The sequence below is a fragment of the Castanea sativa genome, chromosome 9, assembly GCF_040712315.1.
Source record: "Castanea sativa cultivar Marrone di Chiusa Pesio chromosome 9, ASM4071231v1".
Taxonomy (NCBI): domain Eukaryota; kingdom Viridiplantae; phylum Streptophyta; class Magnoliopsida; order Fagales; family Fagaceae; genus Castanea; species Castanea sativa.
The window spans coordinates 386753-458841 of record NC_134021.1 but is presented as its reverse complement, the minus strand read 5'-3'; the positions used below and the strand labels follow the sequence as shown (position 1 = coordinate 458841).

The 72089-nt window shown below is 35.1% G+C and overlaps 3 protein-coding genes across 4 annotated transcripts; all 3 read right to left on the bottom strand.

The window, feature by feature from the left end:
- Positions 1-12854: 12854 nt before the first annotated feature.
- Positions 12855-13964, bottom strand: LOC142610904 (UPF0161 protein At3g09310). Its single transcript, XM_075782886.1, has 3 exons — positions 13633-13964; positions 13414-13554; positions 12855-13290 (listed from the first exon to the last, which is right to left on the bottom strand). The coding sequence occupies exons 1-3, from the start codon at positions 13907-13909 to the stop codon at positions 13223-13225; spliced, it is 486 nt and encodes a 161-aa protein (XP_075639001.1). The 5' UTR covers positions 13910-13964; the 3' UTR covers positions 12855-13222.
- A 12339-nt stretch (positions 13965-26303) lies between these two features.
- LOC142610716 (uncharacterized protein At5g02240-like) lies at positions 26304-30311 on the bottom strand. The gene is made up of 7 exons (XM_075782633.1): positions 29750-30311; positions 28847-29118; positions 28719-28755; positions 28533-28630; positions 28322-28383; positions 26744-26867; positions 26304-26605 (listed from the first exon to the last, which is right to left on the bottom strand). Exons 1-7 carry the CDS (start codon positions 30057-30059, stop codon positions 26486-26488), a joined length of 1023 nt encoding a protein of 340 aa, XP_075638748.1. The 5' UTR covers positions 30060-30311; the 3' UTR covers positions 26304-26485.
- A 23498-nt stretch (positions 30312-53809) lies between these two features.
- Positions 53810-68686, bottom strand: LOC142609407 (uncharacterized). 2 transcript variants are annotated; one of them, XM_075780989.1, is made up of 17 exons: positions 68235-68686; positions 66832-66916; positions 66223-66363; positions 66028-66141; positions 65762-65871; positions 65598-65677; positions 64601-64706; positions 64353-64480; positions 63816-63920; positions 63659-63741; positions 59007-59381; positions 57874-57960; positions 57716-57786; positions 57266-57342; positions 56938-57085; positions 54546-54707; positions 53810-54114 (listed from the first exon to the last, which is right to left on the bottom strand). In XM_075780989.1, the coding sequence occupies exons 1-17, from the start codon at positions 68364-68366 to the stop codon at positions 54010-54012; spliced, it is 2109 nt and encodes a 702-aa protein (XP_075637104.1). In that variant the 5' UTR covers positions 68367-68686; the 3' UTR covers positions 53810-54009. The 2 variants fall into 2 exon arrangements, with proteins under 2 accessions (XP_075637104.1, XP_075637105.1); XM_075780990.1 differs by having other exon boundaries at positions 53811-54114; positions 65774-65871.
- Between the last annotated feature and the right edge of the window lie 3403 nt (positions 68687-72089).

The following is a 72089-nucleotide window of genomic DNA, read 5'->3' as shown; positions in this document are numbered from 1 at the left end:
ATATTTATGATATCATTTTGTTATTTAGAGTTTGGTTGACAGGTATCTTTAGAGCATTAGCAAGGCTAGCTCAATATATAGGCAATTACGGCAGTCGTCTAAGTTCCCTAAACAAAACAAGCCCCCTCTAATAATATATTTTGATTAAAGACTTATTCACCCTTTTAGCTAGATTATAAAAAGGCCCCTTTTATTAGCTAATATAATGCATTGTATGTTAAAAAGACTCCACTTTAATTCAAAGCAAATAAACTAGTTCATAGTCTATACTATAGAATCACACTCTAGACACTGTCACATGGGTTGACGTGATAGATATCACATCACCATTTGTAATTTTATTTAAAGTTTTTTTTTTATAAATATTTTAGTTAGTTGATTTTTCCAATTTCCATTGGCATTGTTTTTTTTTTTTTAATGTTTCAAGTAATTTATTTAATTTGTATTGTTTAAGTATATTTCCATCATTTATCCTTTATGAATAATTTATGTTTTGTATTATTACTAATTTCTTCAGTAATATGTTCAAGTTTAGAGTATAAAGTAACCACATCATTAATAAAGTTGCAATCTTACTTTTGATCAATTAGTCTACTATTTTATACTTTGAATTTTATTTTAGTTAAATTATAATTTTATATTATAAATCATGTTTCATTTATTTGTAAATAGATTTTAAAATTATAAATATCTACTAAAAAATATCCATCTAGATATGAAAAACTTTTTTTTAAAAAAAAAAAAAGAAGAAAGAGAAAACTAGAAATCCATTAAAAAGATTTAGAAGATAGTAATGAAAATAGTCTTAATTAAATAAATATTATTTAATTAATATTTAAATATAAAAAATAAATTAAAAAGGCCCTTAAAGTATTCATCTTAGGCCCAAAATTAGTTGAGCCAACCCTGGACTATTTCAAAAAAGTTTTAAAACTACTTTTATCAGTTTATGAGAATTATAAAAAAAATGTTAAAAAAATAAAAAAAATTTCTTTTTCCATAAAAAGTATCTAAAAATACTATCTAAATCAACACTTTTTAGGCATATGTTAAATTTTCTCTAGATTAAAAAGATACCCTAAAAGCATTGGTTTAGGATATATTTAAAAAAACTCTTTATGAGGAAAAAAAAAAACTTAAATTGTCCATAAACAAATTCTCTAAGGTATTATAAATTTATAATAATATTTTTTGAGGGAAATCTATTATAATAATTTGCTATCTTGATAATTACTATAAAATATTTTGTGAAAAAAATTGTAACACTAGAAATTTTTTTTTTATCAGAACACTAGAATTATTAGTATTACGTTAAGTGAGATTGAAAAAAAAATTTAAGAGAAAACTAGAAAAACAAATTGAATCTATAAATAAATTTGTTATTAGTATTAAAAAAGACACAACAAAAAACTTGGGTGAAAAATATCAAACGAACAAGAAACCCATTAAAAATATTTAGACTATAATAATGAAAATATATAGTCTTAATTAAATAAATATTACTTAATTAATATTTAAATATAAAAAATAAAATAAAAAGACCCACTTAAAGTTTTCACCTTACGCCCAAAATTAGTTGAGCCGGCCTTAGACATTTGTTAATGAATTATTTCAAGAAAGTTTTAATGTCACTTTTATTAATTCGTGAGAATTATAAAAATTGTTAAAAAAACAAATAAAAATTCTTTTTCCATAAAAAGTTTCTAATAATACTACCTAAATCAACGCTTTTAGGGCATCAATTAAATTTTCCCTAAATTAAAAAGATACCCTAAAGGCATTGATTTAGAAATTATTTTTAAAAACTCTTTATGAGAAAAAAAAAAACTAAAATGGTCCATAAACAAATTCTCTAACGGCACCCGAACTCTATTATCTATTATAATAATATTTTTTTAAGGGAAATCTATTATAATAATTAGCTATCTTGATAATTACTGTGAGGATAAAAGGCCCAAGGCATATTCTTGGGCCATGGGCTTGATCTGAGGATACTTACCTGTCTGATGACAAATTGATGGTAGTGAGGATGTCAAGCTTAAAAGTCCATGAGCAGATTATTGTGAAATAGGTTTGTAGAAGTAGTCTAAAAAGGAGTATCTCCTCGGCAAAGTGAAGTGAAGATCAGATGGTTTACCATGTTGACTAGAATGATATTTTCGAAGGTCTTATAGATGAATATATGTTTCACAAGGGAACAGAAAGGAAGAACAGATAGGAAATATCTTAAAGAAAGTTGTTACCACCGCATTGAATGCTCTGTACCTAAGTCTCTGACCACATTAATGAGAAAGTGATATTTGAACAGTGATCGTCAATCTTACAGCTATTACCTAAAAACCACAAGAAGGTGTGGATGGGACAAGTATCCTGGGGAGTTGCCTAGAGCTACACGTGGAAAGCAAGAATGGGGAGAGAGGGGATGTATAAGAAGGAGAGAGGTCCCGGAGAAGAGGGGGATCAGAAGAAAAAATGAGAGAAAAAATACTATAGACATTAAGATCAATAACTGTAATTTGTCTTTAAGAAGAGTGAAATATAAGATCCAGTATCCTTGACTTGAATCCGAAAACAATTTCTGATATATAAACTATCTCATGTGTATGGTGTTGCAAATCTAGTCCATCATCTTTGTCATCTAAAATCATTAGAACTTAGATTTCAAGTCCAATTTCTACAAATTCATTGTATTAAGCTTTTTAGGATTACCCCAATCTTGTCTTTGAGTTTGGGTGCAAATCATGACCTTACAATTACTATAAAATATTTTGTGAAAATGATTGTGACACTAGATTTTTATTTATTTATTTATTTATCAGAACACTGGAATTATCAGTATTACGTTAAGTGAGATGAAATTAATGGACCAATTAGAATGGAATTCTTTCTCCCAAAAAAAAAAGAAAAAAGAAAAAAAGTAATGGAATTTGGTTAGCGCGTGCACTGTTGGTCGGTGGAAAATGACGTGTAGATAAATGAGATTGGAGGTAGATTGACTCCAACGATTAAAATAAATTTTTTTTTTGGTTGAAGAGATTATATGATGTTTTCTTAATGGGAAGAGATAACATGATTTGATTCATGAAGCAAAGAAAACTAATCATATCATCTGATTTATGATTATCTAAGAATCTAGGCAAAGTCATGCTCCCTGTGGGAACACCATAATTAGCTCAACTAAGAGATGGAAACTTTATTATTTAATATCTTTTCTGAATCATAACCAGAAGGCTGAGACAAAGATAGATTTTTTTTTTTTTTTAATTTGATTAATTCACTGAGCAAATGGTATAAATTATAATGGAAGAAATTCTAGAAGTGAAAAAGACTTGCAGTGTGGCAAATTAGAAAATGGGTTAGAAAGTGTAAATAATGATTTTACTTTACCCTTAAACTATACTCATTTTACATTTATTTCTTAAATAATAAGAATGCTTACTTATCATCCTAAATTATTACCTGCGTAAGTATGTAACACTTGTTCTCTTAAATGATAAGAGTGTATACTTACCCTCTAAACTATTACCAATGTTGCACTTCATTTTATGGGTAATAATTTAAGGAAGTAAGTATGTATGTCATAATTTAGGGGTATAGTTTAAAGTGATAAAGTGTGCATTTTTATAATTTAGGTCAGTAAATGTGAAAGAGAGTATAATTTAGATGGATAAGTGCATTTTATAGTTTAAGGGACAAGTGTAAAATTGATTAAAATGTAAATTTTTTTCCATAAAGAATCATGTTCGTGGTTCAACCTTGCCTTTGTTAATCTCATGCTTGAACCTCTCTTAAATGATTGCAAGACCCTGATTAGATCCCTTCCTAACTGGTCAGTGACTCGGATCTTCAGGGGAGTTAATAGATGTGCTAATAGGCTTGCAAAATTGGGAGCAGATCAAACTACTGACTTCTAAATTCTGTATGAACCATTGCCTGTGATGGATAATTTGTTAGCTTTTGATAAAGTTGAGCTCTTTTGTAATATAGTACTTGTTGCTTAATGTTTTTATTCAGCTTGTTTAACCCCAAAAAAAAAAAAACATACTTTTTTTCTTTCTTTCTTGGAAAAGAGGCGACAGAACCATTTGAATTTTGACTGATTCCTTCCTAGCTTTAATTCTATCTTCAAAGTGCTCTAAAACGTGTAAAAACTACAAAAGTCTATTTCATTCATCATTTCATTTCATATTTAATTCAAAGATCAAGTAAATAGCATATGGGATGCCTTGAATATGTCAAAAAAATGAGATTCCTATTGAATATGTAACAAATCTTTTATTTATATAAAAAAAAATAAGGAATATGTAACAATGAGAGAGAAAAACAAAATAAAAAACTAGTAAGAAAATTGACCTTAACAGTTCAAAAGCACATTTTGACGAAAAATTTACTAAAAGCATTAGGATTTAGGGTGTAAAACTCTCAAACCTAGGTTTCAAACCCATACTCTACAAATTTCATTGTATAAGACTCTTTGGGTCTGAGCCCATCACTTGTTTTTGGGTCCAGGTACAAATTGTGCACTTACAACCATGATACCATTTTCATCCTTAAGAGTTAAGTCTAGAAAATACAAAACCCACACATACACCGAACCTCATCCAAGATTGAACTCACAATGACAAAACCTTCACAAGCCTTCTAGGCAGCCAAAAGCATCACTGCATGAATCCCAGCCATTGTTGCAACAAATCCAACCATGCTGTCCTTGAGACCTCCACAAAATGCATTTGAGGAGAAAACATTAAGAAAATGATATGAAAATTAATTTTGCTGACAACTTTTTATATTTCCCTGACAACTTTTTATATTTCCCATAAAAATGATATAAAATTTTTTCTAATATATTCCCTCCGTCCTATTTTGTTTGTCTTGTTTGAAAAGTCAAACTTTTTAAGGGAAAATCATTTATTATCTTGTCTGTCTTATAAAAATGTATAAATTTACAAAACTGTCCTTAAATAAATTTAACAGTTTTTTTTTTTTAAAAGTTATTCTTAATGAGGCAATTAAAAAGGTGCCCTAATTAGATTTATTTATTTTTAAATATTTGTTAGTTTTCTTTTCAAATAGTTTTGCAAATAAAGTAGGGGTATAATAGGAATATTAGTAAATTAATTAATTTTATTTTTAGAAACAGGACAACATTTTGAGACATTTTAAAATGGAATATATGACAAATAAACTGGGGATGGAGGGAATAGTTTATTAACATTTACCCTAAAGACACTCATTAACATAATTTTTAATTTGGTTAACCCGAGTTAAAGTTAGGTTCTTGGTTTTTAAATGATATGGCACATTTCACACCCTTGATTTCAATATTTTAAATCACATCATTTACACTTTGAAAAAAAAAATCACATCTTTTAATGAAATGGAGAGAATCTAGATCCTTCTCTATCTTTAAATCACGTGAAGGAGTACAATTACGGCAGTTGTTAATAAACTATTTTAGGAGAGTTTTGATATCACTTTCATGGAAAATATAAAAAACTGTTATAAAAATTAATTGTCTTTTTCTTTTCCCATAAAATGTTTTCAAAAATATTTTTTAAACTAATACCCTTAAGACATCCGTTAACCTTTCCATTTTTATTAATTTTTTTTTGTAGAAATGCTAAAAAATACTTGCAAATTAATGTGAAAATGAATGTGTTTGATAATAGTATAACAAGATAATAAATAAAATTTTGAATTATTTATTGGGAGTAGTGACAATTATTTGTAATAACTATATAATAATATTATAGTTTTTTTTTTTTTGAGAAACAAATTATAGTATTTTTAGAATCACTAAATTTATTGGACACTCTTAAAAATAGAAAAAAAAATTGTATAACTCACTTAAAAAAAAAACATTAAAAAAAATCACTTACACTCTGTTTGTTTCAGCATAAACATTTTCTAGAAAATAATTCATTTTCCAAAGAGCATTTTCTAGAAAACTATATCATTTTCTAGTATTTGGTAACGACCTTGAAAATGAGCTTAAGAATGCTTTCTGGTGTTTGGTATGCAAATTTTTATTTTTATTTTTTATATTTCTTGTGTAATTTAAAACATGTGTATTATGTAAACCAACTAATGTAATCAATATAAAAAAAAAACCAAGAATGAATTTGGTTTTCATACTAAAATTTTGACAATAGACACAATCAAAATTAGTCGTCAAATTTTCACGATCTCTACCATTCATCTTGCTCATATATATGGACAATAACGTCCATACATACATACATATATATATATATATATATATATATATATATATATATATATATATATATATATATATATATATATATCAACCATTTGTCTATATACATAAAATTGACATGAGAATACATCTTTAATAAGTACAAATAACAATAACTTTTAATTGTTTATTCTTTTTGCTAGTACACTGATTGTCTACTATGGTCAACTACAAGTTTTTAATATTACTCGAAATTATGTATTTATATAATGTATTACATAATATATTATCATTACATAGTATCTGCATAATGTATCTACCAGCAAATACATTTTCCCTAAACAATTATCATTCATTATATAAAAATATTATTAATTTACCATAAAGATTATCCTATGTAAAAGCAATTTAAAGTCGGCACTATGTTTAAAATTTTCGTCTTTTACTTCATTTTTTCTTTCTTCTTCTTTTTTATTTTTTATATATTTTTAGCACTTTTATGTGAAAAAAAGAACTACCTGGAATCCATCGAACCAAAAATTTCTTAGAGAAAAAAAATAAAATCAAGTTTGAAATTCAAAGTAAAGAATTGGGATTTTGGTAGAGGGGAATGAAATAATTACCACTGCAAATATGTTTTCCTTTGCAAGTTGGTAGAGAGGAATGAAATAATTACTGAGCAATGAGGGGAAAAAAATCTAATCAGAGAACTGTGTTATAAAGGGGAAGAGAAACATGGAGAGAGAGAGAGAGATCTATAGAAGAGGGGAGACTAGAGTTAGTAACAGTGAGGGTGTGAGGAAAGAAAAAGAAAATAAAAGAGAGAAAGAGTAAGAGAACTTACCGTGAGAGAGATTGTTTTCCAAATTTTTTTTTTGGAAAACAACCTAAAAAAAGCATGCCTTATTTTTATTAAGATTTTTCTTTGACTAAAAATAGTTTTCCGTTGATCAGTTTTTTTTGTGCTACCAAACACTAAAAAATGTAAAAAACTATCTATACAAAAGATTTTTCAACGAAACAAACAGAGCGTTATTACCCACTCATCCAATTTAGGGAAAAAATACACCATTAATATATGTATGTTTTTTCTTTCTTAAATAGAAGTGGACCTCTCATGTTTATGGTCCACCTCCTTGTAAAAAGGCGGATACGGTGCAGTGGATGCTTAGTATGTAGGGAACCTAGGCCATGGCCTAACCGAATAAACAAACACATAAAATATACTGTTTAGAATAGGTGGTGCCACACTCATCTTTACGAATCTGTGAGTGGATTTTTTGGTTTTTTTTTTTAATTTATTTTTTAGGATGCGAATCTGGGACTGTTAATACCATTTACGATGGCTCTGCATTAATACCATTTTTTAATGACGCAATTTAGACTTTTTGTAAGTTTTTAGAGTAATGAAGAAAAACATTTTTCTTTTATAGATTGCAGCCATGAGAATCACCACACCAACCTAGAAATTTCATGTGACGTTTGAATATTAGCAAAATGCAGAAGATGAAAAAGATTTGATGACAGCTAAAGCGCAATTAAGAAAGAAGAGTATAAATCTATAATCCACCTCTTGTCCAGTAATTATGAAGAATCTGTCCAACAATGATGCAAGTTCACCCAAATTGTTCTGCCCCTTCTATTTATTTTATTTTTTGGCACCAAACTCCATGGAGATGAACACCCATGCGCAGGCGCAGCAATTAGATTTTCTCCTAACATCGATTGTCTAAGCACGAGAAGGCTAATTAATTATGGGCGCAGCTTATGTCCAGTGCTCCAGTGCACTGAATGTGCTGCGATTGTGACACGTATTCAAAAATAGACACGTGTCACAATCGGTGTAGCTCCAGTGCACTAGAGCACTGGACATAAGTTGCATCCATTAGTTATTTGTCTAAGAGCATCTGCATTTTAATACAAGTGTTAAGTATGCGTTTGAATAGTTGATTGCGTTTCAGCGTCTGGCGTTTTTACCTTTTTTTTTTTTTACCAGCGCCTCTTGCACTGTTCATGAGATATGAACAGTGTATTAAGGAAAATGAACAGTCCTGAATAGTGATTTCAATAGTGAACAGTAACTCATAAATATTTTTTTTTCAATTTTCAGCAAAATAAGCGGTATTAAAACGCACACTAAATTTTGGCCAATCAACCCCAAAAAGCACCCATATTAACTTATGCATTAATTATACAAAATACATTTTTACTATAATATTTATGCAAATATATACTATTTTATACTAAAATAGATATGAATTTTTGAATTAGCTAAAGTGAATGCTAACATATATAATAAAGAAAGTCTGGGCTGGATCCTGGATGTTATTCCCAAAGAATATCCTTCTGCGTTACAAATGTCTTGCCAACGTAAGAGTAAAGGGTAAAGTGCACAGTTTCCCCTTTAACTATAGTGCAGTTCGTAATGTCCCTTCTAAATTTCACAATTGAGCAATATATCTCCTTAATTGTTGGTAATACGTATTTCCCCCTAATTGTTAGGATTTGCCATCAAATTTAACATAAAATCCAAACTTCTATTAGACAAATTTTTAGTTTTTTAAAAACTTTCCTATTAAATTTAACAGAAATTTAACGATAAAGGATAAAATACTTATTACGAATGTTAAAAAAAAAAAATATTGATTGTCTATTTGAGCATCCCATAATTTTAGAGTAGCTTATTTGCATAATGTAATGCGGAAATATAGTTTTGGTAGTATTTATGCTAAATGTGTGACTAAAAACTAAAAATGAATCTATTTTATAAATTTTTTTATTAAAAAAAACTAGTTTTCTTTTTTAAACATCGAAGACCAAAAAAAAAAAAAAATAGAAGCATTTTTAACCAGACAGATTCTCTGTTTTGAAAACTTTCAACTGCACCATAATTAAGAAAGAAAATGCACCTAACTTTAAATTTTATGAGTGAATGACCTTTTATAGGTACACCGTACATGTCGTAAACCACTTTGATTATCTTGTATAGCTTTTTAAAGTAGTGGACACCCAACTCAAAATATTACTACTCTTTCAATGGACAACGTTTTCAATCCCTAATCATCATTCATGGCCCTGAATCTGATTCCTACACGGTTCGGCGGTTCCAATGATCAAGAATTGACATTTGCATGTTTTCAATAGTTATTTGTACTTTGCTGTTATTACCTTCAAATTTCTTTTCTTTTCATCATTTGAAGGTTAATACCTTCAAATATCATTTCTCATGCCAAGTTTTGACTTCTCATTTCCTTTAATTTTTAGTTTGAATAGCGAGAGTGATTCTTTGCAATGAATCTAGCAGCAGGGAGGCCCCACACAATTAGGACTATTTTATGTATTAATTAAATTAATTAACATTTTTATATTATAATATATTTAATTTAAAATTTATTTTTCTTATTTTTTGAGGTTCAAATTGACTAATTAAATTTTTGTATTTACGTTCTTCTAACATCTATTTTTCAATAATATACCTAATCTACTAAATATTTCTTAGGACATTGTTGATCTTAGATATGATTTTATAAATTTAATTTTAAAAAATTTCTATCTACATAAACAACTATAACAGATATTGTTAGGAAAATTTTATAAGTAATGCATGTATTTGAACATCATTATGGTTGTTTTCGTTGTTATCTTTACATTGTATTATTTTATCATCTTCTAACTATTTTTGGTGAACTTCTTTATTTATGAGATTTTCATCATTATAAATTATTTTGAAGTTCATCATTAAGACTTGTTGTATTGCAAAATTGAACATCATTATAATCTTAGATATGATTTTATAAATTTAATTTTAAAAAATTTCTTTCTACAGAAACAACTATAATAGATATTGTTAGGAAAATTCTATAAGTAATGCATGTATTTGAACATCATTATGGTTGTTTTCGTTGTTATCTTTCCATTGTATTATTTCCTCATTTTCTAACTATTTTTGGTGAACTTCTTCATTTATGAGATTTTCATCATTATAAATTATTTTGAAGTTCATCATCAAGACTTGTTGTATTGCAAAATTGAACATCATTATGGTTATTTTCATTGTTATCTTGCATTTGTATAATTTCATTATCTTCTAACCCTTTTTGGTGAATTTCTTGCTTATTTGAGATATTTTCATCTAAATATGTGTTGCATTTTGTTATTACTAATAAAAAAAATTATCCATTGATCCTTTTTGAGACTCAATCATTTTTTTTTTCTTTTTAAGTTTTTATATCCATATGCATATTTTCTAATAAACATTTCTAATAAAAAAATATTTACAAATAAAAGAAACACTATCAATAATATGTTTATTAGTGATTGTTTTATGAGTAATTTTTTTAGATTAGATTTGTATTTTATCTGGTTGTAAATTTTGGTTTGTCTAAAAGTTTTTTTTTAAGAAACAAACTTACTGTTAAACACACACACACACGCACACTTTAAGGTTTGTCTAGAAGCTAATGTTGTTATTTTTGGAACAATTAATTTTGTTTGGACCAAAGTATTTTCTTCTTGTTCTTGGGTCAAAAGGATAGAGCAAATGTTTTTGGAGTTTAATCGGGAACCAAATTTGTTTTTCTAATACCTCTTTTTTTTCCAAAATTTTGGGCTCCCTTCCACTTGGGAGCCTTAGGCAATGACTTAATTGGTCTAGTGGAAAGACTGGCCACAATTTTTACCACAATTATCTTATGTGATAGACTACTATGATTGATTATTTGTCACTTTCACATGAATTCACAATTTTTTTTTCTACCATTCATTCACGGCAAAAGTGAGTTTTATTTTTTCATAGGATCCTAAAAATTTTGAACAGGTAAAACTTCTTAAAGCCCAATCACATCGAGCATCCAACTCCAAGCAGAACTTTGGGCAATTCTCGTGGATCTCCCTAGTGCTTGAAATGGACTCTAGCATGGCTTTAATTTTCTTTGTCAACTTGTGATTCTAAACTTTCGCCGTCGCTCTCTATTTTGCTTGATGGTTGTGTAGAATTGCTAGAGCGTGCTTGGAAGGTAGAACCTTGGCACATTTATCATTAAATACACGTGTTGGTATTTTGGCTAATTATGGGTCTCAAAGGTTGTAACATGAGAAACATGGTTCATGACTCAGTTGCTGAAACCTCCTTCCATACCCAATTGAAGCGAAGAGGCAAAGCTAAAAACATGGCTTTGTCTTTGAGCTGAAAAGGAATATGTTGGCTGAATAAAAGGTTTTGGGTGCTAGTTGATAGAGAGATGGGAGGGTTGGGTTCTAGTTGATAGATTATGTGAATGAGTCATGTATAGCTTAAGGGATTCATGCCTTAAGCTAAAACACTCATATACAAAGATGTTTATAGGCCCTGGGTTCTTCCACTTCTGATAGGACTAGGACTTCAGAAATGACATAAAATAAACCAAGCAATGGCTACACAAAGAGGACCAATACCTCATACTCGTGACTGGCAATTGAAGCCACTTCTGTCAGCTAAAACACTCATATACAAAGATGTTTATAGGCCCTGGGTTCTTCCACTTCTAATAGGACTAGGACTTCAGAAATAAACCAAGCTATGGCTACACAAAGAGGACCAATAGTCCAATACCTCATACTCGTGACTGGCAATTGAAGCCACTTCTAGCAATTACAAAAATGAATAATTTTACCTATCACTCAATGACTCAATAAACTTAAATAAAGTCAAAAATTAAACCAAAGTAAGATTCCAATCCAACATCCATAGCCAAGAACTTGTAATTCAACTATCACCTCCTGGTATTCCCAATAAAGACGTCCAGGATTCAAATCCCCTCACCCCTATTGTAACTATAGAAATATCCAAATCAAACATCCATATAAAAGAACTACTTTAATGCCTCAACTTGATGATCGATCAAGAGTGACTAGTATGGAAGAGTAACTAGTATGGAGCGATAACAAAAGTTATCTAAAAATTCAAAAAAATAAACATAAAAATAAATGATACCAATGACTGGGTAAGACTACAACAGTCACACTCCCAGAACCAAAGAGATTATGGCCGGGGTGGATAGAGCATCAATGTTAGGCTTCTAAATGCAGTACTTCTCTCTATAATCACATCATAGATATAGGATGAAGTCATTAATCTAACAGCCCCCGAATAGCTCAATACAGCCAAAACAAAAGATATCAAAATTAAGTATGAAGCTCAGAGGAGTGTATTAAGCATGTCCTTGACGGTCATCTAATTTAAAATTGGGGAAAATGCTGTTACACACTTTAATCGACACATCAATGAACACATGCAGAAAACGAATTGAAAAGTCACGATTTCTTAGTGTGTGGATTAGCGCGTGTGTGATAAGCACTACTATTAAAATTGTGTAAATTTACAGTATTAATACTTTCTCAACTAGGCAATTTCTTGCTAAATCAAATAACACTCGAACCATAGAAAAATAACTTCCCATAAAGTTACAGACCTCTAGATCATTATTGGGTTGGTCAAGGCACCTCAGCACATATAATCTAGTTATGTATAAGCAGTCAAAGATGATCAACATGTGAGCCTTTGTTAAGGATCTGTTATTGTTTTGGTTCTGATTCTCCAATTGAAGATTTTGAACGCAACTAAAGAACAAAGCTTACAACTTAAATCAATAATTTGGCCACTTAAATCAATAATGCATCAAAAAAAGAAGAACCATTTTTATTACTGTGCACATACACAAGTTCTCCTTGTTTTAACTTTTGACTCAAAATCCTAGTTTATTTTCACCACCAACTTATGTACATCTTTTGAGTGATGTTCACCAACCTTCACATAGGCAAGATTACAACAATGTCTCTTTGACCTTCTACATCAAATATATCCCTCCTCGAATTTCTAGATTTGAAACAGGCTATCTTGTAGCAAATTAATTATTAAATAGAGATCAAAAGAGTAACTTTATGCACTTGATACAACCCAGTTCATCAGTCTATTCGTAGTTTTGTACAGCTGAGGAAACAAAGCTGGTAATGACAAATTCAAACCTTAACACGTTAACCTCAAAATCACTCTTCAGGTGAATCAGGTATGCTTGTCTCACCAAACCACCGCGGAGGATCAAATCCAGAACCACCTGACAAAGTACCAGGAAATTCATACATATATATATGACAAGTTACATACATTGATTCATACATATACTGTATATACCTAAAAAAATGAAAATAGAGAAATACTAAGTTATAACCATTATTACCAAGAGGATTGCAACGACATAGACGCCAAGCAGTTAAGACAGTACCCTTAACAACTCCGTACTTTTTGTAAGCTTCCATGGAATACTCACTACATGTTGGAACATAACGACAACTTTTTGGTATCAGCGGCGATATTTCTCCTAAAACAAAATTCAAGGAATAAATTACTGTTCCTAAGAATAGCAGTACCCAGTATTCAAAAATTAAAAAGGACTCACTTTTATAAAAATTGAGCATAGACAGTGCGGCTTTAACTCCTATATTGTCGACTTCACTTTCTGCTTCTTCCACATTCTCTGAATTTGAGTCTTCTGTGCTCAGCTTGTAAAGGATTTGGTGTCTGTGGCCTAGAGTCTTGATGGGAACAAAATTGATCGAGTTATGTTTTCGATGCTTGGTGCTAAAGCGAGAACTTGGGGTTTTGAAATTTGGGTATTGGGAGTGAGGCGATGAAGTGAAGGGTTTATGGCAGTTCAGGGAGATAACAACCGCCATGTTTAGATATTTTTGCCCTTCCTTTTCTTTTCTATTTTTTTTCGGGTTTTTATTATCTGTTACAATTATTTATGAATGTATTTATAAATTAGATTAAAATTTTGAATTCTCTTTCCCCTAAAAAAAAAAATCCAATTCTCTTCCATTTCTTTGGAGGTAAGATATGTGATATTTTAAAATTTAAATAAATAGCAAGTGTTGCCCGTCAAGTTAAAAATATAAGAAAAAATTCAATTGGAGATGGTCATTTTATAATTTGACATTTATTTAGAATTCCAGTCCATCATTAAAATTAGAGTTTAAAATAATAGAGTAATGATAGCTATCACTTGAAAGTCAAAACAACAATATATACCTTAATTGAAAAACGGATATCGGAAGAGTCACTGATACGGTCCAAGCAGTAGTGTCTGAGCCCATGAATCAGCTTCTCAGCCGTGACTTTCAAGCTTTGGAAGTCTACCAAGCTCTGAAACAAATGCACTCCACTATAGCTCTAGGCCCAGATGGTATGCCCCCTCTTTTCTATCAAAAGTTTTGGTCTCTTGCTGGTAATTGTGTTACTAAGGCAGTTTTGGATTTCTTGAACCATGGGGTGCCCCTGATTTTAATGACACTCACATTGTTCTTATTTCAAAAATTAAGAATCCTCGTAAAATTACTGATCATAGGCCTATAAGCCTTTGTAATGTCATTTATAAATTAGCTTCTAAAATTGTGGCCAATAGATCGAAGACTATGTTGTCTAGCATTGTTAGTGAAAATCAAAGTGCCTTCACTAAAGGTCGGTTTATTACTGATAATATCCTTGTTGCTTATGAGATTATGCACCATATTAGTCATGAAAGAACAGGGAAAATTGGGGAGATGACTTTGAAACTTAATATAAACAAAGTATATGATAGGGTGGAGTGGTACTGTCTGAAGGGTATAATGCAAAAGCTTGGCATCCATAGGAGAATGGTGGATATAGTTATGAGATGTGTTTGCACTATTACTTATTCTGTTCGAATCAATGGGAAACCTAGAGGGCGTATTATCCCTACCAGGGGTTTACGTTAGGCGGACCCTTTTTCTCCTTATCTTTTTTTACTTTGTGCAAAGGGCTTATCTGGCTTACTTAGACAACAGGTGGAAAGGGGTAGTCTTAAGGGGGCGGCTGTCTGTCGTGGTGCTCCTCGTATTTCTCATTTATTTTTTGCAGATGATAGCTTGATTTTTTGCTCAGCCACTATGGAGGAGTGTGAGGTGTTGTAATGGATTTTCTCAATATACGAGTCAGTGTCGGCAACAATTGAATCGGAACAAGATTGCTTTATTTTTTAGCAAAAATACTCCAAGAGCTACTCAAGAGGAGATTCAAAGGCGTTTTGGGGTTCTTGTGATTCGGCAGCATGAAAAATATTTGTCATCTCTAGGGGGGAGATCTAAATGCAATACCTTTAATGATTTAAAGGATAAGCTAGGGAGTAAATTATCAGGCTGGAAAGAGAAGCTTCTCTCCAATGTAGGTAAGGAAATTCTTATAAAATGTGTGGCTCAATTTATTCCCTCTTACACTATGAGCTTGTTTAAGCTCCCTGATGCTTTATGTGATGAACTTGCTGGTATGGTGCAACGTTTCTGGTGGGGACAGCATGAAAACCATATTGGAGTGGCGTGACTAAGTTGGAATAAGATGTGTGCTCCAAAAGAGGAAGGAGGGATGGGATTTCATGATTTGAAGGCTTTTAATATTGCTTTGTTAGCAAAGTAGGGGTGGCGACTCCAAACTTGTCCAAATTCCTTGTTTTACCAAGTGTATAAGGCCAAATATTTTCCTCATAGTGATTTCCTAATGCTTCTTTAGGAAAACATCCATCTTACTCTTTGCGAAGTATTATGGCTGCTTAAAAGACGATTCAACTTGGTTGTCGTTGGCAAATTGGTAATGGAGAGTGTGCAAAATTGTGGAGGGATAAGTGGCTACCTACTCCTTCGTCGTATAGACTGATTACTCCTCCTCGTCTTTTCCCTGAGGATGCTTTGGTCTCTGTTCTTATTGATCCGGTTCCTGCAACATGGAAATCAGATCTCATCCATGAGTTGTTTCTTTCTTTTGATGCTAAGGCTATCTTGTCTATTCCTCTTAGCGCATCTTTGCCAGCTGACAAATTGATATGGGCTCCTTCTACATCAGGTCAGTTCACTATGCGCAGTGCTTACAAGGTCATTCGCAAATCCTTGTGTGAGCTGCAACGGAGTGAGAGCTCTTCGCCCCAGCACCTAACATCTTTTTGGAGGAGTATTTGGAAGTTGCCTATGCTGAATAAAGTCAAGGTTTTTGCTTGGCGAGCCTGCAAGAACATTTTGCCTACTAAAGTGAACCTGTTTAGTAGGAAAGTGACACAGGATGATATTTGTGAAGAATGTGGAGTGGCTGAGGAGTCTTCGGGTCATTTGTTTTGGCATTGTGTTAGAGCCTAGGAGGTGTGGAAAGCTTCAAACCTTGGGCTAGAAGCTGATTTGGTAGGGATACATTAATTCATTGATTTGGTTTGGTATGCTCAGAATGTGAAGCAGATGGATGTTCAGGCGTTGGCTCGGCTATTCATGACTGCATGGGGTATTTGGTCTAACAAGAATGAAATTCAGACTGGTGGCTCTCGAAAGTCAGCTTCGTTGATTGCTAGGTGGACTTCGGACTACTTGGAAGAGTTTCAGTTGGCCAATCATACGGTTCAGATTATATCTCCAGAAGCAGAGCTTGGGTGGTCACTTCCTCATCTTTCCTGTTTTAAAGTAAATGTGGATGGTGCTATTTTTGAAAATCCGTGTTCCGTGGGAATTGGTGCAGTTGTTCGTGATTATTTAGGGTCAGTCCGTGCGGCTCTGAGCATGAAGATATGTGCTCTGCTTGGGCCTCTTGAAACTGAAGCTAAGGCGATGGAGGAAGGTCTGAGGTTTGCGTGGGACAAAGGCTTTTGAACTGCAGAATTTGAAGGCGACTCTTTGGTGGTTTATCAATCGTTGACTGGTTTAGCCACTCCACCAGTAAGCATTTCGAGCATCATTGCAGGAGCTTTGTTACAGGCGTCAAAGTTTAATGAGTGTAACTTTTCTTTTACCCAGAGGACTAGTAATAAGGTTGCCCATGGGTTAGCTCAATATGCTAGGCACTTGTTGGATTCTTGTATTTGGGTTAGCTCAATATGCTAGGCACTTGTTGGATTCTTGTATTTGAGTGGAGGAAACTCCAAGTTTCATCGAGAACTTAGTGTCTCAAGATGTATTATTTTTATCTTCTTCTTAATAATATGACGTTTGTTTGCATTAAAAAAAAAATTCTATATGCCCATATGTTAATTTAGAAGGTAAAGTGGATATTATAAATTAATTTTGAATTTAGGAAGGGAGGAGATTGAGGGATTTGAATCTTAAACTTCTTTACTGAAAATATTAAAAGTGTTAGTTTAGTTACAAGATTTTTTTGCGCTAAATTTTATACTGTAGTTAATAGCTCTCTCTCTCTCTCTCTCTCTCTCTCTCTCACATGAGTAATCTAAAGAAATCCATTTAAAGGACACATTGTAGCCATTATTTTTGCATGTAGGTAATTTTTCACACCATAAAGAGGAAATAGTGTGAGGAGAGTAAAAGCTTATCTAGACTTTATAATGATGTAATAAAAGTTTTTGCCTACCGACCCCAATTATTATTTTTTAACATACCATTTACATATTTTATGTTTGATAAAAACACTCTCATATAAATAGTTAAGTTGCTAAAAGTCCTGTAACTTAACTAATATCTTTTGTGTTTTTAATAGAAACATTTAGGATTCAAATATCATTCTCTTAACTATCGAATTATCAAATACATATAAGTTTAGTATTATTTACAAATACAGACTTGATTTGTGTCATTGAATATTATATTTTGTTTTTATTAATTTGTTCATATATTATTTTCTGAATTATGTGAGTTGTGACCTTTTTGGATAGGGACTCATATGGCACGTAATTGCCCTTTACTTTCAGGTTGGGCAAAGGATGGGACAAAGTTACTCTTCTTAGTCTTCTACAAGGTAAGGGCAAGGCACCCATGATCTAGCCATGCCCCGTTTTAGGTTGCCATCTCTACTCTCTTGATGTGATTTTAGCATTTTTTATAGTTTGCAAATTTTCATGATAACAAGCTACAAACTAAAATTGTGCTCAATCCTAGACAAAAAAGAGTGATTATATTTAGACGAACAAAATCATATATGGTGTAATTTTTATTAACATTATACTACTCATTAACTTTTTATTAATGTTATACCATTCATTAACTTTTAATTAGGTTAATATTTTAAACACCAATTATTGAATTACACAATTTTATTATCCTTATATTATATTTAATTTTAATAAAATGTTATTTCCAATAAATTTTCTTTTATTTTTATTTTTTACAAATTCATTGTTGGACTATAAGGCACCTACTACAAAAATGATGATGAAACAAAGGCTCGTCAGTTGTAGTGAGTTCGTCCAGATGGAGCCAGATGTTTGCTTGCATCGTGGTGGTAGTAACGATTCCCTAAAATGGTCACCGGTGTGGTGCCTGCCACAACACCTCCGATGCCAAAGTCTGTACAAGGGGGTTTATATCAACAGGTAAGAATAATTTAGTATATCTTGTAATTGTATCCGTACCTTGTGTTGGCAATGTGAGGGCTTTATATATGTTGCTCTGGATTCTAGCCGTTGTGGTTGATATTGTGATGTTAATGCCTTTCTTGATAACGCTTCCTGCTGAGTAATGGGGTTTTAATATGCCCTCAACGGTCTGTCCAGCTGGTTTTGTAACCATCCTGGACATTATTGACGACATTGAATGATCCTGATATCCTCGTCGGTGACGTGGACACTTGCTTAGGCTCGTCTCTGAGAGCGGTCTCGTCTATAGTTGATTTCGCCAGTCCCATCAAATGACATTAATCATCAAATCATGTAAAAAATTAATTTTTGTAGTAGGCAGCTTCCTTGTATTAATTTATTAATTTGAAATTCCAAATACCTTACAATTATCCCTTAATCAAGTGTAGGGTTGTCCACGGGTCGGGCGGATTGGGTTTGGGGTCAAGCTATCACTCGACCCGCTTAAGTCGGGTGAACAGATTTCTCATCCGTTGTTGACCGAATGGTTGGTCGAAACCGTTTATCTCGGTTCTTCAGTTTGGCAGGTCGGATTCATCGGGTGATCGGTTTGAAGGAAAAGAACAAAAAGAGAGGGAAAATCAAGCAAAGAAAAAAGCTTGAAATGGAGAAAGAGAGAGAAATCAAACATAAAAAATAGAAAAAACCAAATATCTATGAGCTTGGAACGGAGATAAAGAGAGAAGTGAGAGTTTGAAATTATACTTGAGAGAGAGGAGACCCAACACATGGTAACAAACAGAAAGCGAAACTCGTCGGCAAACAAGAAGAGAAACTCGTCGACAATGGTGATGGATCGTAAGGAAGAGTCAAGCTACGGTTTTAATTTTAAAGAGAAATTCTGAGGTGTGGATTGGGAATATGGGAGTCATTAATATTATTGTTTTCTTTTGGTTTATGTTAAAAAAGCAAAACAAAATGATTCCCTGCATCAAGGAGCAGTGCATTTTGCTAATCCGCTCAGTTCACAGATTCAAACTGACAGAAGCAGTGATCAATCAGTTGCTATGTATCTAATTGAAGCACTACCTCACTATAATCAGCTCATGTGTTCAATACAATAGATGCTGCCACGTATGCAAGGATGTTAGGAAGCAAATTGGACACGTGTGTATGATGTGGAGTATAACTGTAACAAATTTCCCCTATTTTTTGGAAGTTAGTTATTTGACAGTTTCTTTCACTTGCTTTAGTCTCAGTATATATATGGCCCAAGGCTTGTATGTATTGTTACTTCATTCTTTTACTCTTTCATCAATAAAGGTTCATTTCTATTTAGATTGAGAGTATAAGAATTTTACATGGTATCAGAGCTTCAAGGTCCTTCAATGGCGTCCACTAAAGCAAAAAATCAATCCACTCATGCATCCCCTGATCCTGTCAATAATCAATCCACACACACAAACTCAAGTTCACCAAATGATTCAGCTTCCGTTACTCCTAATCCCTATTTCTTGAATTCCAGTGAGAATCCAGGAAACATTCTTGTTACACAACCTCTATTAGTAAAGAAGAATTATCAATCATGGTCAAGAGCTATGGTGCTTGCCCTCACTGCGAAGAAGAAGATTGGCTTTGTGAACGGAAAAGTCGTGAAGCCAGATCTTGAATCTCCTCTGTATGAAGATTGGGAGAGCTGCAACACTATGGTGCTTTCTTGGTTGATCAATTCTATGCACGTGGATGTCTCGAGTAGTATTATGTACTGTGAAACTGCAAGGGATATGCGAATTGAGCTCCAGAATGTGTTTTCATAAGGGAATGGACCTAAAATCTACAATTTGCAGAGTGAGATTTCTCAAATTCGTCAAAATCAGATGTCTGTGACTGAGTTTTATACCAAATTCAAGTGATTGTGGGATCAATTGCTGAATTATGAACCAATGCCCAAATGTTCTTGTGGAGCTATGAAGATTCTGATTAATTCGCATAACAAGGCCTATGTAATGAGATTTCTCATGGGATTGAATGAGAGCTTTGACACTGTTCGAAGTCAGATTCTTATGATGGATCCTTTTCCCTCAATGAGCAAGGTTTATTCACTGATTTTGCAAGAAGAATCTCATAAGAATGTAGGCCATGGAGGTTCTGGTTCTTCTCAGTTTGATACAATGGCAATGTATGCCAATTTTAAGGGAAACTCTAAAGGAAATGGAAAAAAGGATAGGCCTTTTTGTACCCACTGTAACATGTCAGGGCATACGATTGAAAAATGCTACAAATTGCATGGCTATCCACCTGGTTACAAGCCCAAAGGCAAACCAATAGCCAATGCAAATCAAGCCTCTTTCAATCCTGGAAATGGTATTTTGAATACTGAGAATCGGTGCCCTATTTCTAGAGCACAGTGTGAGAAGTTGTTGGCCTTTCTCAACTCAAGAACCACTGGCACAAGGAATACTCTTGGTGATACACATCATGCTGCAAATGCAAGCATTTCTTGTATGACTACTGGTGTGGAAGGAGTCTCTAGTGAAGGTTCTAGTTTGGTGGGCTCTTCTTCACAATCACAGATCAATACCTATCCTACTTTCAACCTTGCACTCATGTCAGGTAATCATTCCAATCATTTCTTTAACCCTACTTTTCAGCATTCCATTTTTTCTGCTAGAAAAGTTGATAGGACTGCCTTCAATAGGTCTGATTGGGTAATTGATACAGGAGCCACAGATCACATGGTGTATTCTGTGTCTTGTTTTACTTCTATCACTACTGTTTTGAACACTTTTGTTAATCTCCCAGATGGAGAGTTAGCCTTAGTAACACATATAGGAACTGTTGAAATCTCAGCAAAACTTGTTCTTCACAATGTTTTGTGTGTTCCCTCATTTACCTTTAATCTTCTTTCTATCAGTAATTTGGCTAAGTCAATTTCTTGCTATCTCATGTTCTTTGGAACTCTTTGCTTCATCCAGGACCTGGCTCATTGGAGCACAATTGGTCTGGGTAAGGAGTACAAAGGATTATATCTGCTGGAAGAGAGCATCTCAGCCTCATCAAACTGTTTTCCTAATTTTCATTTTGTCAATAATGTTCATGCTGTCAATAATGTTCATGTCCAGCCACATATTTGGCATTTCAGATTAGGACACTTGTCAAATGCAAAATTGGCATTGTTGAAACATAATGATGTACCACTTTTCAATGCAAATAAAATGGTTGCTTGTGAAATTTGTCCTTTAGCCAAGCAAAAGAAATTACCCTTCAGTTCTAGTTCTCACATTTCTAGTCATTGCTTTGATTTGATTCACTGTGACTTATGGGGACCCTTTTCAGTTTCTACCATTAATGGTTGCAAATATTTCTTAACAATTGTAGATGACTGTTCAAGATGCACTTGGGTTTATCTCCTTAAACATAAATCCCAAACTCAAGCCATCTTGGAACAATTTTGCATCATGATAGAAACACAATTTTCAAGAAAGGTTAAATGCATTAAGACAAATAATGGGACTGAATTCATCATGTCTACATTTTTTTCTCAAAGGGGTATCTTGCACCAATTAAGTTGTGTTGAAACCCCTCAACAAAATGCTATAGTTGAGAGGAAACATTAGCATCTCTTAAATGTTGCAAGAGCACTTAGATTTCAATCCAACCTACCTTTGCATTTGTGGGGGCCTTGCATTCTTACAGCCACTTACTTGATTAATAGAACCCCATCTTCTGTTTTAGGCCATAAAACTCCTTTTGAGGTTTTTTTTGGTCAAGTTCCAACTTACACTCATTTAAAAGTTTTTGGCTGTCTATGCTATGCATCTACCCTTTCTCAAAATAGGACTAAATTTGATCCAAGAGCATCTAAATGTGTCTTCTTGGGTTATCCTATTGGGGTTAAGGGTTACAAGGTCATGAATATGTCCACCAAAGTTGTTTTTGTTTCCAGGGATGTATACTTTCATGAAATTTTTTTTCCTTTTGTCACTGCTGTAAAAGATTTTTCTGATCCTTTTCTTACTGAGGTTGATGCTCCTATTTCTGATATGGATCCTTTTGTCACTCCTGTTAGCATACCAGATGCTCCTGTTGAGTCGTCTCCTCCTTGTCCTTCCTTGCTTTCACCTTCAAATTCTTGTTCCACTCCTTTACCTAGTCCACCCAATCCTCCTTGCTTACCTTCTCTTCCCTCCAATTTCCTTGATATTGCTGTTTCTGTTCCTAACATTCCTAGTGCGAATCAGCCACCACCCAGAAGGTCCACTAGAGCTCACAAAGCTCTAGTATATCTACAGGATTTTGCTTGCAATTCAGCTGCTGTATCATCTTCATCTGCCCCTTCCCATGCCTCAGGGACTCCTTATGACATTGCAGATTGTCTCACTTATTGTCATTTGGATCCTACTTATCAATCCTATCTCATGATTGCCAGTCATGGTCATCAAGCCCCACAATATTTTCATCAAGCTGTTCAAGACCCTCTTTGGAGGGAGGCTATGGATAAAGAGATTCAAGCCTTAGAACAGACTCATACTTGGGTGCTTACTCCTTTGCCACTAGGTAAAAGACCTATTGGATGTAAATGGGTATATAGAGTGAAGTTGAATCCTGATGGGACTGTAGAAAGGTATAAAGCAAGGTTGGTTGCTAAAGGCTATACCCAAAGGGAAGGTCTTGATTTTTTGGAGGTTTTTAGTCTTGTTGCTAAGATTGTATCCGTGAGGGTTTTGATTGATCTTGCTTTAGCCAAAGGGTGGCCTTTGCATCAGCTAGACATAAACAATGCTTTTCTTCATGGTGAGCTTGATAAGGAGGTGTACATGGACTTGCCTCCTGGTTTTCACAGTAAGGGGGAGTCTCCTAGTTCCACTTCTTCTACTCCTTTAGTATGCAAATTGGTCAAGTCTCTATATGGTCTCAAACAAGCTTCAAGATAGTGGAATGCCAAGCTTTCTGACATTATTATGCAGCTTGGTTTCAAACAGTCCCAAGCAGATCATTCTTTGTTTGTTCATGCTGATGGTTCTTCCTTTACTGCATTATTGGTCTATGTAGATGATATGATAATCATAGGTAATGACTCAGCTTGTGTTGCAAAGTTAAAGTCATTATTAGACCAGGAATTTGGAATCAAAGATCTTGGTTCCCTCAAATATTTTTTGGGATTGGAGATTGCAAGAAGTGCTAAAGCTATTAGCATTAACCAAAGAAAGTATGCTCTTGAAGTTTTAAAAGAGGCAGGAATGCTTGGTTGCAAACTTGTCAAGACACCAATGGAGCAACAATTAAAGCTATCTAAGGCAGATGGAGAGTTAATTAAAGATGTAAGGCAGTATAGGAGGTTAATAGGAAAATTGATGTACTTGACTTTGAGCAGACCTGATATAGCTTATGCAGTCCATAGGCTTACTCAATTTCTAGCTCAACCTCGAATTCCACACATGAAGGCAACTGCCAGAATCCTTCAATACATCAAAGGAACTCCAAGGCAGGGGGTATTCTTCCCTGTTGAATCAGACTTGCAGCTAAAGGCATTTTGTGATGTAGATTGGGCAGGCTGCCCTGACACAAGAAAATCCATGATTGGTTATTGTGTCTTCCTAGGGGATTCTTTGATTTCTTAGAGGGCTAAAAAGCAAGATATAGTGTCTAGATCTTCTGTTGAAGCAGAGTATAGATCAATGGACACTACCACTTGTGAAGTAACTTGGTTGCTTTACTTGTTGAGAGACTTGCACATTCCACATGAGAGACCAGTGCTGCTATACTGTGACAACCAGGCAGCCATACATATCTCTGCAAATCCTATATTTCATGAGAGGTCAAAGCATATAGAAGCAGACTGCCATATAGTGAGAAATAAAGTCTTGGATGGTACCGTCAAGATGTTTTATGTTTCTTCAAGGAATCAGCTGGCAAGCATATTTACAAAAGCACTTGGGGTTGAACAATTCTCAAAGTTGTTAGCAAGGCTAGGAATCATCAACATCTTTGCTCCTAAAATACAGTATCCAGAGTATGCAAAACACAATCAAGAAGCAAGAGCTTTGCTCTTGAGGGGGAGTGTTAAAATAGCAAAACAAAATGATTCCCTGCATCAAGGAGCAGTGCATTTTGCTAATCCGCTCAGCTCACAGATTCAAAGTGACAGAAGCAGTGATCAATCAGTTGCTATGGATCTAATTGAAGCACTACCTCACTGTGATTAGCTCGTGTTCAATACAATAGATGCTGCCACGTATGCAAGGATGTTAGGAAGCAAATTGGACACGTGTGTATGATGTGGAGTATAACTATAACCGATTTCCCCTGTTTTTAGAGCACTTGTAGCAGTGGAGCTAAATAGTTATATAGCTATTTTTGCTCCACCAAAACACCAAAAAGAAGCATGCAGCAATGGAGCTAAATTTATATTTTTTTAGCTCATTGCTACAGTGCACATCTATCTATAGATGTGCACTGTTCATGAGAGCTAAAAAAAAAAAAAAATTTTTTTATTTTGTGTTCACGTTATCTTTTTATTGTGGTGTTTTTATTGTAGTGAGATGTATTATTTTATTATGGTAGATATATTATTTTATTGTGATGTTTATATTATTTTATTGTGTTGAAAGTTAAAATAGATCCACTACTGTAGTATGTGTGTAAGTAAAATAGATAAAATAATTTTTAATAGAGCTAAATTGCTAACTTTTTAACTCCACTGCTGTGAATGCTCTTAAAAAGTTAGTTATTTTGACCGTTTCTTTCACATGCTTTAGTCTCGGTATATATATGACTCAAGGCTTGTATGCATTGTTACTTCCATTCTTTTACTCTTTCATCAATAAAGGTTCATTTCTATTTAGATTGAGCGTGTAAGAATTTTACAGTTTATAAAGGTGAAATTGCATTGAGCCCAACAACTAATATAGGACAAAGCCATTAATGCTCACGGGAATAGCTATTGCTTAACATTGATTCCAAAGTTCAAACTGACGTGGATAGCTAATCTGCCGACCAACATTGATTCAAACAATTTTTTTATAGTTAATTTTGTGTTTAATTTGTGGTGAATAGCTACTGACATGACAACTTATAGTTTTTTTTTTTTTTTGATGGGATGACAACTTATAGTTAATTTGTGGTGAATAGCTACTGCCCACTGACTTGACAAAACACAAAAGTCTATTCCACTATGGAAAAACTTAACTGCCCAAGTGAAAGTGAAATTAAATATGCAGATGGTACAATAGTTTCGGTCGGGTCGATTGCTACAGTTTTCAGACTTTTAAACTGTCACTTGAACCGATACTTCGAGTTTTGTAGTAATTAGACCCGCATCCGACTGACTTAGGTATTTGGAACCGACCATGGGGCTTCGGGTCGGGCGGATCTGATCGGTTTGGTCGGGTCATCCAACCAGTTTGACAGCCCTAATCAGATGTTAATAATTATTTATTCTAAGGGGTCTTCTTGCCTAGGTGATTTAGAATGGACGATTTTGAGGATTAGCTTCTTTTTTTTTTTTTGTTAGCTTATTGGTTTATGTCTAGTTTTTTTAAAGACTCACTTATTCTATGTAAAAATTATGTAAAAATTTTCTATCAACTTCAAGCAAATAAACTAATCCAAGTGCAAATGTTAACCTCCTGAAGGAAGATCATATTCACAACACAAGAAAAGGCAAGATTGTCAAAGGGCCAATAATAGAAGATGCTAATAGACCCATGATGACTGTTTCACTGGCAGGCGATAACACGCATAAATCCAGGCTTCTAACCTCAAGATCGCTCTAGGAATAAAAAGTGTTTTATACAAAGCTTCAGGAACCTGAGCATTTAGAGCTAATAAGCCGGTTACAGTAGTTTTGTTCAACATAGCTATTTATGAGGTCAAATAACAGCGTTTTGAACTAAAACTTTGAAGTTTGAATGAGGAAACACTGTCCTAGACAAAGTATATTGGCCATCAAAAATCAGAAACGGGTGGTGATTTGAGCAAAAAGAGCCTTAAAATCCTTTGTTGGTGTACCCGCTCCCTCAGGCTTTGAGGACAAATCAAACGCCTTAAACTTGGCCTCCTCAAATTGTAGTGCCTGTTGAAAAAAAAAATGATGCATTCTAAGTAAATAATGTAAGGCACACAACCATAAGATCAAATGCTGCTTTAAGGGCATTGAGTACGAAGACTCAGAAAAACCATGTATTTGGAGAAATGCAACTATAAACAATACCTGAAGGCAGACTTCTGCAACATCAGCCCTTGCGATGGTTCTTGTGTCTGTCTTAAGAAGCTCATCATCCTTTCCAATAAGTAATTCTCGGATACCTCCTTCTTTATCTTGCAGGCCTCCAGCCCTAACTCAACCATATTGGTGGCCAATGTCAATTAACAAGTAGCAACAGGATAATAAAATAGTGACAAATTTTCAAAATTACTTTTGAAACTACTAATCCATGGAAGAATAACTGATTTATTCAAAAGTTCAAAGATAAATTTTGGCCCTTAGAAAACCTATATAATTATGAAAAGGTTTCGTTAACTCAATTTGGAACTTCAATGAAGACTTCCAAATATACACATGCCAAATAGTTTTTCTCCATCACAGTGAATTGAAGATGTAAATATTGGAGCCAAATTGCCAAACAGGAATTACTAAAACAATGAACATGGTATTTTTGCAAGAAGCCATTTATTTTTGAGCTACAGACTCCAATATTGACTTTAATACAGATTGTCAGTGTTATGTCCGTAAAATAGATTATAGAATTCAAGGCTTCAGTTTTTTAGACTTCAGAGGAAAATTGGGAGTCTAACTACAAAACCTTCATTTTTACAGATTATTTGACCACAATGAGAGAGAGATTCTCGATGCAAAACAATGTGTAGAAACTGACGTGGGTGTGCAACTATTTGATATGGTGGTGATGAAATGCAGAAATGACTATTGAATGGAAGCTTGCTCAATGCTCTAATTGGTGGCAAATTTAGACATAAGGATGCTGGTTGCCTGAAGAAGGGAAGAAGACAAAAATGAATCCCTAGGGGAACTAAAATGAGATAGAGAAGGTAACGCTGGAACTTTATAAATAAATGAAAAATTAGAAGGAAAAAAAAACCAAAAAAAAAAAAAATAGAGAGGAAAGCATCTAGGTGCAAGAGTTTGCAACCAAATTCGGATAGGCTTAGGAGGACAGGTTATAAGGAACATTGGGAGCTAGTTGAATTTTTCAGTTTAAGTTGAGATGAGATGAAGGCTGGATAAAGACCAGGTCATCAAGTTGAAACAAAAGAGGGGGAAGGGGGTTGTTTCAGGGTTGAGCTGGCATCAATGGAGAAGGAAATACAATAGAAATAATTTGGATAAAGGCAGATCAAAATTACTTGAACGGCTGACACCTCAGAACATTATAAGGGAAGCAAACAAAAAAATAAAGGGTGGCTACAAGGCATAAGTGAATAAAATGCATTAGGTGTTGTCCAAAAACTTTGGAAGGAAAAGACAGGTCACTGTACATCTAAAAGAGATGTGTAAGTCCTTTATGACATAATAGATGAAATGACTATCATCCATGTATACTTGCTTGAATGCAATGGGAAAAAGATTGTCAAATAGCATAACTTAATACTGTTTATCCCCACTTAGTAGAAATTTACATTGTCAATTTCATCCAGGCATCATATAGGTGAAAATACCGACTACAGTGGGTCTTTTATTTTTCCTCTATAAATTATAAGTCGACTATATTGTTTATAGTATTTCATATGACACTGAAAAAATAAACATGGATAGTAAAGACTAACAAGGTACCTTATAATTGTGTATGGAACACCAGAGTCAGCCAAATACTGCTCAGCCTTTCTCTTCCAAACCTATATTGTGGTAAACAAGATTAAGCATTTTGCCTAGCACTATGTTTTTATTAAGTATAATATTAGTGAAGAACAAATAACTAAAGAAATGAAAACAAAGCATAAGAAAAAAGGTCAATTTGAATTTGAAATATAAAGGGATCACGAACCAATATATTGCCGTTACCCAAGCTGTTCAAGGGATTATTTAGATCTGTTCCACCCATAGAGCCAACCAACACAATTTGCTTCACTCCCGCAGCCTTAGCTGTCATAGAAACCATATAACTCAGAAAAACAAAGACTGCTGTAAATAGAATTCGACTAAGTAGAAAGGAGGAAAGCAAATACTCCACCAGCATCTATTTGATTTTTCTGCCCAATCCAATCAACCTAAGAAGCAAAAACATTACATCAACAATAGAAAGAAAAACAAAGATAAAAAACATAACACAATACAAAGATTATGAAATGTAGAAATGACCTGTTCAGGATATGCTCCATCTTCAAAGTAGAACTCGGGTCTTCCACCTTTGCTTGGGTCAAAACCAGGCTTCATCTTTGGCACAGCGCTTGTCAGAATTACAAGAGCATCAATACCTTGGATTGCAGGAACTAGGCTGCCAGCATCCCTTATATCCCCAACAAAAACATCATCTGCTCCACCAATTTTCTCCTTGCTCTCTTCTGTTCTGACCAGACCTCTTGCAACATACTGCTCTGACCTCTCCTTTAACTTCTTATAAACAATTTGACCTACCAAAATTTAACAAATTAAAACCCTGTCAATTGGAAACTCTTCCTTAATAGGAAGAAAGAGCAAGATATCTGCTTTCTCATCTACATTTCTATTTCAATTAAAAAAACCCATTGAAAATCCAAGATTAAATAAAGCGACCCAATCACCCAATCAAAAATCAAAGGGTCAGTAAAAATTCATAGCAACTAGCTACTGAATCAGTAGAAATACAAATTGTGTTTATTACAAGAATTCATTTAGAACCCAAGGGAATGTCCCACTAAAATTCAATGGGGGTGACTTCCATTTCTTCAAAACCCCTTTTCTATATTAACAATTTCACCATCAAGCCTGGGGTAAATCGCAATATAACTATCTAATTTACATTGTTGAGTATACACTCGTGATTAGATGGAATAAAATGATACAGTACAATATAATGTAATTGCACATAAACCCATATGGCTAAAGGCAATCCGTTTAACCCTCCAAATTTAATATACTTATTGCACCCACTTAAACACAAAGCACCATTTTTTAAATGATTATTTAAACAATTAAACCCTTTAACAAATCTACCAAAACCCCACTTCTTACAGACCAAAAAAAAAAAAAAGTGAAAAAGAAAGGGAGGGAATTAAACTAAACCTGTTCTGCCGCCAGCTCCAGTAATAAGAACAGTGCTTGGAGCCAAATCTGCCATTGCTGCTGATACCACTTTAACCCTTCTAAAACCCTTTGTGTCCTTCTTTTGCAGAAATGGTGAATAAGAAGAATTACTCGATATAATATAAGGAGAGAAAAGTGTGGAAGTTTCTGGAACCCTTGTAGATGGTGATGATAATGCCACCAAACTATGTCTATATTGTTTATGATATTGACTTGATTTGCATTTGCTTAATGAGGAGGAGAAGCTAGGTGTAGGGAAGCCCAATGGGACACGTGTAACGATAGCCATTGAGGAAAATAGTAAGTAGTAGTACGGACACTAATATGTGCTGTCCATTTTGCCGTCGGTGAGATTCAGAATTTCTTTAGTTCCGAGCTTTTTGGCTTGCTTTTTTTCCTCGTTGCCGTTAATCAGGTTAGGTTCGTTTGTTTTAGATTCTCGTCTTATCCCTACCTTATCTTAGCGAAGCAACTAGGAAGAGGAAGTCATGCCACGCTCTTTCGTTCCACGCTCTACTCTACGATAGGTTGATACGCATACGCTCTCTTTGTTTCCAAACTTCGAGAATAATTGCCAATTGTGTGTCGGCCTTCACATTTTTCTTAAATTTCAAGGCTTTTTTTTTTTGGTAAATATAAATGTTATAACTTTTTTTTTTTTTTGAGGATCTATAAATGTTATAACTTAAAACCATTAACTCCACATTTTTTTTAAATTTTTTTTTGAAACCATAAACCCTTTTTACAAACGGATGATGTGCTAATTAGTTATTAATGAGCAAAATAATGATATTATTGAAAATGCTCAAATAAAAATTAGTAAAAATTTGTCACATCAATAATTTATAAAAAATTTTTGAAATAGCTTATAGCCACAATATTATTTAATTTTTAAATTTTTTTTTTCTTCTCATTGTCACTATTATTTTGGTCGCTTCGATCTTTAAACAATTTATACATATTTTTTCCTATCATATGATGCTCCATCACTTATTGAAAGATGAAGGTCGGCTTTGCACGGTTTGGTAATTTTGGGAATCTTTTTTCCCCTTAATCTTTAACTTGAATATTTTTTTTAGAACTAATCTTTAACCTCAATTACAATAATACAGTGTCTCCTCTCCCACTCCCATCATGACACTATTAAACTCCACCCCCCCCCCCCCCCCCCTCGCATTTAGTGTACCTTATATTTGTGTTGAAGTTAACATTTATGGATTTTGCTTGAATATACATGACACGAAACTTCTAGATCCATTAAGTGAGCTAAACTCCACCAACTAAAGTTAAAAGACTAAAAATATCCATCTTCCATCTTCGTAAAACTTCAATTATCATACCAAATCCGAATATCATCTTCTAACAAATAACCTCTTCTCACTATTTCATCGATATCTCTCAGACTATTTTGAATCTGTGAATGAGGTTAATTTTTCCAGAAATTAGACATCCGGGGCTTCAATTTGAGCACAAGAACGAGACAATTCCGGTCAGAATTGAGTCAGATATGATTTTTTGAAGTTGGCCCTACAGGCTGTTACAGTAGCTACGGGAAAACAGAATTTTGACTTGCTCCTCACTCCTACCAATCTCTACATTTAATGCTCTAAATTTCTCCCAAGGCTAAAATGAGGTCTAGGTTCATGATTCTTTGTCAACCCTCATTAATGGCCTTCCATTCATATTTCCTCCACCACTACTATATAAACCCCCCTTCTCCTTCATTCCAAGACACACAAAAACCCTCTCTCTTCTCCTCACCTAACTCTTCTTTTCCTCCACCCTTAGGACCTCCCTCAAGAGTTTCTTCATCCACCATATAGATCTTGCATGAAGGTATAATCTCTTTCCCTAATTGTTTTTTTTTTTTTTTTGCCATGATGAGAGTTTAAGATTAAAGCATGATAATAATCATTTAAATTCCTTTGAATATGTTTGAATGTTCTTAATTGTTCTTATATGTTCTTCACATGTTCTTGGTTGTTCATCACATGTTCATGCATAGCACTAGTTTCAATCTTAAATCCACATCAAAAACAGGAAAAATATGTTTGTTTAATAATTCTTTTAAATTCTTGAATCTAGGATATTACAATCCACACACATTCACTAGAATTTATTTTTCAATCCAAATGAAATGTTTAATAAATTGAATTAGGGTTTATCACATGCACACACTTTAAATCCAACATGCAAATTGATTGATAATATATTGGATGATGTGATATGAATGTTGGCCACCATAATCTAGAAGATCGGTTTCACCGGGCAAGGTGGGTGCCTAACACCTTCCCACCTTGTAACATAGCCTCCGAACTTAAATCAAGGGTTAGTAGATCAAATGCTTATCTATGCAATTTTCAATTTTTAGATTGTAACTAGGAAATAAAGCCATGTACTTTATCTTAGATTGTATCTAGGACCAAAGTCATGTAATTTTCCTATGATCAATATAAATTCAATTGAAAATTAATAAAACGGAGAATTTTTCAATTTTGGTTTTCTTATTTTTCCAATAATTAAATAAGTGGCGACACCATTGTAAAACCCTTAATCTAAAGGGGAAAATATAACTAGTCAAACCTCCATTTTGAGAGGCAATAACACGACTCCACCCATTCACATGGGTTTGGCCCAACACCATATAAAAGAGGCCAGGGGCGCAATCTCTCACAACAAGTTACACAAGCATTAAGCAAAGTCTGTTCAAGCAATTTGTGACCGGAGACAAAGTTTGCCCTAGTTCATCTCTTTGTGAAGAAACTATTGTGTCTTTGCACCATAGAGTTTTGTAACCAAGCATCTTCTTGTTCTTCATTGTGAGGATGAACTGAAGAACTTTGCAGCCACCATCTTTCTTAAGTTGGTGATTGAAGTCGTGTACTGGGATCCGCGCAATAGGTTAGTCACATACTGGGAGCCGTGCATTGAAAATGAGAGATTGTCACTACAGAACAAGTCCAACTGGGTATTGGGGTAAGGGTTCAACTGTAGATTAGTAGACGGTACTGAGATTCCTTTACTTGTAACCACTTATTGTGATAATAGTGGGTTCTCGAGAGTGGTGACCTTAAAATCACCCGGTGGGGTTTTTGCCTTGGAGGTTTTCCTCATTCGTAAACAAATCACTGTGTCAAATTTATTTTCCGTTGCACTTTAGTTTATTGGTGATTTGTTTGTGCTACCACGCGTTTGCATGTTAATTTGATTAATTAATAAACGTGGTTAATTAATCAACTTAATCCATCACAAGGGGTTAATACGTTTTTGGCCTCTCAAATTTGAAGGAAAATTCCTCAAGGGTTAGTAGATCAAATGCTTATCCATGTAATTTTTAATTTTTAGATTGTAACTAGGAAACAAAGCCATGTACTTTATCTTAGATTGTATCTAGGACTAAAGCCATGTAATTTTCCTATGATCAATGTAAATTCAATTGAAAATTAATAAAACGAGGAATTTTTCAATTTTAGTTTTCTTATTTTTCCAATAATTAAATAAGTGGCGACACCATTATAAAACCCTTAATCTAAAGGGGAAAATATAACTAGTCAAACCTCTATTTTGAGAGGTAATAACACAACTCCACCCATTCACGAGGGTTTGGCCCAACACCATATAAAAGAGGCCGGGGGCGCGGTCTCTCACAACAAGTTACACAAGCATTGAGTAAAGTCTGTTCAAGCAATTTGTGACCGGAGACAAAGTTTGCCCTAGTTCATCTCTTTGTGAAGAAGCTGCTGTGTTTTTGCACGATAAAGTTTTGTAACCAAGCATCTTCTTGTTCTTCATTGTGAGGATGAACTGAAGAACTTTGCAGCCACCATCTTTCTCAAGTTGGTGATTGAAGTCACGTACTAGGATCCGCGTAATTAGTTAGTCACGTACTGGGAGCCGTGCATTGAAAATGAGAGATTGTCACTACAAAACAAGTCCAATTGGGTATTGGGGTAAGGGTTCAACTGTAGGTTGGTAGAAGGTACTTGGATTCTTTTACTTGTAACAGCTTGTTGTGATAATAGTGGATTATTGGGAGTGGCGACTTTAAAATCATCTGGTGGGGTTTTTGCCTTGGAGGTTTTCCCCATTCGTAAATAAATCACCGTGTCAAATTTATTTTCCGCTGCACTTTAGTTTATTGGTGATTTGTTTGTGCTATCACACGTTTGCATGTTAATTTGATTAATTAATAAACTTGGCTAATTAATCAACATAATCCATCACAAATTGTCAATATGTTTTTGGCCTATCAAATTTGAAGGAAAATTCCTACTTTGATTTGAAAATGTAGGAATGAGCATTGATTTTGAGGGAGTAAGAGTGCTTTTTTGGACTTAGATATGACTCTTTATTTTGGCAGAGTGTCAGTAGAGTTTTCTTTCTAAGTTTTTGTAATTTTTTTCACATGAGAAACCTATATTTATAGGCAACTCAACGGTCTTTAATTTAGAATTTTCATTTAGCATTTGTTGAGAGTTAATTACATATTTTATATTTAAATTTGAATTTAATTTTGGTCTTGCATTTAATAAGAATATTACATGTGCATATTTTCTTCTAACGTTGCTAAATGACTATTCAATACTAATAAAAATGAATTAGACAAATACCAGAGTCATAAAGTTTTCTCCCTAGCTCTCTGCAGTTTTGGAAAGTAAAACCAACTTGCGTTTTCTCATGTAAGATTCAAACCTCTGAGATTTGAGTATCAAATTGTAATAGGGGATTTTTATTTTTTATGTATAGCTCTTGTCACAATCAATCCATTCTTATCTCATAATTTTTTTCATACCTTCATTCCTTCTTTTCCTTTCATTTCCTTATTACCCAATTTTTTATTTTATTTTATTTTTAAATCCAATATGGATGCTTCATTGGAGGAGTTATGGAAAAAGTTTTACCTTTCTGAAGAAGAAAAAGAGCTCTTGGCTTAGCTCTTAGGATGCGGCTCTCTCTAAACAACAAGTCTAATTTAGTCCTCTATTCAAGCTACAAACCAACAAAGATTTTAACGAGGCTTGTTAAATCTACACTTCAACAACTTTGGCGCTGCTCACATGGTGTAACTATTAAAAAAGTTGGAAATAATTTATTTCTAGCTATCTTTGCCAAGGAGGAGAAGTGGAGAACATTATTGAAGTTCAAGATAGAAGCCCTTGATCTTTTGGTAAAAGACTTATTTTATTGAAGTGTTTCAACGGTGATCTCAACTCTAATAATGTTATTTTCCAACGTTCTCCTTTTTGGATTTAGGTGTTTAACATTCCTATTAAAATTATGAACATAGCTGTTGGTACTCGCATTGCTAATGAGATCAATACTTGTCTTATAGTTGATGCCCCTAAGAAAGGTCTAGCTTGGGGACCCTTTCTTCGTACTTGGGTGGATATTGATATCACAAAACCTTTTTATGAGAGGAAAAATGGTTCATATTGAAGATGTATAAGAAGGGAGTGTCTTTTTCAAATACAAGAGGCTACCTATCTTTTGCCATCATTGTGGTATGCTTGGTCACCAAGATCGTGAATGTCAAAAAACTAGAGAAGCTTGTCTTTCGTCAGATGATGATGATTTTCAATTTGGTCCATGACTTCGTCCTATGGCTCCAAAATTTAGTTACACGAAGAGTAATTTTAGCCAATCCAAACCAAGAGAGGAAGACAATGATGGACAGTGCCGGCTGAATGTTAGAGCATGAAAGGCAGTCGCCTAAGGCCCCAAGTAAAAAAAAGGCACTCAAATTTTAACCAATAGGGTTATTTATAATCAATAAATAAAATAATATTTTTTTACCAGATAAAAAACAAATAAAAATGAGAGAAAAATGCAACATTCACAATATTTTTCACAACATTTTTACAACTAATGTTAAGTGGTAGGTTGTTATTGATTACAAAAAAATAATTATAGTGATATTTTCAAATAGAAAACAAAAAGCAAATTAAAACCTAGGATTTGTTGTAAAAAAATATTGTGAATGTTGCACTTCTAAAAAAAAAAAAAAGAATAATAATAAGAGTTGGGTTTGCAAACTTTTACTAGTTCTTATCTAAGTCTATCACGAACACCACTTTTTTACTTACCACTATCAATCTGCCACTTCATACAAGTATGAAAAATTTTGTCAAACTTTTTCTATCTATAAAATATCTTTAAAAAAAAAATTCTATGTAGTTCATATTAATTAGTAGAAATTTTGCATCTAAAATAAGATAATCAATTTTTGCTTTAGGCCCCTAAATGCATCAAGCCGCCCCTGACAATGGAATACATGTGTTCGAGGATGAAGAGGGCAAAGCCGAGTCCTCTCAAATCCACCATCAACTGACAGCTCCTTGGTTGGTCGGAAAATCCAATAAGATGGCAGTTAGGTATCTATTGGATGGCTCACCAGAATTTTTGTTAAGTGGGATCCCCAACAAGTTTCTATTTTTGAGCAGGATACTATCCCACCCAAATCCAAAATATCTGAAAACCTTATCCCTTCTCCAAAATTAAAATCCAAACCACTAGATAATCCTCTCATAAATATTTTAGATTCCCCCAGTGATCCTTTGGTGATTCATCGAATAAGCCCAACCCTTCCTCTGAAAAAATTGTTTCAAATACAAAAGCTACAACAACGGCAAAGGAAGATAAGTCCCATGTTTGTGTCCTATGCAACAACTAGTAGGCGATATGGATAAGTAGAAGATTATCGAAGGAAAGTTGAAAAATATTCTAGATATGGATAATCATAAGATAGTTGAAGGTGATTTGAATTTGGATGTAGATACGGATAAGTAGAACGTTGTTAAGGGGGATTTAAATTTTGATGTAGATATGGAGATAATTTCAAATACCTCAGATGTTTTTTTGGGTCAAACTTATCCCTTCGGTCTTGGAAACGCCGCATACGTAAATCCAGCAACTTTTCTATTATTGAAGCCTCAAATGTTTTCTCTTCTTCAACTAAATGTCCTTCTGAAGCTGTTGACAATATTTGATCACTTTTGGAATGTCCTTCACATAAGAGACACGCAATTGATAAAGGTAGACTTTTAGTATCTCATTCCACCTCTGGGGTTGTCTACAGCCCCATCTCCTGCCATGAAAATTTCTCCTCACCACACTGATGTCTTAGTAAATCACGAGGGTGTCGTTCGGCTCTTTTATTGGTGTTTATGGTAGGGATGGCCATGGGTAGGGTAGGGGTATACCCGACCTATACCCTACTCGAAAATTTTGCCCATGGATACCCGAATATCAATATCCATTAGTATTCATACCCGAATCTTACCCGGATTTATTATCCATGGATATCCATACCCTACTCGAAACCCATTTAATTTTTTTTTTAATCCAAAACATTTTAACTTAAAAACTAACCAATAGCTTTATCTTAAAAAAGAAAAAAACTAATCAATAAAAAAATTTTAAAAACCCAACCAAACAAAAATTAGAACAAAAAAAAAAAAAATACAGAGCACGCACCTATCTTTTTTTATGAGAGAAATTTTAGTCTTTTTTTCTATTTCTTTTTTTCCTCCTCCATTTCACTCATTCTCTCTTTTTCAAAAACAAAACTCTCACCTCTCTCTCTATCTCAATCTCTCGCCCATCATCCTCCTCGTCAAGCTTCTACTGCAAATCACAAAAACCCAATACAGAAAAAATTAATAGTCCAACTGAACTAAAGGTCAAAATTTTTTTTTTTTAATTTTTTTAATTTTAAAAGCAAATCTTTCAGCTTGTCTTTAATCGCTGGGAAAAATGCAAGAAAATACATAAGATTCAATGATTTCATTTCATTATCTCAGCAACCAAACAGAGGATAAAGCAAGATTTCGTCAAATGAAAACCAAAATTAAAAATCTCCACAACAAGCTCTACTCGGATTCTAGTCCAAAATTATCGATTTCTCACGACTCGCCGAGTCGATGGCCAATTTCGTCTAGGCCAACACCAAGCTTACTGTCGGTCCGATTCACCGGCCTCCGTTCCTCTCCACCAGGCAAATCGTGGTCGTGACCCTGATTTGGATCCCCTTCGTGGTCAAGAAGATCGTGAAAGGTGAGACCTTGCTTCACAATCCGAAGCTCTGGCTTGCCGATTCGGAGATGGAGAAGACCACCGTAGTGGTGGTGCTGGTGATCGGAGTGATGAGTTCAAGGTACTGGTGAGGATGGAGGCTCAAGTGAGAGAGAGAGAGAGAGAGAGAGAGAGAGAGAGAGAGAGAGAGAGAGAGAGAGTGAAATTGAGAGAGTTAGGGTTTTTTTTTTTTTTACATATATATGTGGGTCGGGTATGGATAATATCCATACCCTACCCGAACTATTCGGGTAATATCCATACCCTACCCAATTAAGTTCTACCCATGAAGAACTGGGTAGTATTCAAAACATTTGGATTGGGTAGGATAGGATATCCATTACCCAATGGGTATGGCCATCCCTATTTATGGGCATTGAAAAACTTTGAGGAGATGATTTGTTCTCTTGTAGTAGCTTGGATCTTAAAGACATTAAACTTATTTGTGATAGTTTTGATTTTATTTCTTTTGTTGGTATATATTTATGCTGTAATCGTGCTACTTTAGCTTTGGCTAGTTTTGCAAAAGATAATGAAGATGTCATTATTTGGTTAGAAGAATATCTCTCTTTTCTCTTTTCCATTATATAATATGATTCTGTATAAATAAAGTCTATTATTGCCTCCTCTAAATAAAAAAAAGTTGCTACATGGCATTCTTTATTTGACGTTGCCACATGGCTTGGACACGTGTCATATCTATGTGAGTCATGGTAAGATAAATGTAATTGATGAGATAGAATGTGTTTTATTTTGTTGAGTAGATATATGATTGTTTTTTTTTATTTGATTAATATTAGACTCTTAGTATATTGCACTATTAATTCATTGGCACAAACATAAAAAAAAAATTTAAGTGGATACATGGCACAAAATTAGCCCACAATTTATTGAAATCTAATTTAGAATCTAATAGAATTTTCTCTAAATTTTGCCTTTATATATATATATATATATATATATATATATATATAGTAATGCTACAATCACAAACTATTTTACAACATTTTTATAAACTGTTGATGTGTTTAACTTCTTATTAGTTTTTATTTAGGTCAACCGTTAGCGTCACTTTTTCATTTATCAATAACTAATCATCATATCAGTAATTAAATGGGCACACGATTAACACAGCACTGCAAACTTCAATTTGTTATTGTAGGGTCAGTAAGGAGGCCAGCCCCCTTCCCCAATTTTCTCTGTCTCTCTTTACCCTTCTCGCTTTAACAGTTCATCGCCTCCTCTTTTTTTTTTTTTCTTTCTCTGAGTCCCATGGACCTTCAAGCTGCCCCCTTCCCCAATTTTCTCTGTCTCTCTCTAGTCTCTACCCTTCTCGCTTCAGCAGTTCAACGCCTCTTCATTCTTCTTTTTTTCTTCTTTCTCTAAGTCCTATGGCCGTGCCTCTCTCTTCTCTTTGAGTCACATATCTTTGTTTTTTCTTCAATTCAGATTGAAAAATCACTAGAGACATGGTGGTAGGCTCCTACTATGGTGTAGCAACGGTAAATTTTTGTCTAGACCCTTTTGCTAATTCAAAATATTTTCAATTTTATGTTGGAACCTGTGTGTAAATTGTTGAAAAAATATTGTTAGAAGTTTTTCTCTCTCCGTCGTTCTAATTTGTTCAACAACTCTCTCTCTCTCTCCGCTGCTCTAATGCTTTGTTTTTATATGTGATTAAAGTTAGGGACTTAGGTTTTGAAAATCTCAATAACCCTTTATTTGGAAACCGAAAACTGACTGAAACCAAAATACACCGAAACCGATTAATTTCCAACCATTTCGGTTGAGAATTTTACAAACCGAAATATTCGGTTTCGGTTGGCCATACCCATTAAAACTGACAGAAACCGAATTGACACACCCCTAATATAAAGAAATGAAATGCACAAATGATCAAACAAGATATATTAGACAATAGAACTCACTTGATTTCATAGTAGCACAAGTACAATGTCACTTGATTACAATAGTACACAAACTGAAATTGGTAAAAATCACATCCAATTACATTACAATACTCCTAGTTAAGTTACAAGCCTACTTTTAGATAATTCATACGAAATGAAACACACTTGCAAAAATGAAATTATCTGTCTATTGATCGAGAATTGTTGCTATTGATAGAGGATTACATGTTGAAGAGAATTTGCTTGTAGACTTCAATTTTTTATGAATAGGAAATGGGTGGTGGTTATTTAAGCCAATAACTACCCCACTGATTAAAGAAGGGGTTGGTTATGCGTAGAAAATAACTATCACTTACAAATGTTATCTGTGGGGATAAGTGGCTCGAATAAGGGTATTGGGCTGTGGGCCGCGCCAGAGGACGTCAAAGAGCCTGAGGACAAACCAGTATTAGTAAAGGCAAGTAGGTCTTTAGGCCGAGGATAAGAGTTGGTCACGACAAGCAGGTGAAGTTGTCTGAGAAGACAAACCTCCTTGGAAAGCAGAGTGGAGGCCTAAAGCCAGACCACCCAACAAGTACTAGGAAGTGGACAACCATGCTTGGAAGGTAGATAAGCCTTGGAGAGAGGAGAGTCAACAAAGAATTGAGAAATATTTGGGAAGAAAGTTGCTACCACTGCATTGAATGCTCTGCACCTAACCAACTGGCCGCGTTAATGTGGAGGCGATACCTGAACAGTGACTTCTAGCCTTATAGCTACCCACAAAGACTTCAAGAAAGTGCTGATGGGACAAGTATCAAGGAGATTAGCAATTTGATCTACACGTGGAAGGCTAGGATGAAAGAGGGGAAGGGAGTATAAAAGGGGAAGGATTCCATTACAGAAAGGGGATCAAAAATCAGGAAAGGAAACCACTTTGTAACCAAGAACTTGAATATATATATATATATATATATATATATATATATATATAAGAACAGACCATCTTCGGACTTGACCGAGGAGTGTTTTTCTTTTCAACTTGTTCGTCTTAGTCATTCCAATGCCAATTAACCTATAGTGATTTACATTTAACTCATTGAACGTTCAATAACAAACTCACTCTCTAACAAATTTATTGTTTTGGGCTGATTAGGCCATTGTCCAAACCTTTTGGGCTTTAGATCCAGTTGTGTCCTTACAATTACCGCCGTCTGTGGGGAATTGAACACTCTTGAGCTTGTTCAATCATGGTGGGTTTAGGGCCAAACCGAGAAGAATCTGTGGGATTGCAACGTCAGGATCATTTTCTTAATCTTGAACGAAGGAGAGATCATGACGTTAGTGTGCATATGACTCATACCAATAGGATTCATTCTAGAAGTGGGAGCCATGTGTCTCATGGGGAGGATACCAAAAACTTGCAACTGGAGATAGATCATTTACGTAGAAAGTTACGTCGTAAGCAAAGGAGGGAGTCTCCATCAAGCTTAGGGTCCCAATTTGATGACAATGACAATTATAGACCTAGATCAAGGACTCCTCCTAGCATGTCTTTCTCTTATGATGAGGAACGCCATCACAGGCAGAGGAATAAAAAGCCCGGCCTATAGAGGCTTGGGGAATGATGCTATGAGCAAGGCTTTATGCCACATCTCAAAGTCACCGTTTACACAGAGGATTGAGAGGGCAAAGCTTTCTCAACGGTTCACACAACCAAATTTTACCATGTATAATGGTAGGACAGACTTGGTGGAGTATGTTAGTCATTTTAATCAGAGAATGACTGTTCACTCGAGGAATGAGGCCTTGATGTGCAAAGTATTCCCATCTAGTTTGGGGCCAGTTGCGATGAGATGGTTTGATGGGTTTGAGGAAGGAATTAGCTCCTTTCAATAGCTTACAAGGGCCTTTGGGGCACGATTCGTCACTTGTAGCAGGGTTCCTCGTTCCCTAGACTCTTTGCTATCAATGGCAATGCGAGAGGGTGATACTTTGAAGACTTACTCGAATAGATACTGTGAGATGTTTAACGAGATAGATGGATATTTTGAGGATGTGGCAATAAGAATGTTTAAGGTTGGCTTGCCCACTGAGCACGATTTGAGAAAATCCTTAACTATAAAACCTGCTTGAAGCATGTGTCAGCTAATGGATCGAATTGATGAGTATAAATGGGTTGAAGAGGATCATCAGTAAGGGAAGGGGAAGGTCAAGGCAACCCCCCTTGACCGAAGAGACTTTAGGTCGGAGAGATATAATAGCAATCGGCCCAAAAAGAGATTTTGTTGGACATACAGGGCACTCTATTGCCCAAGTAGTTAACACAGTGTTTAGGGAACCTGTACACCAAATCCTCGAGAAGATAAAGAATGAACATATTTCAAGTGGCCGAATAAATTGGGGGGAGACCCCACGAAGCGTAATCAAAGTCTTCATTATCAATATCATCAAGACCGTGGACATACTACAAAAGATTGTAGAACTTTGCGTGACTACTTAGAGCAGCTGGTCAAGATTGAGAAGTTGAGACAATTTCTGCACCAACCTTCTAGACAAGAGAGTCAGGTCGGGTTGGCACATTAGAGGGACACTTCCTCGAGACCACCCCTAGGAACAATCAGTGTTATTCTCGCCGCCCTAGGTTAGACTGGCGCATATCCATTAGGGGTTATGTCCATTGAAAAATCACACACTAAGGACTCGATCCCTGAGTCTAAACGAGGAAGAATGGAAGTCCGACCAGCTTTGAGCTTTTCTGATGAAGATAAAATTGGAACTTATCAACCACATGATGATGCCTTAGTGGTCACCCTTTAAATAGGGGGATATGATGTGAGAAGAGTCTTGGTGGATCAGGGTAGTGGGGCAGAGATTATGTATCATGACCTGTACAAAAGACTTAAGTTGAAACCCAAGGATTTGGTTAGCTATGATTCCCCTTTGGTAGGGTTTTATGGGAAGACAGTCATCCCAAAGGGCCAGATTAGACTGCCTGTTCAAGCAGGGTCAAAAGTTGTTGAAGTAGATTTCATTATCGTCGACGCATAGTCACCCTATACTGCTATCATGGCAAGACCTTGGCTTTATGCCATGGGGGCCGTCTCTTCAACTTTGCATTTGAAAGTGTAGTATCCCTTAGGGGACCAGGTTGAGTAGTTGATTGGAAGTCAGGCTATGGCCAGGCAATGCCTAGTTATGGCTATTAGACACCAGTCCGAGGGTGAATCCTCGACCACCCCAGAGAGGACTTTGTAGCAATCAATGGAAACAGGAACACCCTCGGACGGTGTAGCTGAAGGAGTGAGGTGCGAAAAGTTGGAGAAGGTTACGATCGATACTGATGTCGACAAATATTTTCAAGTGGGAGTTCAGTTGCCTTCTTAGGAGAAGGAGGAGCTGTTGGCTTTCCTTAGAAAGAATGTTGATGTGTTTGCTTGGAGTGCTTATGTAGCTCCTGAGGTGGATCCGAAATTTATTTGTCATCATCTAAATGTCAATCCAATAGTTACCCCTAAGAAACAACCACCTCCGCGCTCTTCTAAAGAACATGTCGAGGCTGTCAAAGAAGAAGTGGTAAAGCTAAAGTGTGCAGGGGCAATTAAGGAGGTCTTTTACCCTGAGTAGCTAGCCAATACAGTTGTGGTGAGGAAGAAATCTGGAAAATGGAGAGTTTGCGTAGATTTTACCAATCTGAATAAAGCTTGCCCTAAAGATCCCTTCCCGATTCCTTGGATAGATCAATTGGTGGATGCTATGGTCGATTATCCTCCAATGAGCTTTCTAGATGCCTTTTAAGGGTATCATTAGTTACCATTAGCTTTGGCTGACCAAAAGAAGACTATTTTTATGACGCCCATGGGGAATTATCACTATCGAGTAATGCCTTTTGGATTGAAGAATGCTGGGTCTACTTATCAGAGGATGATGACTAGAATGTTTGAATCTTAGCTTGGCAAGAATATTGAGGTCTACATTGATGATATGGTGGTGAAAAGTAAGGTAGTGACCGAGCATGTGGGTGACCTCGGAAGTGTCTTTGAGGTGTTAAGAAAGCATAATTTGCGCCTTAATGCTTCTAAATGTTCCTTTGGTGTTGGCTTAGGCAAATTTTTGAGCTAAATGTTTACCCACCATGGGATTGAAGTTAACCCTGATCAGATTAAAGCAATCAATGATTTGCAGCCGCCTTGAAATCCCAAAGAAGGGCAAAAGTTGACTGGAATGACTACAGCCTTGAACAGATTTATCTCTCGATCTGCAGATAGATGTAGGTCATCTTTCTAACTCTTACACAAGTGGAAAGGGTTTGAATGGAATGAAGAATGTGCCCTCACTTTTCAGCAATTGAAGGATTACCTTTCTTGACCACCCATTATGTCCAGACCTGAAAAGGAAGAAGGCCTTTATGCCTACATTGTTGTGGCCTTTCACGCAGTTAGTCTGGTATTGGTGAAGGTAGAAAATGGGGTACAGAGGTCAGTCTATTATGTGAGTAAGTCGCTACACGAAGCTGAAGTTCATCACTTGCCCTTAAAGAAAGCCATTTTGGTTGTGGTGCATGCTACGCGAAAACTCCACCATTACTTCCAAGCACATAGTTTTAACTTGACTTCCTCTGTAGTCATTGCTACGAAAAGCTGATTATATAGGGAGAATTGCCAAATGGGGGACGATTTTGGGGTCATTTGACATAAAGTACATGCCTCGTACCTTAATTAAAGGGAAAGTTCTTACGGACTTGGTGGCAGAATTTACTGAATCTCTAATATAGGTAGAGGTCGAGGAGCCTAGATTTAAAGAAAAACGAGTTTCAACAATCTCTCTACTCGAGCCCTCACCCTGGAAGCTATATTTAGATGGTGCGGCCAATCAAAAGGGATATGGGGTGGGGTTGGTGATAGTGTCTTCATACGGAATTACCATTGAGAAATCCTTGAGGTTGGGCTTCTTGACCATGAATAATGAGGTAGAGTATGCGGCTCTACTGGTTGGGATAGCTATGGTTAAGAAGATGGGCGGAAAAACTGTTGAAGTATTTTTAGATTCAAGGCTGGTCGTGGGGCAAGTAAAGGAAGAGTTGGAAGCTAGGGATTTGAGAATGCACGGGTATTTGAGTCAAGCTCGGCGTTTGCAGTCAGGTTTTGAGTCTTTCACCATACAACAGATCCCGAGAAGTAGAAATGCACATGTTGATTCTTTGGCAACTCTAGCAACCTCTTCTAGACAAGATCTACCTCGGTCATACTTGTTGAGGATCTATACAGGCCTGCCGAGGAGAGGAAGGAGAAAGTCCAAGTTCACCAAATTAGGGTTAGACCTAGTTGGATGGATCCTATAGTTCTATTTCTAAAGGAAGGTGTTTTGCCCCACGAGAGCGGGGAAGCAGAAAAAAATACGAAGGAAAGCTCCTTGTTTTTGGTTGTCCGAGGAGCAAAAGTTGTACAAACGCTCTTTCTCTAGTCCATATTTGCTTTGTGTTCATCCCGAGGTAGTGGAGCCACTCTTGGAAGAGTAGCACGAGAGGATATGTGGAAGTCATACGGGGGGAGGGGGAGGGGTAGATCGTTATCACATAGAGCTCTTATCCAAGGCTATTGGTGGCCCAGTATGCAAAAAGAGGCGAGAGATTTGCTCTGAACATTCATCAACCTGGGGGTGTACTCAATCCTCTATCTAGCCCATGGCCATTTTCTCAATGGGGCCTCGATATTGTAGGACCATTTCCCAAGGTTGTGGGAAACCGAAGATGGCTTCTGGTTGGAACTGATTACTTCACGAAGTGGGTGGAGGCTGAGTCATTATCCAATATTAGGGACATAGATGCAAAAAAGTTTGTTTGGAAGAATATTGTTACTCGATTTGAGATTCCTCATACCCTCATTTCGGACATCAGACTCTAGTTTGATAGTAAAGCCTTCAGAAGATATTGCTGTGAACTGGGCATTAAGAACAGATATTCAACTCCAGCCTATCCGCAAGGAAATGGGTAAACTGAAGCGGTCAACAAAGTCATAGTTAATGGGCTTAAGAAGAGGTTAGATGAAGTAAATGGTAGATTGGTGGAAGAGCTACCGCACGTTCTTTGGACATATCGGACCACTCCTCGTCGGTCAACCGGGGAAACACCATTTTCAATGACATATGAGTCCGAGACCATGATCCCTCTAGAGGCTAGGTTTCCAACACTAAGGACAAGCTTGTTTGCCCCAGACAATAATGATCAGCTATTGGAGAGAAGTTTAGATTTGGTTGATGAACGAAGAGAAGCAGCTATGGTACAACTGATACATTACCAACAGAAACTTAAACAGGGGTATGATGCAAGTGTGAAGGCAAGACCATTGGCACCAGGTGACTTGGTGTTAAGAAAAGTAGTAGGTACTACAAAGAACCCATCTTGGGGAAAACTGGGGCCCAATTGAGAGGGACCTTATCGCATTACCTCGGTAGCTGGTATAGGAGCTTACTTTTTAGAAGATTTAGACTAAAATGTTGTACCATGTCCGTGAAATGTAAATAATCTATGAAGGTATTATTACTAATGAAAGGTAGTCTTGCCCTCTCCTTCTTATTTCTACTATTGTGTGTTTAATTCTTTTTTATCTAAGTATTAAACAGAATCTTGATCATGTCTGGTTTTTCGGACTACATACCTTGGATAAATTAATACTTCTTGTTCATCTAAGTGTTAAGTAGAACCTCGGTCATGCCTGGTTTCTCGGACCACGTACCTTGGGTAAATTAATATTGTTAAACAGAATCTCGGTCATGCCTGATTCATCGAACCACATACTTTGGGTAAATTAATACTTCTTATTCATCTAAGTGTTAAACAGCTTTGGTCATGCCTGGTTCCTCGGACCACATACCTTGGGTAAATTAATACGACTTTTCTGCTCTAAGTGTTAAACATAACCTTGGTCATGTTGGGTACCTCAGACCGTATATCTTGAGTAAATTAATGTTTTTTATATGGCAAAGTGATGAACCAAACCTTAGCCATGTTTGGCTTCCTTAACCAATGCTTCACATGTGTTTGAAGTTATGAATGGAGCCTTAATCATACATAACCTTTTAAGCCGAACATCTAAAGTACACTAATCCTATTTCTGAGTTAAGTTGTCAGATTACTAATTGCGTAGGAGTTAAGTTGTTAGATTACCAATCGCATAGATGTTTGTCAAGGTTAAAAGCAATGTTGTGCTTTAATTAGAAAAGCTTGTAATGGGAGCTTATAGTTTGACAATTGAGCTATGTTCAACAATAAACAGATATCATCATAATTAATATAGAAACAATGGTAATTATTAGGGTAATTTTGATGTAATTGGCTAATCCTTTGACAAAACGTCTTTTACTTGTAATTTGGTAGATCTAGGATGGGTTTAGTACTTCAAAGAACAAAAGTTCAAGTTTTGTATTGAAGCCATGCAAATCTATCCAAGAAACAAGTGAAGAAGTGTTGTTCATTAAAACTCGACAGATAGCTTGACAGATTCATATTTATCGAGGTTTAATGCCTGATGCATGACAGTTTCTCGATAGAAGCTGTATCTGTCAAGAATTACGAAATTCAGATTTCCAAATCTGTTTTCACACATATCCAAGTGTATTTATGTAGGGTTTCTTTTCTCACAACCCTAGACATATATAAGGATTATTTTAAGGGCCATCACAGATGATGCAATGTGATGCAAAGTGAATTTTACAAGCATGTTGTAACCAGAGACAATTTTCCCTAGTTCATTTTTCTCTTGTAAAAGCTACTGAGTCTTTGCGTCAAGGGTTCTGTGACCAAGTAGCTTCTTGATCTTCATCGTTGGATGAACTGAAGAACTTTGCAGCCAACATCTTCTTCAAGTTGGTGTGTTAGTCACGTACTGAGATCCGTGCATCGATTGGTTAGTCACGTACTTGGAGCCGTGCATTGAAAGGAGAGATTGTCACTACATTACAAGTCCAATTGGGTATTGGGGTAAGGGTTCAACTGTAGGTTGTGATGTGCATGAAATATATACAATAAAATACCCTCATATTTGCATCTTTGGCCTCACTATTATGGTAATTTGTGAGTGGTTATAATATATCTTTGTTTTATAGGTTATAAGGGCTTTGCATGCTTACAAGAATTATTGGAAGATAAGAAAAATGAAGAAGAAGCAGAGCAAGTGAAGTGTAATTGACTATGCTGAAATTACGAGGAGGGCAAACTAATTCATGAATGCAAATTGTAGAGAATTGTAATTTGCAAGCCTAGAGACAAGTGAAGGAAAGAAAAATAAAAATAAGAAGAGTTGGATTAATGTTAAGCTGACGTGATGAAGAAATAGAAGTTTAATTGTGGAGTCTACAAGTGCGAAAATTATATCTTGCACCCGGCATATATGTCGGGTGTGAGACACAGGGGCGGACCCCATAGTGCTTGTGGTCTTTATGCATAGTTGTTAAGTGGGACTCTTTCTTACTTAAAGGAATTGCACGTTAGAATATATAGTAGAGGTATTTCTGGGCCATACGGGTTTATACCTTGTGAAACCCCTCAAGTCAGCATGTGGTCCAAGCATTAAAAGCTCTAGTTCCACTTGTATTAGGATGAGGCATAGTATCAGGCGGTGTAAGTAAGTATATAAATAGAGAGCAAAACAGAAAAATAAGAGGCAGCTAGGACTGAAGCACATGCAGCAGCGCGTAGTTTCTTTTGGCTTTTCTCTACCATTGTGATTATTTCTTTCTCTATTTTATTGGTCTAGTTTAATATTTAATATTTTATTCTTGTGTTTTATTTAAATTACTATGAGTAGTTAAATTTATAATTAGGGTTGAGAATGAAACCTTGTTAAGAATTATCAGTAATATTTATGTGATTTGATTTTTCCTACAATAGTAGTTCTTTAATGATTTAAATTGTTCTTACTTCATATCAATTGACTAAGATGAGATTCTAGATATGAGTTCAATTATGTTTTTCTCATAATTTAGGATTTATCTTAATTAGTTGAATGCTTGGTTTATTAATTCTTGATTATAAAATTGAATATCGCTTGTGATTTGTCTGTCAATGGATACGATTTATGATTTGATTTTTAGAATTGGATATATCTTGTGATTTGTTTGGCTATAGATACAATTGATGATTTGATTTTATACTTAAGAAGCGAAGAAGAACATGTTTTTGATTTTTAAAATAAGAATTTTAATGAGAATATTTTCCATGATAGCAAGATTGATTTCTAGATTATCATGCAGTGGTTGGGAAAAATTAATGATCATAAATATATGCTGATATGAATTAATAAGGTGGATTCCAAAACCTTAATTCATTTCCCTTGATTGTTCACATCTTTTTATTGCTTTATATCTTTTGCTTAGTTTAACTATTTGCTAAATTTTATTATTTGCTTAGTTTATTTAATTTCAAAACAACTAATTTTTATTAAACTAGATTAGGATTAATTTGGTTAAGATTTAATTAATTTTCCTACGTTCATTCAAGTCCCTGTGGGTTCGACCTCATTCTTGTCAAACTATACTTCGATACGGTTCGTACATTTGCGAGTATTTTAAAATTTCACAATAGGTTGATATTAGATACTAAGATTCTTTTTATTTGTAACCGCTTGTTTTGATAATAGTAAATTCTCGGGAGTGGTGACCTTAAAATCACTCGGTGAGGTTTTACCTCGATGGTTTTTCCCATTCATAAACAAATCACTTGTGTTAAATTTAATTTCCGCTGCATTCAGTTATTTGGTGATTTGTTTGTACTACCACGCGTATTGCATGTAATTGAATTAATTAATTCACTAGACTAATTAATTGATTGATTGAATTGCCATAAGGGGTCAATACATTTTTGGCCTATTAGTAATGTAAAGGAAATTGACACCTTTCATTAAATACAGCCTTGGACAGGCAAACGAATTACATAAAAAAAAAATAGAGGAAATACATTTTAAAAAAAAAACAAAGGAAGTACATGTAGAAAAGGGAATAATCCTAATTGGTCTTAGATGGAGGAGGGTTGGTCTTCACTACTAATGGGGCAAAAGGTTTAGGTACTGTGGCTTAGGCTGCACCCTTCTCCTTGGGATCCTCCTTGGTGGTGGAAGGGAGTTTGGCTTGTCTGAGTATTTGGCCATGGGCTGCCCCCTTTTCTTGGGAGGATTCCTTGAGCGTTGGTAGGAGTTTGACAAGCACGGAGGCCTTTTCTTTGGCTGGCCCCTTCTCCTTACTCACGGTGCTTGCCTAGCCAGCCTCTTTAGAAGGTTCAGTAGTGGCTGGAAGAGTGCTAGTGAGAGCAGCCTGACCAGACTCAGGCGCTTTGGGAGTAGCGTCTACTCGGGAGCTAGGAGGGCTTGCTACACATAGGGCTGGGGGGTAGAAAACATTCTCTGTCTTTCTCAGTGCTAAAGAAGTGTCTACCCCAACCCGGTTTAGTGCCTTAGTCCACACTTGGAGGCAGTAACTTCGGTAGACACCAGTGACTTTGGCCCTTAGGTTTTCTTTAGTTTCTTTCACCCTAGTGTCATAGCCATCTTGCTCAGCCTGAGCTGCAGCCTCCTCTACCTTTTTCAGTTTTTTTCTTTTGAGCTTCTAATTGCTCCTTGGCAATCACAAGTTGGTCCTCGGCCCTTTGTAGCTGCTGACGCTGGTCCTCGGCCTGCTTCTCGGCCCCAGCCAGTGCAGCTTTGACACTCTTCCTCTCTCTATCTACCTCAGTTAGTTTGGTGTTGAGGCATTTTATTTTATTTTTTACCACAGAGAGGGTCTCAACAACAGCTATGCGCCGTGCCTCCTCCTCTTTAAATTGGCGGTGGGCATCGTCTACCCACTTCTTGGCAATGTTGGTTGTCTGGATTACCTGTAAGAAAATATCATGGTAAACTCTCTAGATACGAGAGGAATGCGTATGCTTATTACAAATAAGAGATTGAAGGGCTTACCATGGCTAAATCCCTCTTCAAAGTTAGAAACACTTCGTGCTTCTTGAGGGTCCTCAAATTAGCCATGTCTTGAGGCAGGAGCAAAGGTTGTTCAAGCACATTGGCCACATAGCCTACTTTTCCTTTTTGAAAATCCCTTATAGAGGAATCTAAAGGGAGTGGAGCTCTATCCAGCTCTAGTGGGGGGTTCCAGTTTGAACTAGGGCGACACTTGGACACCCTCTCTGTGACCATGGCCTCGGCCGAGGTCTTCCTTTGCGCCCCCTTGGCAATTTTTGCCCCTTTTTGGGGTTCGAGCTCTTTGATGGGCACTAACTCACCCTCCTCGGACACCTCCTTGCCATTTTTATCGCGCTTCCTCTTCTTCTCTGCTAGTTCAGAAGGGGAAGTATGTACAGGGAAGAGAGTTGGAGGTTGAGTTTGAATGGCCACCTCGGGGACAGACCCTCCAGCATGTGATTCGAGGAGCTCTAACAGACTGGTCTTCAGTTTCCTTTGGAGCACCATAGCTTCAGGAATGTTGGATGGCTCTTAACTACTGCTAACTTGTGTAGAGGGTAAGTGGGAGAAGGTAGCGAGGGGGGACTCTGCGGGGAAAGACTGATCAAAAACTCCAAAGTCCTCGTTGTTATCCTCGCTGGAGTATACGACCTCTATTACTTTGGTGGCTTCTTCCTCGAAAGCTGAGTTTGAAGAGGTTGCTTCTTCCTCGGGAGCTCGTTGAGCGAGCAATTTAACTGGATGGGGGCCCGCAGGAGGAGGACCGTTGAGAAAAAGGGTATAGCAATGTTAATCTGATGTAGTCGAGGATCCTTCGTCTTGATGACATATTTGGGAGCTTAGAAGCTTGTGGATACCGGCTTGTACCCAAGGATGACGTGAGCTGCTCGTAGTTGCTTATCAGTATAAAGAAAGATCTCGGACTTAAGAATCCTTGTCAGATCAGGTTCATTGACAAGATTGAGATTGGGGGCTGTGAAATTCTTATTTGCAAAAAATCCCAAAAATGAAAATGTTGTTAGAAAGGGAATTCGTTAAGTAAAGGAGAATTAGCCTACGAATTGTAAGAAGAGGAACAAGAGACTTTGAGTGTAAAATGTGCTAAAACAGGGAACCTAAGCCTAAGTACCCCACCTAGTTTCCCTTCTTGTGTTGGGCAATGAAGTCCATCATGTCATTCACCTGAGACAATCAGAAAATCTTGGTCCATGCCCTTGTTAGTTTCGGGAAAACACGAGATGAGTATGACTTCAAGGACCTTAGTCTTAAGGTAGTAACTCGTGCTCTTAAAGAGCTGGCAGTTGTACACCCAATTAACATCGTGATGGTGAGATTTACACCCATCTTCTCGTTAAGGACGTCTACACTACCTAGTATCCTAAGCATGTTTGGAGAATACTAGTTCGGGCAAAGTCTTTGGGCAATCAAGAAATCCCTAGTTACTCTGCCCATAGTGATCCTCATCCTTCCCTCTATACAGACAATCATAGGAATTGCCACCTTTCCTTTTGATCTCAGGGCATGCCATTATCCTTGAAGGCAATGCCTAATAGAAACCCCAGCTGGTATGTTATAACGGGCCTAAAAGCTCTCTATGCCCTCCGGATTGTCTACCAAGCTAGCAAATCTACTCATTTAAGACGTGAGTGGAGGATGTTAGAAGAATAAGGTGAAAATTAGAAGGCCGAGGAAGAAAAGGTCCTAATAATTAGTAGGTAGGCTAAAGGTTACTTGCAAAAATATAGGAAAATAGCACCTCAGATTGGTTCGTGAGAGTTGAAGATTCAAAAAGTGGGGCATCTAGATTCTTTGAGCGATTTATATAGGAGAGGAAAAGTAAGCGGGAAAGTTCCCGCTTGAATCCTTATAGAAAATCCCTACCGTAAGATTTTCATCACACCGTAGAGCATGGGGAGACAGGGCGCCGTGTGGAGTAAATGTTGAAGCGTCCCAGATGCCGAAGCGTCAGGAGCGTGCTTATTGCAGGTGAAAAGACACTCACACGGGTGGAAATGTCATAAATGTGGAAAGTGCATTAACACAAGGCCGAAACCCCATTTTTCTCTCAAGGGAAAGAAAGAATAGAGTTCAAGGGGCTATTGTGGGGATAAGTGGCTCGAATAAGGGTATTGGGCCGTGGGCTGTGAGCCATGCCCGAGGACGTCGAAGAGCCTAAGGACAAACCATTATTAGTAAAAGCAAGTAGGTCATTGGCCCAAGAAAGAGAGTTGGTCACAACAAGCAAGTGATGTTGTCCGAGGAGACAAACCTCCTCGAGAAGCAGAGTGGAGGCCTAAAGCTTGACCACCTAACAAGTACTAGGAAGTGGATAACCATACTTGGAAAGAGGATAAGCCTTGGAGAGAGAAGAGTCAATAGAGAATTGAGAAATATCTGGGAAGAAAACTGCTACTATCGCATTGAATGCTCTGCACCTAACCAACTGACCACATTAATGTGGAGGTGATACTTGAACAGTGACTTCTAGCCTTACAGCTACCTACAAAAATTTCAAAAAAGTGCCGATGGAACAAGTATCAAGAAGATTAACACTCTGATCTACAAGTGGAAAGCTAGGATGAAAGAGAAGAAGGGAGTATAAAAGGGGAATGATTCCATTACAAAAAGGGGATCGAAAATCAAGAAGGAAAAAAAATTTGTAACCAAAAACTTGAATATTTGTATAAGTTTGAGACACACACACACACACACACACACACACAAGAACAGACCATCCTCAAACTTAACTGATGAGTGTTTTTCTTTTCAACTTGTTCGTCTTGGTCATTCCAACGTTTACTAACCTATAGTGATTTACATTTAACTCATTGAATGTTCAATAACAAACCTACTCTCTAACAAATTTATTGTTTTGAGCTTATTGAGCCATTGTCCAAACCTTTTGAGCTTTGGATCCAACTATGTCCTTACATCATCTTTTTGCCAATTTATTTACTATATGGCATAAAATAACTGCTACATTTATTTAATTAATTTTTTTTATATTAACACTACCAAAGCTTATGTGGTGGTTTAAAACTGTCATTTTGACATAAAAAATAAATAACCCCCTATAAAAAATGACATGGAAAATTGTGAAGCTACCAAAGCCTAATTATATTAGTTTACATATTTGAGAAACGTTATATTTACAATATTTAAAAAAAAATATTCACAATATTTTCACAACAAAACATAAATTATAAATGGTAAATTGTTATTGGTTCTAAACTTCTAATTTGAACCCACAATTAAAATTGCTTTTTGGCCCACTTGTAACAACCATGACAACCTGTCACTTAACATAGCATTTCTTTTGCGTATTTATATACAATCATAATTGGGCCATTCTAAAAATATTTTTGGGCCGCGGCATGTGAAATCCTTTTTTGTCGAACTTCACTGGTTGAGAAAGATCTCCTTCTAACTCTCGAAGTATCTGCTTTTTAGCAAGAATAGCAATAGGGTTAGGGTTATATTCCATCGTGAAAAATGAATAAGGGTTGTACGCAATCGCAAAGAATAATGCCTTTGTACCAGTTTCAGAACTAGTTCAGCTTTTGATAGCCAACTAGGAAAATCTAAATTCCATAAACGTTCTGGTAATTTTGAACATTAAAAGACAACAACCTGCCAAAACTTAGCAATGTATTGATACAAAAACCTAGATGTTCCATTTACTTTACAAAATAATTAACTAAAAAATTTTTGTACTAAACAAGATGATGGGCATTACAGTTCACAAACACAATAAGGGCGAAGGAGGTCTATCATTTGTAATTTTTTGATGCTAAAAAAGAATGAAGATAAGACGATTAGACAAAGAGACAATTATTTCAATTTTTCAATATTAGCAAGTGGTAGAGTTACCTGGCTCATTCCTGGCCGTTTCTCGCGTGGTAGATTCACACATTTATCAGCACAACCAACCATTCGAGCCATTTCTTTAGAGTCAAAGTTCTTTTCCAACCTTTTATCAACGAAAGCATCAAATTTATCCTTTTTCAAAGCTGGTGAGAGCAAAGGCTTTACCTAAAATTCCATAACAGTGAAGTGTTATTTGTCTCATGTCACTCAAGCTATGTATAAGAATGAAGAAAACAAGCCTAAGCAAGATCAGGCAAGCATGACAGAAGAAGGTGAAAGCTACAAGGGTATCTGCAGAACAAGTTCAAAGCTAAATGACACAAGTGAAGGCTTAGAACATGTAATAGTTAGTTATAGGATCTGTAGCACGTGTTAAAGTTAGTTTGTTTTGCTTCTTCTTTGTGTATATATACCAGTCCTGTACTCTAATTTTCTAATTAATAAGAATATGCATCTTTCAATACAAGTTTGATATGGTATCAGAGCTTCTTTCTAGAATTCTCTCTCAATTTTCTCTCAATTTCTAGATTTTCTCCAATCTCTGTTATAGGGTTTGGTATTTTCTTCGAAGTTTCTTCAAAATTTTCTTCTCCAATTTTCCTTTTCTTTCATCTTGCCAAAGCTTTTTCTTGTTATCAATGGCTTCCACTGCTACTTCATCAGTTCCTGCAGCAGAGAGTGCTCCTCCATCTGCTCAGGATTCTCCAATGGATGACCCCTTGTTTTTGCACCATGGAGAAAGTCCAAGCAAGTATGAAGGGGAAGAGCTTAAGGATCCTAGTGCTTATAAAAGGCTTGTTGGAAGGTTATTGTACTTAACAATTTCTAGGCCAGACATTACATTTGTTGTCCATAGGTTGAGCTAGTACATGTCCAAGCCAAGGAAGCCACATCTGGATGCAGTGCATAGGGTGTTACAGTATTTGAAGAATGAACCAGGCAAGGGTCTTTTGTTTTCAGCTAGCACAGAGTTGCATGCAAAGGGCTTCACAGACTCTGACTAGGCTGCTTGTCCCAACACCAGGAGGTCTGTCCCAGACTATAGTGTTTTCATTGGTGATTCTTTGGTCTCATGGAAGTCAAAGAAACAATCAACAGTCTCTAGATCATCTGCATAAGCAGAGTATAGAGCAATGGCAGTGGCTACTTGTGAAATAGTATGGATATTGTACTTTCTTAAGGACAGTGGTGTTGAACACAAAAGGGAAGCTTTGTTGTTTTGTGATAATGAAGCAGCCTTGCACATCAGATCAAATCCAGTGTTTCATGAAAGGACCAAGCATATTGAAATAGATTGTCATATGGTTAGAGACAAAGTGTTAGAGAAGGTTATGAATTTGAATCATGTTAGAACTCATTGTCAGCTTGCAGATTTGCTGACTAAGGCATTGAATTTTAATCAATTTTCAACTCTGGTTTGCAAAATGGGAATGATTAATATACATTCAGCAGCTACCCTTGAGGGGGAGTATCAGAATGAAGGAAACAAGCCTAAGCAAGATCAGGCAAGCATGACAGAAGAAGGTGAAAGCTACAAGGGTATCTGCAGAACAGGTTTAAAGCTAAACGACACAAGTGAAGGCTTAGAACATGTAAAACGACCTGTAGCTTGTATTAGTGTTTAATTCAGTTGTTAGTTCACACATGTAATAGTTAGTTATAGGATCTGTAGCATGTGTTAAAGTTAGTTAATTTGTTTTGCTTCTTCGTGTATATATACCAGTCCTGTACTCTAATTTTCTAATTAATGAAAATATGCATCTTTCAATACAAGTTTCATACTATGCAATTAAAATGTTGCATCTTTTAAGAAGAAAAAAAATATTGAAGTTATAACAGCCTAAACTAAATGAGGGTTACACTAAAACGCATAACTGACACTCTTTTCCACCACCAGTTCTTTTAAAAGGATTTACCTATCAAAAAAAGTGTTCTTTAAGAGCCATATTGGCATCATTTTATTGGAAGAACTAATTATGTGTGGCAAGTTTATGTGACGTTTAACGGAAAATAAGGATAGAGGGGTTGCCATTGCACACATAATATAACTTTAAGGAGTAAAATCCAATTTCTGAAATTTTCAGTGTAAAATTTAATAACTCCCTAACTTAAGGGTGTAATTTTTACTTTAGCCTAAATTTTTTTATTAAGAGGAGAACCTAAAACCAATGCACACATACATACAAACACAGAATAGGACACCATGAAGGAATAATGAAAACCCCTGCCCCCTATGCAAATGAACCACATAATTGCAAAAAAAAATTTGTTCCAAACAAAGTGATTGTTCTTTTTAATATTTCAACCAAAAAAAAAAAGTTATATCCCAAGATGATCTGATTACATTGACAAAGTATAGTGAACAATTAAGGACTAGTGATCATGGTATACATACCCACTCAACCATGCTATTACCGCGGAAGCGTTGATTTTTTCCGATAGGTTTGAGTCCAGTAACCATCTCCACAAGCACAACACCAAAGGAGTAAACATCCAACTTATCAGTGATCTGTCCATCAGAAGAATACATTGGATCCACATAACTGCATTTGGTGAATACAGGATTATTTCAAGATATTAAGAAACAATTAATTCAAAAGTTAAAAAGAATATGTAATAGCCAAGCCATCATTGGTTTTTAAGCATTAATTAGGCCGCCCCAAAACTAAAATTCATGGCAGCACCACAGGTTTGCGGAAAGAACACAGAGATATGGATCTTACCCAATAGTTCCCATTAATTCAGTGGAGCAGTAAGCATCAGCATCTGATAAAAACCTAGCAAGCCCAAAATCTGCAACCTGAACAAAAGATCCCAGGTACATTATTTTTCATAAAAGTCAATATTTAAAAAGGTATTTAATTATGAAATGAGAATGAAGTTTTTCCATATAACTTATGCCATGCAAACAGCACCATGCAAATAAGTGACACAAAACCTTTTGTTTGCTGTGGGCAGAGGAAAAGAGAAAAAGGAATAAAAAATTTTCCCATCATGGCAGCATCTCTTGACCCATTTCGAGCCAAGGATAATCCCAATCGATTTAAATCTAGAACTTTCTAAACTCAATCACAGATATAGATGGAGAAGCAAGTCAAAAATAAACAATGGAGACATTCATGTATAGATATTTGAAACTAAACAAATAATCCTCTGAAACTTAATAACCTTACCTTTGCATCAAAGTTATCATCAATAAGAATATTAGCTGCCTTGATGTCACGGTGTATTATCCTAGGCTGACCTGAAGAACATCCAAAGGAGAGTGAAACTATAACCAGAAATATTTTTAATGTTTGCAATGTAAAGATAGAACATAAAGGAAACTCACAGTCCTCAAGCAGATATGCCAATCCTTTTGCAGCGCCTAGAGCTATTTTCATTCTATTTGGCCAGCTCAGAGTAGGTGCCCCCTCTCCTGCAATGTCATTTTTCTTTAATAAAACAATGTTTGGTAATTTAGAAAATAAGGTTACTAGACCAAAATCAAGTTGAAAAAAAATGATCTCAATCTTAACAACACATTGAAATCCAACTTGCCATTAAAACTCTCAGGACGGTATAACCCTATAGGAATGCTACTTGAAATGACAACCCAATGATGCTACTCAGTGAAGTTTAATCACCAATTTGACTATTTTTACTCTCTCTCTTTTTCACATAAGGTTATTAAAGAGGTTTATGCCTCTCCACTAATACTTTCGGCCAATTAAGTTGCATTTAAGAGGTTTGTATCAATTAGAGAAATCTAGAGAAATATTTAACAATGCAAAAGATCTTTATCTTCTACAACAACTCCACTTCTCTATATTTAACAACGCAAAAGTCATCTTCTGATTTTGCTTATATTTTACCGTATTTTGAAGCAACTCTTGAGTTCATAGTAAATTAAGTATAAATTTATTTGTTTAAAAAAAAAAATTTATTATACATTTCATAAAGTAAGCCCCAATTCAATTACTTTTGACAACTTTATCTACTAGTTCTGCACTTCTACTTATACAACTAAAATCTTTCAAGTATCTTAATACTCTAGATATTTTCAGTTTATAGCTTTTTCATTCAAGTTTTACCATGAAAATGCTTTCCCTTGGTCATTTTTTCTATCTCATGAAACTTTATGGAATTCTTGGGGTCATTCCAGTAATCCTGCACTTTGTGAACTAGTGATGCAAATTCTTGATTGACTTAGAACCAACATAGGAAAAATTAAGTGGAGCTAACCAATCAAATCATGACTATGCTTAAATTGCTTATGGACCTTCACTTTTTTAATAGATTATCTAGGGGAAATTATAACTTCTTGCTCTATTCTTTCAATAACAACAAGACATTTCCGTTTGTAAGAACAAAAGAGACAAGTATATTTTATATTTAAGACCATCAACATGAATTATCATCCCCCAACAAAAAAAAAAGGTTACAGATGAAACAAAATAAAATATAATCACCAAAAAGACTTACCATGTAGATGAAAATCCAACGTTTTGTTTGGGACAAAGTCATAAACAAGCATTCTCTGTGCCCCATCTATGCAGTATCCAACCAGTGAAACAAGGTTTTTGTGACGGATACAGCTAATGATAATAACCTCTGCCTGAAATTCCTTCTCCCGCCGTCCACTTCCAGATTTCAACTGCTTAATTGCAACTTTTTTGCCACCTGGAAGGGTTCCTTTATAAACATAACCAAAACCACCTTCACCAAGGGATTCGGAGAAATTTTTAGCTGCCTTGGCTAAATCTTCATTTGAAAATTGCTTCAGAGAATAATCTGAGAGGTTGCCAAGGGATGGTGATGGCTTTTGTTTCTCAGAGTCTGGGACATCAAAAGGTTCATCTGGAGAATCAAAGATCAGCACAAAAAATAAATAAATCAGCAAGTATGAGTTAATATCATAATAAGTAGCAGTTTCTGAAAATACATATAAGCTAGATCATAAATTAAATGAAAGATTTTCATTATCAAGAAAAATGAAAGATAAAATACTGCGTTCAATGAGATCCATTTGATGATAAAAGGTAAAATAAACGGATACAACTCCCATGGCCACGTGCTGCACCTCTTCTTCCACGAGAGGCTATTATTGGATTGAGGAATTATGGAAAATTAGTAAAGAATAAAAAAGAAACTTCTGGATATACTTTGAGAGTGTTAGGCATCTGTACCATCTGTACCTATTTTTGTAGAATAGTATTGTGTTGTAAGTGATGGGTATAGCGGTTAGCAATGAGTAGTTGGATTAGTTAGCTTAGTTAGCTAATAATCCGGAGGTCAGTTAGAAGCTGATGCTTGTATAAGAAGAGAATAGTTCATTGTATCTTGTCATTGATGATTAACATTGTGCTTATGAAACTGACTCTCTCTCTCTCTCTCTACATTTCTGCTATGTAGGTCTAGGTGCCCTTGAAGTGACCTACTACAATATCCCTAATCCCATTCTGATTCTTAACATCGGTATCAAAGCCAACCACCACGTCGAGTAATCAAACGCAACTTGTTGAGTATGAGATCAAATAAGTTGCGGTTTCGTGGTCGCATCTCGAAGGGGGTGACCTAGAGGTTAGATTAAAATGTCTTCTTAAGTCATTGAATAACTGAGATGTGAGTGGAGTCGCCAAAAAAGAGAAAGGGCTACCATTGGGTTTGTGTCAATTGAGTGAAATGTCGTGTACATCGGCTGTGGAGTATGGTGGCATGTTACGATCCAAGTTTCCCACATGGATTAAGTGCAGGCTTAAGCATGTGTATATAAGCTCTTGGTCCACCCTCTCCTTGCAAGTTAGTTTTCAAGGACGAGTTTTGTCCATGAGTTTGTATCATTTTTTTATCTTAATAAAAAAATGCTAAATTTTGAATTGATCACACATCAGTTTGTAAGATCAAATAATAAAACTAGTATACACTTCTGATTGATCACACATCACTGTGCATCATAATTTGACACTCAACCCGTAACAAACCTCATAATGTGCCTCCATGATCTTATACAAACCTCATAATATACCTCCAAACATCATAATGTACCTCCATCATCTTATACAAACCTCATAATATACCTCCATAATCTTATGTTACAATTTTGTACGTTATCTTATCATTCTTTTTATATAGCATTTTCGTACAATTTTATACCATTATAGAAAGGAAAATGTCAAAACTACTATCAATTTTTTTACAAATCGATCTAGCAATTAATGTGATTGATGTCACATCAACAATTATATATATATATATATATATATATATATATATAGTTTTTTTGTGGTTAATAGTTGACCTAGTAGTTTGTGAGGCTTTTTATAAGACCTTAAGGCTTATGTAGTAAAATTTGTAATTTATATAACATGATTTATCACTCAAATGCTAAAGCTACTTCCAATTTTATTATAGAAGTCTAACAAACGGAAATTTGCAAAAGTATAACCAACGGAAAATGTGATTGGCGCCAAATCAATAACATGGTAAACATAGTTTTATTAAAATTTGTATTAAACTAGGGCTCTAGGATGTATAGCATGAAATCTCTAATAGAACACCACAAAGTTCATCTACGGAAAATTCACAATTACAAACAACAACAATAGAACATAATCTAAACATTAAAAAGAAATTAAATAACAAAATCAATTAATTTATTTAATCATATTTCCACTTTGAATTTATTAAAGTTTATTAGAATGAAAAAAATATTTACTAAACGATCTACTTGATTATCAATTATTTTAATTATAAATTACTAAGCAACAAAATTTGAGTAAAAGATCAACATCAATGCCTAGGAATTCACTTTATTTTTTTAAAAAGGTTATACCTAGGAATTCACAGCCCTCATCGATCTCAAGAGCTAATAACAACATGAAACATAAAAAAAAAATTATAAAAATTCATGGATATATTCACCAAATGTACAGATCGTAATCCATGACTATTAAAATAGGGGAAAACCCCATTACTCACTACATGAATAGATCAAAACATGTAAAAGAAAATAATTGAAGTAATTTCAAATTTCTCTTAGGCATTTTGTCACACTTTTAATGGTGATGAGGCTAAACTCTTTTCACATGTAAGGCCCTAAAAGTCCCAACTATTATAGGTTATGTGAGGGCAAATATAAAATTCAAACTACAAATTGTAGACCTAAAGTTGTAAACTAAATAACTGAATTCATTTGATTTAGACTTTGAATATATTTGAATTTTTATTAATTAAAGTTCATATAATTTGTTCAAAATACTTTAAATTATATGTGCATATATTTTAACTGAGCAATTGCATCAGTCTGTGCAAAATTTCTTGTCTATTTTAACATAAGAACCCACTTTTTCTATTTTACATAGCCACTTATTCAAAACTCTCACATCAGTTTATCTATTATACACACTATTTTCTTTAAATAATCATTTTATATTCTTTTTTTATTATTTCAACAACCTTACTAGTCAAACCCACTTTCTCTCTTTTCTTTTCTGAACACTATTTTCTTTCTTTATCTTCTTCTTTCTCTCATCTTTCTTCACTGGTAAAGTTTTCTTCTTTCGCCCATTTCTTCACCGGAAAACTCCATAAACAAACCAAAAATCTTCACTTCAACACAAACCCATGTCAATCTAAGTCCATTTGGGTTGGATCTGGCGATGGCAGCAAGGCAGATGCAGCGGCAGCAGCAAGGCGGATGCGGCGGCAGCAGCAAGGTAGATCCGAAGGCAGATCTGACTGATTTCCGTTGGGTTTTTCATGTCGGTTTCTGTTGGATTTTTCATATGGGTTTTTCATTGGATTTAGTTTTTATTGATTTTGGTTTGGATTTGGAATGGGTTTTTCGGCGGGTTTGGGTTGCGGTGGTGATAGTTGGGTTGTGCTGAGTTGGTGGTTGGATATTTGTCTTCTTTTTTTTTTGCTAAGTTGTTGTGATCGTTGGGAAATAGAGGGAACCCGAATGAGGTGGAGAGTTAGATCAAAGAGAAAAAGAGAGAGTGAGGTGGAGAGAGAAAAATAATAATAAAATACTAAATGCAAGAGCTACAGTAACCATGCATATATGCACGGTTACTGTAGTAGTTGTGCATTTATGCACACTTTTACACCCACTGATGTGGGTGTTTCTTTGTTCAAAATATGTAAAATGAAATGTTTTTTGTATTTTGCAAGACTTTGCATCTGCTGATGCGGATGCTCTAATATTCCTATCTATTAGTACTCAGATAAACGTGGTGATATAATCTATTGGATTTGGATGATAAAGTTCAAAAAATAAAAATAAAGGATTTGGATGATAATAATAATAATAATAAACAGTAAACACATTCTTTTTGTTAACAAATGAAAGCATGTATATAATTGAAATTTAAAATTTCAAAAAGTTGTTTTAATTTTCAAAACACTGCAGTAAATTCACATGAGATGTCAGGTGGCTCATAAACCAAGAGCCACAACTACCGCATAAAAGAAAAGAAAAATAAAGGATGGTATGACTCAAAACATGAGAAGAAGGAAATAGAAGAAAGGGTGGGGAAGACAGAGAAAACTTGAGTAGGAGATGGAGATGACCAGCAACATGAGATGACAACAGGAAAAATGTGGTAACAACAGCAATGACGTGAGTTTGATACATTCCAGTATCAAGCGGTAAATTTTAGAGGTGATTTGGTACTAGTTAACTGGCTGGAACAGAAAATACCGTCATGTATGGAACGGTATCGACTTCCTTGGCTGTGGCTAGTGAGTAAGATCCAAATTGCAAGGGCGGCAGGGTATTCAGGTTTTATGCGTGGCAGTGTGCGTCTGAACTCTGAAATTTTCAAGGGGTGTTTCGTACATGTTTTCAAATAACAATTTTCAGTTTTTAAACAACATAATACGTATTTTCACACACTTTTTCACCCACACGTATTTCTACACATGTTTTCAAACAAAAAATTTCAATTTTTAAGTGCATGTACCATACACCCCCTCAATTTGGGAGTTTTCAGAAACAAAGTCGTGAAACGAAATCATGTAGTCAGGTTTTCAAAGTGAATCATGCGGTATTTAGTAAGTGTTTATAGTATTTATAGATAAATAAATATACTTATTAAATAAATAAAAATAAAAACAAAAAACCTTACTTTTACCTTTAGGTCCTTGTGGTTGTGTTAAAGCACCACTGTCAGTGTGACTGTAAATATACTCCTCCGGTCTCTTGCCATTTCTTCGTCTATAGAAAATTATGAAAATCCTCACCAAATACAACAAAATTATAATATGAAAAGGATGGATAAGCAACCCTACCTGAGTATGCAAAGTTCCCTTGTCTCAGGGGTTGGCATTCGAGGACAAGTGTTAGGAACAGGGGGAGGGAGTGGAGTGATTTTATTTTGCCTTCCTGTCACACGGCTTTTTTCCAATAGAGTAAATGCAGATTAGAAAGCATTCAAAAACTAGTTCAATCACATGACATTTATGTTTTGTCCACAATTGGAACTATAAATACTGAGGCTATATCCTCATTGAAATTATGAGCAAAACTCAGGTAGAATTACTTCAGTGTTATACCTTGTGTTTTCAGTTAAATTCAACCACATACATGCATGCATAGGTCAATGCAATAAAAATGGTATTATCTTTCCCAAAGATAATTAAATTCAACCATATAACGGCTAGAAATCACATGTTGAGTATAGTTGGGAACTTAAAGTACTTAAGTTTTATTCATAAATTATTGATTGTCCAATTACCTCCTTTATGCAGCAAAGCTCTCATTTCAACATGAATCAAGTTTTCACGAAATACTATTATAATATGAAAAAGATGGATAAGAAACCCTACCCAAGTATGCCAAGTTCCATTGCTGCTTTGTACTGCAAGGGAATCTCCATTAGGGCAGCCAAAGCAAAAGCTGTTTCTTTCTCGGAGGGTGTTACAACTTTAGACATAATTGCAGTGAAGTTAACAAACTACAAACAGAGAAGACATATTTTAAAAGTCAATGCATGTTGAATTATATTCAACTTATATGGAACGATACAGAGAATTACATGGAATTCAAATCTAATTGTGTACTACTACTGTGATACCTGAAAATTATCATATTCACGTTGAGGGATCTTGTCATCAAAGTTCTTCATGCCTTCCCAGGGTCCGTCACCAACTCCGACAAGAACAATTGAGAGTGGATATAAACTGGAATTTAAAAATATAAGTGTCCGTGCCTCCACAATATCCACTTATTTCTCAGTTAAAAGTAAGCTTGTAAATTATTGTACAGCATTGACCGACCAAAATTTTTAATCTTAATCTTAGAACTTTGGTTGAGAGTGTTGACAAACATTATTTTGAAATAGTTATAGCCAGTTTGGATGGAGAGGGAGTAGAGAAGAGTAGAGTAGAATTGGCCGGAAATTGAATCCAATTCTCTTGAGTCACAGCAAATTTTGATGAATCCCATTAGGACAAAACAAGGCTTTCTGTACGTAAACTTTGTCTAAAGATGATCTATGACACAGCATATTTCAAGTCAGCAAGTCTCCTCAGCCTTAGTCCACCATTAATATTGCAAAAGCCTAAGTGACTTTTGCTGTGCCCTTTATTACATTAGCACCATTCCAAAGAAATTTTTTTGAGAAAAATTGCCAATGGTTGTCATTACTCTTTAAGGAATCACACTGCCCCATCTAAACCTGTATAGTAACCAGAACAGATTGTATAACTGACAAAAACATTCGATTATAGGACCACGGTATCCACTACATTGCTCACTGCAGACCCACAACAACTAACATAACCAGCACTCAACATATCAAATACAAGAATTAAATAAATTATGGCTTTGAATTCATCTTGTAGTAATTTTTTTCAACAACTCCAATCTTCAGTATATTTTTTTTCTTATTGGACAAAAGAATGCCTACTCTAGTTTTTTAAAGAATAACACACAAAAAGGACAGCAAAATAGCTCATAATGTAATTATAGAATATTGAAGATAAACTATAAGATCAAAAGGCTTGGGGGAGGGGGAGGAAATTTGACAAAAGCCTAAGGAGAAATTTTAAATAATCAATCTGCAAGGTCACCTTGCATTGACAATTGATTTGACTGTTTCTTCTTCCTGTGCACTTAGTTCTGTATCTCTTGTATTGGCGCTTCTTGTAACCTTCAGAATAGAAGACATTGCTCAAAATAAGAATAACTGTGTGCATGCAACAATGTGTCAGTTCAGGAGAGTTTGAGAGGTGACTTTGAATGTAACCTGGCCATCAGCAATGAGAACCAGTACATGGTGCTGGCCACCATTTTTCTGTACAATGTCAATTGCAGCCTCAACTGCCGGAGCATAAGAAGTTGGCCCTTAAACACAATTACACAAATCAAAGCCGTGACTTTTGAGATAAAGCAAAATATTATAGAATGATGTGAAACTAGAAAAGTCCATGGTTTTGATAATGGAAAGCAATTGCAAATTAATGAAAATATCAGCTTTCAAATAAAGGAATATAAACCAACCTCTAAGTTGCAAGTTTGGAACTATTTCTTTGTAGCATGAAAATACTTCATCAAAACCATCGCAAGGTGAATGATCATTGTGAAAGCTAAACACGCCATGATCTTCAGTACTTGCTATAACAGAAAATAAACCCAGTGATTATGTGAAAAAATGAGAGAAACTGGTCCAGATATTCTTTAGGGCACTAGACATACCGTCACCAAAACCATAACAAGGAATTAAGTTGCATTTGCAGAAAGGGGATAAAGTCTTCCCAATGATAGAGATGGCCTTCTCATATGGATTAAGTTCATCTCCAATTGTATGCAAGCTCCGCTTATTGAATGAGACTTTGCCTTCAATAACAAAACCAATGCATTGGCTTCCCAGATATACAAATCAAATGTAAACCATTTTGACAAATAAATGATACTAAAAAGACAAAGTTGTTGCATTGCCTCCACTTTAGATTCTTGACCATGTGATCATTGCATTATAATTAGACTGGATATGCAGTGGCATCATAAGTAGGAGTAGAAATCACATGTTAACAAAGTACAGGGGGGAGGGGAAACAGCCTCCTACACCAAAACTATCTAGTGTCAAGTCTAATGATGCATGACCTTAAGGTTGAGAAAACACTATTCAAGAAGATAATAAGGAACATATATAGTAATTCTTTTCTATTTAAGTTTGATTAAACCCCAGGGTTCTGTAAGGGCGAATAGACAAATATTGACTAGGGGATATCAATTTCTGCTCCATGAATAACTCATACGATAATGAATGAAACTGTATAGCGTGCCATCCTTACTGCCACAAACCTGTCAATTCATTGCTTGCAGTGAAATCAATTCCAACGATAAGATTGGTTGATTCTAGACCTGCCCCTCTCAATGCTGCAGTAACCTATTAGAAAAGAGAGCCATTCAAAAATTTAATTTCATGTTAAAAGTTCTAAATATATCTAAACATATTATAAAAATTCAAAATCCGATGATTTGACAAATGGGAAATGTACAAACTGTCATCCATGGTTACTAAAATTTAGCATTCTGTCCCAAAATCTCAAAATTTAAAATAGTCATCTAACCCATATTTGAAGGCAATGGTCTTTCCAAAAAATTCCCTTTTTCATAACAAAACAAAAGCAAATATCTTAACAGAAAATACTCTTTGAATAAAAAAATGTGTTTGGTATGATAGTTTATTTATTTTACTTATTTGGGACGAAAATTAAAAGTTTGGTATTTCGAGATTTGGGTATTGTGGAACTGTTTGCTTAATGGATTATTTACTTAGTAGCCTGCCAATTTACAATTTGTTTATGGGGCAGTTGTATTGATTCTTGTGTTTAGATATTGCTTATTTTGCTGAAACTGAAATATTATTGCTGAAAGTACTGTAGATAAATGTAAAAATTAGTTGAAATAGTACAGTGAGACTCATGCATAGTGCCAAAAGTGCAGTGAGACCTATAAATAATAGCAAAAATAAGCTAAATAGTGAAATAATTTTAATTTTTAATCCCTACCCAAATGCATACTTAATCTTCGAGTTTCTAAGACATATGGAACGAACGTATTCGACCAAGAAATATTATCAAAACTAGGTTTTATTAAGCCTCATCACCCACGTGAAGAGCGTGCGATGAGGTTTTTTTTTAATGGTCCTATTTTGTAGAGAAAAAAAAAAACTTGATTTTTTTTAATTTTATATATATAATTTTTATTTTGAAAATCTAATTTATAAGTAGATAAAATAATTTAACAATTAATAGAAAAGTTGTCTAAATAATATTTTAATAAGAGTTAAAGTTGTATTTTCACTCAATTATCCTTTAGTTTTATCTCAGGACATTTTTCAATAAAAAAAAAAATCCAAATAAAGAAACCCTTAAATAATAGCACAGATAATTAAAAAATTACTGTTCAGTGTTCATGACCTAAATGAACGTGCAACAGGCGCTGGTTAAAAAAAAAAAAAAAAAAACTCAAACGCGTTTTGCCTGTAGACGTGGACGCAAAACGCAGTACCCAAATTTTCATAACCGTCCGATATCAAGAATTCAAAACAAGCTAAAACCATCTAGCTAGCCCTCTCCTATTTTTTTGAAAAGTTTATAAGTAACTGAATATGTTCTTCGCTTCAAATGAAAATAGCAAAAACAAAATAAATTAAAAAAAAAAAAAGCACATGTAGACAAATGAAAGAAAGGAAAGAAAACCTGTTCAAGTGAGTTGAAATTATCAGGGATGTAACCATATTTCTCCTTGACTGAATACTTTCCTCCTCTTCTTGGTCCATGACGACGACGACTACTACTACTACTACTACTCACTGATGATTCTCTGGGCATAGCTGTAGGATTATGATACGACACCGTTCTTCCTCCGCTGAACTTCCGTTACTGGTAATAATACTTTTTGAAAAGCCATTTTCTACTACTTTCTCAAATTTTCCCAGCTTCCAAAAAAAATCAATCTTTCTCAAACCAGACACTTGGTTGTGAGAGAGAGATTGATAGAAAAAAAGAGGTAGAGGCGGCGGATCTGGTCACGGTGGTTGTCGTTAGTGGCTGGGTAGTCACAGTGGTCCGGTCGGTTAGTGGGTGGGTCACGGCGGCTGGTGCGATTGGGTGTTTTCCGTAAACATTTTTTCTGTTCTTTTTTTGAGAAAGCGTAAACTTTTTTCTGTAGAACGAAACGCAGCTAAAAAGTAACAGGTTGGTGTATTTGTTTTGTATTTCAGTGGAATACTTTCTATTTTTGTGATTTTAAAAGAGTAAGCGGATTGAGACCCCACACTATTGACCAATTACGATGCTTGCCAAAAAACCTTGTTGATCCATTATAAAAATTCAAAATCCGATGATTTGATGAATGGAAACAAAGCTTTGTTTGGATAGAACTTATTGTTGAAAATTAAAAACTGAAAATATTGTAGCAAAATAATTTTAAAATGCGTGAATAATATTGTAGGACCCATTTTTAATAAAAAAAATAGCTGAAAATGAAGTTTGTGGGTCCGTGAATAGTGCACAAATACACTGTTTACAGAAGAAAAGTGGTTGAAAAGTCAGAAATATACTACTACTGTTCATGAACAGTAGCCGTTTGTCCTCCTAAAACGCAGGAAACGCAACGTGTATCCAAACGGATACAAAAATCAAAGAATTAATTAATGGAATCAATAACCGAAAAAAAAAAAAAAAAAAATTCAAACAAGCCTCTCCCAATCATGAGTTTCACTATTTTTGAGTTATGGAGATGAAAACAGAGTTATAAATTATGAAAATATGAAATTCAAATACCCTTAATTTTCGTCCCAAAAAAGCAAAATAAACAAACTATTGTACCAAATACAATTTTTATTATTCAAAGAATATATTTTGTTAAGAGATTTGCTTTTGTTTTGTTATTAAAAAGGACTGTTTTTGGTTGGGGTGACCATCGCCCTCAAATATGGGTTATAAGATATATGTAATTTTAAAATTTTGAGGCCATGTTTGGTTTTTTTTTTTTTTTTTTTATCACTCATCACTTCTCATTCAAATTTCGCCACTTATCACTTAAAAGACCTTAATTTTTTAGAGCCTTTTGGATTTTATTAACCAATATAGGTTATAAAATATATGTCAATTTTAAAATTTTGAGGGCTTGTTTGGTTTATGAGTTCAAACTCACATTTTTACATTTTTAAATAACATTACACACTTTTTTACCCACACGTATTTCAAAAAATTACAAAAATTTCATCTCAATCTACAAAAATCTCATTTTAAACTACTCTACCAAACACCCGAGTCTTTTGAATTTTAATAACCATGATGTCAGTTTGTAATTGTATATTTCCCGAATTCATATCCCGTGCAATACCTAGGGTTTTATACGGTGTGCAATTACTTTAATCCTAGCCATTCAATTGATGTAAGGCTGTTTCTCAAAAAAAAATTTTGATCTAATGCTCAAGAATTGGATAGCTCAGTTAAACACGTCAGCGATTCGTGTGAGCCTCATTTTTCTCAGCTCTTTCAATTTCTCCTCTCTCTCTTCTTCACGCTTACCCCTATTCAAAAATTTCAGAAACTCTCTCTGACTCTCTCTTCCAGCCGAACATGCCTCAGAATCTCTCTCTCTCTCATGCCTCAAAAAAAAGCCACCAGTGATGCTCCGGTTACCTCTCCACCGAAGAATGAATGTGAACCAACAGTGTCTCAGCTACCCACTGATTAGATCTGGTAATCAAATTCATGAAATTTTTTTTCTTCTTTGTGTGATTTCTTTGCCAAAGATCATCCCTTTGTTTCATTTATATCACTAAAAATTATCTATTTCTTTCATTGCTTTTTTTTTTTAAAAAAAAATCTGATTCATTTATTGTTGAATATTTTTGAGATTTTTATAATGGGTATGAAGCCCGGTACCAGTAGAGTGTGCGTGTGTCAATGGCCAAGGACTGGGCTGGTGGGGATTTTGTTAGGTTGTGTCCTCTGATGCCGATGTTTGGTTGCTGGGTTTATCGGTTCCTTGTGTTATGTTTTTGTTTTCATTTCATGAGTTTGAAGGGGAAAAAAATTAGTGTTTACTGTGCAATCTTGTTCATAGCCAGGGATTTAGTTGTTACAGATCAATTCTCAAACATCAGTTGAACCTTGGTGTCTCTGAATTTTATGACACTGTTACTTTTGTCCATAACAAATTGTGAAAATTCAGAAATAAAAAGCATCAGGTTGCTGGATTTACAAAAGAAAAAAAAAGGGTGATGGCATTTACAGACATTTTGTATGCATGCTATTCTTGTAATACTCCCATTGAAGTAGAAAATATTTGAAATATATGCATCATCTGAATTCAAATTAATATATTGGGGCCAGCTGACAATAGTGCCAATTGTAGTAGGGATGTCCATATGGTTCTCATTTCTCAGTAGATTGATAATGTTATATATAAAAAATGATCGTAATGATATCTATGCTTGGTTATTTTTCAACCACAGGTTTAAACTTTTGCTATAAAATCTTGAATGAACTATATCTAAGTGTGTTAATACCCATTGAGAACTCCATCTGCATCGTTTCTTTGTCTGGAAATTTATGAGCTAAAACATGAAATCCCTCTTGAGCTTCCATTTTATTGAATGTAAACATCAATGTCTGTTGTGGCACACACCAATGCTAGCATTTGTATATGCATATAAAAAAAATTTATTATGTTACTTGTGAGTGTGTGTGTGTGTGTTCTATTCTTACCCTAAAAAAATGATGAGAAAATTTATATTTGTGTATCAGCTTTGATCTTAAGCATGTACAATATTGTAAATTTCAACTGCTGCGGGGCATGCCAAAGAACATTGTTATTGGCTCTCACGTTTGGGTTGGAGATCCAGAATTAGTTTGGATTGATGGACAAATAATAAATGTAAATGGAGATCCAGAAATATTCTGTTTAATTATTTCTTTTTTAGTGATAGTTTTATCAGCTACTAACAACAATTGATGATTGTTCTAACACACGTGGACACACAAAACAGCTTTCAATCTATGTGGTACTTGAAACGTGGCTGACAGAAACTTGGGTCCTTCTTAGAGGTTTTTGCAGAATTGTGATTGCATTTAAATATAGGTCTAGATAAGGGCATTAGGCCTATTGTGTTGTCAGCTGATTCGGTGGCTGCATTTTTTGAAGCATATTAGATGCATGGATAAATTTTAGATAGGTTTTCCATTTAGAGTCACAGTATGGTAATATGCTCTATGATGGACCTAAATTCTGCCATGGCTATAAAGAGGGATATGCTGATATGGAAGAGCTGTATTTGTGGCACTGTTTTGACTCCTACCTCTAAAAGTATTTGTGCTCGAGAATCATACAATCAATCTTTTTCATCTGGCTTGTTCCATTTTATGCGAAATACATTGTTTAGAGATGTGATCTGTGTGTGTGTGTGTGGGTCATGTGCTTTGAGTTTGTGAATTTGCTTGTGGCCTTCCATGTGCTGTACTTTTTACATGATGAATAATTGTATTCATTACTTATCCCACCCACCCCCACCAAAATATATATATATATATATATATATA

What these genes read in the sequence shown, in the direction of transcription:
- LOC142610904 (XM_075782886.1), bottom strand. Translation starts at nt 13,909, where the DNA reads ATGGCGGTTGTTATCTCCCTGAACTGCCATAAACCCTTCACTTCATCG. An exon ending in TATGCTCAATTTTTATAAAA is followed by an intron (nt 13,555 to 13,632) that starts GTGAGTCCTTTT and finishes ATTTTGTTTTAG; the next exon opens with GAGAAATATCGCCGCTGATA. An exon ending in ATGTCGTTGCAATCCTCTTG is followed by an intron (nt 13,291 to 13,413) that starts GTAATAATGGTT and finishes GTACTTTGTCAG; the next exon opens with GTGGTTCTGGATTTGATCCT.
- LOC142610716 (XM_075782633.1), bottom strand. Translation starts at nt 30,059, where the DNA reads ATGGCTATCGTTACACGTGTCCCATTGGGCTTCCCTACACCTAGCTTC. An exon ending in TGGGTAACGGCAATATATTG is followed by an intron (nt 28,384 to 28,532) that starts GTTCGTGATCCC and finishes ACCACAATATAG; the next exon opens with GTTTGGAAGAGAAAGGCTGA. An exon ending in TTGCAGAAGTCTGCCTTCAG is followed by an intron (nt 26,606 to 26,743) that starts GTATTGTTTATA and finishes TTTTTTCAACAG; the next exon opens with GCACTACAATTTGAGGAGGC.
- LOC142609407 (XM_075780989.1), bottom strand. Translation starts at nt 68,366, where the DNA reads ATGCCCAGAGAATCATCAGTGAGTAGTAGTAGTAGTAGTAGTCGTCGT. An exon ending in TCCAAACTTGCAACTTAGAG is followed by an intron (nt 65,872 to 66,027) that starts GTTGGTTTATAT and finishes ATTGTGTTTAAG; the next exon opens with GGCCAACTTCTTATGCTCCG. An exon ending in AACGGCCAGGAATGAGCCAG is followed by an intron (nt 54,115 to 54,545) that starts GTAACTCTACCA and finishes GCTAAAAAGCAG; the next exon opens with ATACTTCGAGAGTTAGAAGG.